General features: G+C 37.2%; 6 protein-coding genes across 8 annotated transcripts; 3 read left to right on the top strand and 3 right to left on the bottom strand.

The window, feature by feature from the left end:
- Positions 1 to 11,272: 11,272 nt before the first annotated feature.
- LOC147568050 (agmatine coumaroyltransferase-2-like) lies at positions 11,273 to 12,874 on the top strand. The gene has a single exon (XM_086670415.1). The coding sequence runs from the start codon at positions 11,352 to 11,354 to the stop codon at positions 12,675 to 12,677; it is 1,326 nt and encodes a 441-aa protein (XP_086526541.1). The 5' UTR covers positions 11,273 to 11,351; the 3' UTR covers positions 12,678 to 12,874.
- Positions 12,875 to 13,448: 574 nt separating this feature from the next.
- LOC147568049 (FKBP-like peptidyl-prolyl cis-trans isomerase family protein) lies at positions 13,449 to 16,713 on the bottom strand. The gene is made up of 10 exons (XM_086654497.1): positions 16,477 to 16,713; positions 16,259 to 16,390; positions 15,686 to 15,741; positions 15,533 to 15,588; positions 14,984 to 15,041; positions 14,722 to 14,796; positions 14,433 to 14,522; positions 14,223 to 14,300; positions 13,772 to 13,812; positions 13,449 to 13,664 (listed from the first exon to the last, which is right to left on the bottom strand). The coding sequence occupies exons 1-10, from the start codon at positions 16,571 to 16,573 to the stop codon at positions 13,637 to 13,639; spliced, it is 711 nt and encodes a 236-aa protein (XP_086510623.1). The 5' UTR covers positions 16,574 to 16,713; the 3' UTR covers positions 13,449 to 13,636.
- A 789-nt stretch (positions 16,714 to 17,502) lies between these two features.
- On the bottom strand, positions 17,503 to 19,464 carry LOC147568048 (CHUP1-like protein). The gene is made up of 2 exons (XM_086670404.1): positions 18,454 to 19,464; positions 17,503 to 18,195 (listed from the first exon to the last, which is right to left on the bottom strand). Exons 1-2 carry the CDS (start codon positions 19,342 to 19,344, stop codon positions 17,701 to 17,703), a joined length of 1,386 nt encoding a protein of 461 aa, XP_086526530.1. The 5' UTR covers positions 19,345 to 19,464; the 3' UTR covers positions 17,503 to 17,700.
- Positions 19,465 to 31,369: 11,905 nt separating this feature from the next.
- LOC147568047 (threonine dehydratase 1 biosynthetic, chloroplastic-like) lies at positions 31,370 to 35,424 on the top strand. 2 transcript variants are annotated; one of them, XM_086654495.1, is made up of 9 exons: positions 31,370 to 31,996; positions 32,381 to 32,560; positions 32,956 to 33,225; positions 33,407 to 33,613; positions 33,685 to 33,933; positions 34,025 to 34,098; positions 34,529 to 34,646; positions 34,797 to 34,931; positions 35,079 to 35,424. In XM_086654495.1, the coding sequence occupies exons 1-9, from the start codon at positions 31,517 to 31,519 to the stop codon at positions 35,217 to 35,219; spliced, it is 1,854 nt and encodes a 617-aa protein (XP_086510621.1). In that variant the 5' UTR covers positions 31,370 to 31,516; the 3' UTR covers positions 35,220 to 35,424. The 2 variants fall into 2 exon arrangements, 1 of the variants encoding a protein (XP_086510621.1); XR_015230946.1 differs by having other exon boundaries at positions 31,485 to 31,996; positions 34,025 to 34,223.
- Positions 35,425 to 36,171: 747 nt separating this feature from the next.
- Positions 36,172 to 38,208, top strand: LOC147568046 (GDSL esterase/lipase At5g03810-like). Its single transcript, XM_086654496.1, has 5 exons — positions 36,172 to 36,642; positions 36,738 to 36,868; positions 36,949 to 37,182; positions 37,349 to 37,604; positions 37,697 to 38,208. Exons 1-5 carry the CDS (start codon positions 36,402 to 36,404, stop codon positions 37,891 to 37,893), a joined length of 1,059 nt encoding a protein of 352 aa, XP_086510622.1. The 5' UTR covers positions 36,172 to 36,401; the 3' UTR covers positions 37,894 to 38,208.
- UPL7 (ubiquitin-protein ligase 7) lies at positions 38,162 to 45,972 on the bottom strand. Of its 2 annotated transcripts, none has more exons than XM_086654493.1 (14): positions 45,638 to 45,972; positions 45,388 to 45,510; positions 44,562 to 44,802; positions 43,864 to 44,456; positions 42,507 to 43,514; positions 42,084 to 42,415; positions 41,112 to 41,390; positions 40,748 to 41,000; positions 40,222 to 40,392; positions 40,037 to 40,129; positions 39,780 to 39,887; positions 39,097 to 39,213; positions 38,560 to 38,649; positions 38,162 to 38,468 (listed from the first exon to the last, which is right to left on the bottom strand). In XM_086654493.1, the coding sequence occupies exons 1-14, from the start codon at positions 45,659 to 45,661 to the stop codon at positions 38,385 to 38,387; spliced, it is 3,516 nt and encodes a 1,171-aa protein (XP_086510619.1). In that variant the 5' UTR covers positions 45,662 to 45,972; the 3' UTR covers positions 38,162 to 38,384. The 2 variants fall into 2 exon arrangements, with proteins under 2 accessions (XP_086510619.1, XP_086510620.1); XM_086654494.1 differs by having other exon boundaries at positions 43,864 to 44,461; positions 45,638 to 45,893.
- Positions 45,973 to 63,098: the final 17,126 nt, after the last annotated feature.

The following is a 63,098-nucleotide window of genomic DNA, read 5'->3' as shown; positions in this document are numbered from 1 at the left end:
TTGTTATAGATAAACAACAATTGGTTCAAGAGAAACGTCAGCTTGTCCGAGACAAACAACAATCAATTGTTTGATACAAACTGTTGTTTGTTCCACAAAAACCGTTGCGTGTTTGATACAACTCGTTAGATCGATTGAACCAAACTAAATTTGTTACAACCAAAATCGAACAATAACCACGCATATTTAGGACACTAATAAAACAAATAATAGTTTTTTTTTTTGAAACCATTGAAACCATATTTCATCCATAAGTGATTAAATCACAAGATACATGGCTAATTGATTATTCCTCTCGGTTCAGCGACATGAGAGTTACATAAGTAAATTCTCAGAACTTCGAATGTAAAGTACCTCATGAGGTGAGAGAAATTGACTAGACTCTGACGAAAAGAAAGAAGAAAGATGAAAAGATCCCGAAGATCAAAGATGAAAAGACCCTAAAGGTCACACAATTATTGTACTAGAACCTAATTATAAAATATAAACTAAGTAGATAAATGGAGAGTGTGCGAGTTTCTTGCAGTTGCAATCGGTTGGCTCGTGGACTACGGATTGATAGCGAGATGCCAAATCGTTATATTTTCCATAGTTGATTAAACAAGGAAACACCGATCTTCATCATATAGAAGTCAAGAGGACTGAGCCGTTTACCGAAAGTCAAACCTTCACCTGTTTGATATTTTTATGGGCACCGACGACGTCTTTGGACTTAACCTTTGACAAGAGATAAAACACACGTGACCGTAAGATCCCTGGGACACTGGGATGGTGCTGACCTAAGGGGGGCTCCGACGGTCAAGTCAGTAAACTTGACAAGTATTGAAATACGAATAATAAACCAGACACAGAACTTTGGAATTGTGAATGTTATCTTTTGCTGGAGTAGTATCCAGGAGAGAGAAATATAGGTTTCCCTCCTTTAATGAGTAGTCGTTAGGAGAGAGAAAGAGAGGTCGTCTTCCTTTGATGAGTAGTCGTTAGGAGAGAGAAATGTATGCCGCCCTTCTTGTGATGAGTGGTCGTCAAGAGAGAGGAAAATAACTCACCCTTACTGTGATGAGTGGTCGTCAGGAGAGAGAAAGATAGGTCGCCCTTGATCGAATAACAATAGTCGTAGGTTGTTCAGTAGATTTCAGATTGATCGATCGCAGAGAGAGAATAAAACGATAGTAGTTGTAGAAGTGTCGTAGACAACTGGTTGCTCACTCTGTATGAGAGAGAAAATAGTGTGTTGTGTTGTATATGATCCAATGTTTGGATGTCAAGTGTTTTAGTCGATAACCTGATGATCTGTATCATCTTTGGTTCAGTCATTTTATAGTGTCTTGGGTCGACTGTTATCGGGTGATGAGCTGTCATTTTTAATGTGGTAACGCACGAAGCTGTCACCATAAAAGTGGGTATCGTAACCTCCCTAATGGGTATATACGGGATATTACAACGTCTCCCCAACGGATATACGAGGTCTGCTGAGGAGGTGAGAGCGGACCTCTTCATCCAGGGCGGGATGTGCTTGCGCATTTTAACGTTCTTTCGGGGTGCCCGAAGATAAATGGGTCGGGTCCATTAGTCATTATTTCATGGGTTTGGTCACGGTGTGAACCCATTAATTGTGAATTTCTGGAGGTGCTCCTGATGACGTATTTTAACCCATACAAAGACCCTCAAATCATTTTTAATTTTTTCTTGTTTTCTTTTTCTTTATTGAATATATTACTGTTATATTAATAATATATCATTGTGTCGTTATATCATTATAGTTGTTACTATATTGTTAATATATAATTGTCATTGTATTATTATTTTTCGTTTATTTTTGTTGTTAATATTATTAATACCATTATAAGTTTTATTATTATTATTATTATTATTATAATTATAAAACCCGTTTGTACGTAAAACCTCCTTTAATGATCCAACAAAAAAAAGGCCTCATTTAACGTAACTCAAATACAGATAGAAGTAAGAATGCCATCCTTTTCTTTTTACCCGGAAAACGAAAATCATAAAGCAAATAACGTTGAAATAGTAAGCTGTGAGAGAAATAATTACACCTCACTGAGGCCTGAGCTCACTGTTATTTCATCCAAATAGTAAGCCTTCAGTTTCAATAAAGAAAAAGACAGTACGCCTTAAAGATGTTGCACCCATTATCATCTTGGGTGGTTCTATAGGCACCACTAACAAGTGCTATTGACGCTAATAAAAAAATAGTTAAAAAAAGGTTTTCTATTAGATAAAATTTTGAAATTTGTTTAGGCGTCATTTAGAAAAAATTCAAGAAAGCATTCTAATTCTAGAGTCACTCTTCAGAGTCTGTATCTTTCCTTCGTTTCCCTCATAGAGTGTCCTATTAGAGAAATTCTTTCACAAAAACTCTAAAAATCTTATATGAGACTTTAAATTATCGAGTTTGAGTTTCACATTGGAGATGCTCTCAGTGGTGTCAAGTGAGCCTGCCGCTTAAACATAGCTCGTACTAGGTTGTAAGTGTGGTTCGATTAAGCCCGAACATATGCAGAAGCCCGGTATGACAGTAAGCTGATTATTGAACATGGCTACTACAAATTAGTGTAAGAAGTACCAAAAGCCGCAGCTGCCAAGAGGCATGAATGGGTGATGGACGACCAAGATGAACCACTCATCATGGGGAGAGAAATGGAGGACAATTTATTCCTAAATTCGATTCATTTGAGATTTTCGGCCCTTTCATCGTTGTTGGTTTAAAAATATTTTAGTATAAGACTATCACAAGTTGTACAAGGCCTAGTAGGCCCATATTGCTGATAGAAGACATGGTTGTGGCTTAGAGAGGGCTTGGGAATTACAGTGGTGCTCTTAGTAATATAGTACTTGCCAAAGGCGTCTCCTTTGGATATATGCACATGGTTGAGGGTTGAAGGCCTCGCAAATAAAAAGTTAGAGCGTCTCCAATGCAACACTCAATCTTAGAAACTTAGAGTGCCATGTAAGATATTTGATTTATTTTTTTAAAATCCTCTCGAATGTAAAACTCAACTAAGATCTCAAAGATGAAATGTCGAGGGTGGAATAGAGATATCTCAAGAGGACACTAAAACGTATTGTCTTCTTGAAATATCTCTAATTGCCCAACTCCTCAATATTTAAATTTGAAGAAATAAGAACCAAGCTTCATAGTATGACATAAATAAATCATAAATATAATATGAAGATGCACCATAAATTGAATACACACTATAACAATTATCTTTTAAGATGATACTTTTATAATTTTGTATCATTTATGCCTTACTTACACTGGGGTACCGTACCGAAAGGTAGGGGACAAACAAACTTTGTAGAAATGAAGTTAATTGGTGAAAAATAGAGGATAAAGGGTTCAGAGAATTAGAAATGAAAAAAAGACACTTCTGAGTATTCTATGAATGCAATTTTCTGAATAATACGTCATAGATTTGCACTTATTCACTAGATTTTTCGTTTTTTCTTTTTAAACAACGAAGTTGTCCTTTACTTTTTGATGAATAAGTTGACATGATTGTACATGGTTGCACTAAAAAAAGTTGTTAGCCAAAAACATGTTGATATTAATAGGTAATATAGGATATCCATCTTATAAAGTTTTAAAAGATCTAATGGTTTTGTTATATATCTCCCTATTCTTTATCTTTTTCTATTTTGTTAAGAGGGGGCGGATGAGGATTGAGAACTTTATATATATATATATATATATATATATATATATATATATATTTAGGACAATTGAAGAACCCCCATTCAAGATAATTAAAGACTAGGGAGATATATAACAAAACCATACTATTATCATTATCTATGAGGTAAAACGAGATTTTTATTGAGTTTGTATTGATTTTCATTTGGTTAGTTGAATGGGGGTTCTCCAATTGTCCAACATCTCTCTCTATATCTATATCTATATATATATATATATATATATATATATATTATATATATAGATATAAGTAAACTTCTCAATCCTCATCCGCCTCCTCTTAAAACACATTCTACTTAATATCTCAATCATGTCCTTTGAACTGGGTCCTAAATCTTTATAAAGTTCAATTCACTAAAGTCCTAGTACTCGAAATAACCACTTTTTCAAAAGACTTTGATCTCATAATTGAAATCAACACAATCCTAAGCGACACTTTAAATTACCGAGTTTGAGTTTCACATTGGAGATGCTCTCAGTGGTGTCAAGTGAGGCTGCCGCTTAAACATAGCTCGTACGGTGTTGTACGCGTGGCTCGATTTAGCCCGAACATATCCCAAGCCCAGTATGACAATAAACTGATTATTGAACATGTCTACTACAAATCGGTGTAAAAGAATTAAAAACCCCAGCTGACCACAAGCATAAATAGGTGATGGACGACCAAGATGAACCGTTCATCATAGGGAGAGAAGGACAATCTATTCCTAATTTCGGTTAGTTTGAGAGTTTCGTCACCTCCATCATTGTTGGTGTAATTCTTTTTTATAGTATATATTCGGCAATCACAAGATGTACAAGGCCTAGTAGGCCCATATTGCTGATAGAAGACATGGTTGTGGCTTAGATCGGGCTTGGGAATTACAGTGGTGCCCGTAGTATATAGTACTTCCCATAAGCGACTCCTTTAGATATATGCACTTTGTTGAGGGTTGAGAGCCTCACAAATAAAAAGTTAGAGCGTCTCCAGTGCAAAATTCAATCTTAGAAACTTGGAGTGTCATGTAGGATTTTTGGATTTTTTTAAATCTTGTCATACACAAAATTCTACTAGGATCTCAAAGATGACGTATTGAGGATGGAATAGAGATATCTTTAGAGAACACTAAGACATAGTGCCCTCTTCGGATATCTGTAGAGGACACTAAAACACTATAACAATTATCATTTGAGATTATATTTTTATATTTTTATATTATTTATGCCTTACTTACACTAGGGTACAGTACCAAAATATAGTGGACAAACGAACTATGTAGAGACGAAGTTAATTGGTGAAAAATAGAGGAAAAAGGGTTTAGAGAAGTAGAAATGCAAAAAAAACTCATGCTGAGTATTCTATGGATGCAGTTCCTGAATAATACGTCATAGATTTGCACTTATGGGTTTTGATAATGTTATTTTCACTAGATTTTTCATTTTTTTTTTTTGACGACGAAGTTGACTCTTTTTTGATGGATAAGTTGATCTCATTGTACATGGTTGCACTAAAAAAAGTTGTTAGTCATACACATGTTGATTAATAAGTAATATAAGATGTCCATCTTATAAAGTTTTAAAAGATATAATGGTTTTGTCATAAATTTCCCTATTCTTTCTCTTGATCACCTAACCCCCACCATTATCATTATCTATGAGGGAAAACGAGATTTTTATAGAGTTTGTATTGATTTTGATTTGGTTAGTTGAATGGGGGTTCTCCAATAGTCCTAAATTTATATATATATATATCTCTCTCTCTATATATAAAAGTATAGTTCTCAATCCTCATCCACCTCTTAAAACACATCCAACTTAATATCTCAATCATGTCCTTTGAACTGGGTCCTAAATCTTTGTAAAGTTCAATTCACTAAAGTCCTCATAATTGAAATGTCCCCTTTTTCAAAAGACTTAGAAAAAACTAATGGTGTGTTTGGTTGCAGGATTCCTAAGTAGGATTTCTATCAAAAGTGGAATTTGGTAGGAATCATGAATCCTTGGTCTGTTTGGCTACCAAGAATCCTAGGACTCTTGAATCCTAAGGATTCCTAATTCCAAAATTTGTATTGGACCAAAATCCCACCCTACCCCCTAGGATTTGCTAGGATTTTGGATTAATAAACCTAAATTTCAAACTTAAAATCAACAAAAAAATATTTCCTTCTACTAAATCATTATTTTTTTTTCAAACTAATTATTTTTTTCAAAAATCATATTTTTTCTAAAGACGTTTAAAAATACTCAAATAATAATAAATCATAGGATTCTTAGTTGCCAAACAAGCCAAAAAATATTACTTGGATTCATGAATCCGTGGAATCATGAATCCCAAGGACTCATGAATCCGCGGATTCATGTTTCCGCCATCCAAACACACCATAAGCCTCAATATCTCCCAAATTTTGACTTCTTCCTCTCCCTTAATGGTACAAAAATATATCAATTATTTTTGAAATGGATAAGAGTGTAGTCTGAAATGGATAAGAGTGTAGTCTAATGGTTGGTTGGTAGTTTTCTAACACTTGGGCCATTTCATCCTATTGTAAACGTTACCATTATCAACATGTATTTTTCGATAGCATAACAAAATCGCAAAATTCAAGACAATTAGAAACATTCAAGACTTTGCTAAACATAATTATACCCCAAAACATCAATCTATGCACTATTTCTTAAGTTTGAACTCATTAAATTAAAGGGAGAATTTGACATACACCCCCACTATTATATGAATATTAGGACTACACCCCCACTTTTTGAAAACTTTTGATATATACCCCCACGTGGACGGAAACCGTCAACTCAGAGTTAAGTTGGGTGTGTGCGAAACACACGCGCCAACCATGACGATTTTACCCTTTTATAGTTATTAAAATATTTTGAGAGATTTTGACATACACCCCCACTATTATATGAATTTTTGGACTACACCCCCATTAAAAAAAAAAACAAAATTCTCCAATTTGCCCTACAACAATCATCTTTCACCTTTTGTCTTATAAACTCATTTATCTTAGACAAAATAAAAGATCAAAGCGAAAGAACTATTTGGCATATCAAACTATAGAAAAGGTGGGAGGAACTATTTGGGATATCAAGTGAAAGAACTTATTTATCGTATATGTCAAATTCTCCGTTTCTCATTACTCCCAGAAAATTGTTCTTTCTTCTCTCTACAGACAGGAACAACCGAAACCCCTTTCGTGGTTGTCTGTTTCACTCTCTAAAGGCAGGAACATCAGAAACCCCTTTGGTGATTTAAAAATTCTGGTTTTCTTGCAAAGAATACCATCAATGGCAGACGAAGGAAGGTATGTCAGTCATCAGTAAGTTTTTTTTGTTGAGTATTTCATCAACGGCAGAAGAAGGAAGGTATGTCAATCATCAGTAAGTTAATTCCTAACTTTTTTAGTTGTTCTTATTAGAATTTTCATGAAACACATTCTAGTACAATCCACCAAACAATTAAAACAACCACCAAGAAATGGTGCATCTACCTCCCATCTTTTCTATAGTTTGATATCCCAAATAGTTCTTTCGCTTTGATCTTTTAGCTTGTCTAAGATAAATAAGTTTATAAGACAAGAGGGAAAAGATGACCGTTGAAAGGCAAATTGGGAAATTTTGTTTTTTCAAAAAATGGGGGTGTAGTCCAAAAATGCATATAATAATGGGGGTGTATGTCAAAATCTCTCAAAATATTTTAACAACTACAAAAGGGTAAAATCGTCATGGTTGGCGCGTGTGCTTCGCACACACCCAACTTAACTCTGAGTTAACGGTTTCCGTCCACGTGGGGGTATATATCAAAAGTTTTCAAAAAGTGGGGGTGTAGTTCTAATATTCATATAATAATGGGGGTGTACGTCAAATTCTCCCTAAATTAAATTTAGAAATACAAGTCTACATTCTACAATGGCAGCCGCACTCCATGGTTGAAAAAGGGCAACTAGGCACAGTGTTCTGAATATGAAAGGACGCTTGTCCCCCTCAACCACACCTTCCTCTAATAGGGGGTTCCTCCTAGCTACGAGATAGTGGTGCCCACAATGGACCGTATCCCGTTCTAGGAATTAGGTCTGGAGCAAGTTTCATCTGCCCGTTCATAAACTGGTTATGGCAGGACACGAAACTTGAAAATTATGATTCTCTTTAGAGATTTTAGATACTGTGAGAGTTATTTAATATTTTTTTTCGTTGAAATACATATTTTATATTTAGTTTAAAGTAGTTATTGCACAAATTATCTTACCGACATAAAATAAGTCTAAATCTAAAACATCTACCAAACATTAATTTGTAATATTTTTTTTGATAAATCGACTACAACCCACGTTAATAATTAAACGCATTGGTACATGATCAAAAATGTGATAAACACGATAACCGATTAAGTGAAACAAATAATTATTTATACTTTTAATAATCCAAATTCGATAACCATGGACAACCAAGTGTATTAATTAAAAACATAAAGAAAAGAACCCTAAGACAAAAGAAATAACTTCAATTTTTTTGGCATGTTAACATGCCATCTCTAGGCCCAGTCTTTTTTTTTTCTTCGCATTAGTCAGCGGTTATAAAAACGGAAAAGAATTACATCAAGTTCTCCTGAGTCTAATGACTCTGCTTTTATCTGCCTCTATAATATTTACTAGTGCTCGTGGGAACTCATTACTCTCTAGAATTAGGACTCCATTGCTCGACTTCATATTCGATACGTAATCTGCTGCTTGATTTAGTCCTCGATATACATGAATTATCTGACACTCCTCAAATAAACTCCATAAATATCATATCTCATTCCATACTCGTATTGTCTTCCATGGAGGGTCAAAAACAGAATTGTTGCTACCGTTGCCAATATTTTTTTTTTGTTGAACTAGTTGCCAATATAATTTGGTATTGGTCATATTGCCTTGCTAGACATAATCCTAACAATACACTTTGAAATCCATGCAATAAAACTGATTCACGCTTTGTCGATGAAGCCGCTGCAACTATTGCTTCTCCAGTACTTCGCCTTAAGATTGCCCTGAATCCATCTGACTCCGCGTCATATGCACCATCTGTGTTCACTAAAATCCACCCATGTGTCATGTGCCAAACGGGTTGGTGGTGTGGTAGACATATGAAAGACGTAAACCATATGACGACCGGATGCCACCACATTTTGCCTAAAACAACGAGCAGAGATTATGTTAGTTTTGACTAGAAAAATTCTATATTTTTCTTTTGTTGAAAGCAAAAATATAAGAGAAAGCTCTATATTGATAAAAATAAATACTTTTATGGCATGCCTCTTTTGGTCATGGCAGGAGTGCAGGACACGGCACACGAAAATTAAGATCCTCTTTAGAGGTTTTAGATACTGTTTGAGATATTTTATAAAAAAGAAAATCGTTCTAAGAGATATTTTATATTTAGTTTAAAGTAATTATTGCACAAACTTACCGACATAAAATAAGTTTAAATTTAAAACATCTACCAAACATTAATTTGTAATATTTTTTTTGATAAATCGACTACGATCCACGCTAGTAATTAAACGAATTGACACATCATCAAGATGCGATAAATACGATAATCGTTTAACTGAAGCCAATAATTAAAGGAGTCTAAAGTGTACAAGAGCCTAAAACGACACAAACTTATTATTATTTATATCTTTGATTATCCAAATTCGATAACTATAGATTCCACTTCTGTTGTAAATCATCAAGACTTCCACAATTTTAGAGTTTATGTCAACACTATCAATAACTTGGACAACCAAGTGTATTAATTAAAAATATAAAGAAAAAAAACCGTAAGACAAAAAAAAAGATACTAACTTAGATCTTTTTACCCTGTTAACATGCCATCTCTGGCCCAGGATTTCTCCTCCTTTGTGGAGAAGGACAGGCACATGTGTGTTATGGCGCCAAACGGGTTGGTGGCGAGGTAGACATATCAAAGACCTAAGACATATGACCACGATATGCCACCACATTTTGGCTACCACTACGAACAGAGATTAGGTTAGTTTTGACCAAAAAAACTCTATATTGATAAAAATTAATACTTTTATGGCATGCGCTCTTTTGGTAAATTTACCCTAAAAATGTAGACGATATATAATAGATAATATTGTATGGGTTTGTGGGCACAAGTTACACGATCGACGCAAGGGTTCGTCTGTGGGGGAAGGAAACACCTAATATATATTAAGTGTGTTCGGCGTGCAGAAATAAAATGAGATGATTGCCACCGATCACAATTCTATAATGGTGTTTAGTGCAGAGGCTGAACTATGATTCACATTTCGAGTATAGAATCTCAAACCTGAATAGTGTGTGGGTTTGCAATTCCTTTTCTTCTTATTAGTCAATCAAATAATCTACTTACCCGTACACAAAATCAAAATGTAACAATATCTTATTTCCAACCACACCAAACAATAATCCATAAAGCATTACTACTGGGGTTAATTCCGTTTTGGCCCTCCAATTTGTGACCAACTCATTATTTTGGTCACCATAAGTTTTTGGTAGTTCATTTTGGACCCAACTTCCTGTTTGACTCCCAAATTTTTTTTCTAAGCCTCCCCATTCTACCCTCATAGCAATTTTGTAATTTAATTCATTTGTTTTTCTCTTGTCCACCTCACCTTAAATTTCCACATCACCTTCTTCCACATAAGAGTTCGTCAAAGAAGGTCGTCGGAGGTCACCGACCGACAACTTTTTCCTGCGACTTTCATTTTTTTTATCTTCTTCTTCCCCAATCGTTCATCCCTCCACCTCCTTTCTCTCTCAATCTTCTCTTTCTCTATATCTCTCTCTAAAGGTAAAAATGGTGGGTCTTCTTTAAAAATTTGTATCTTCTCTGTCTCTCTATCTCTCTCTAAAGGTAAAAATGGCGGGTCATCTCTCTTTTTCCCCAGAGTCAGACGATTTTCGGCGAAGGAAAACCTTTCGCTTGAACAGAGAAGAGGGACAGAGAGAAAAACATGGAAGAGAGAGATGGAAGAGAGAGAGAAGAGGAGAAGATAGAGAGAGATTGTGGAAGAACAAGAAGATAAAAAAAAAAATGAAGGTCGCCGGAAAAATTTGCCGACCGGTGACTTTCTCCGGCGACCTTCTTAGGCGAACTCTTATGTGGAGAAGTTGTGTGGAAATTCTTGAAGTGAGGTGGACAAAGAGAAAAACAACAATTAAATTACAGAATTGTCATGAGGGTAGAATAGAGAGGTTTCGAAAAAATTTGGGAGCCAAACAGGAAGTTGGGAGCCAATTCGAACGGCCGGACACTTATGAATGCTAAATGGTGAGTTGGTCACAAATTGGAGGCTAAAATGACTATTAATATGATATTTGTGCAATTTGAGAGTGAGAGTCCACTTGTGGGAATTGGTAGCGCGCCAAAAATAGGTCAAACAGGGCAAAGGATGTCCCATTTGACTAGATTTGTACTACCTAGTGGCGTTGCCGCCATTAATACACATGACCCAACTCCTGTTCTCTCATCCTCTCTCCCCCCACTCATACCCCCTTCATATATATATATATGTTCATTCTTATCCTTACTTCATAAACTCACCAAGACAGAATAGCTAGACTTAACCTACTTTTCTTCTTCTTGTTAACAAACACAAAACAAGGCAATAACAATGAAGATTCAACAGCAGAGCTCCAAGATCATAAAACCAATTTATGATGAAGGAACAACTATTACTTTTGATCAAAGCATTCCTTTAAGTGTCTTTGACAAGGTCACATTTAATACCCATATGGCTGTAATCTATGCTTATAGACCTCCAACCCCATCAAATTCACATATTCAATTTGGCCTTCAAAAGGCTTTATCTGAGTATAGAGAATGGGCAGGAAGACTAGGTCAAGATGAAAAAGGTGAACCCATTATACTTCTCAACGACGAAGGCGTAAAATTCGTTGAAGCTTCTGTCGAGTCTACCCTTGATAAAGTTATGCCATTTAAACCATCCTCATCTTTACTATGTCTTCATCCAAGTCTTAAAGGAGTTAAAGAACTTGTTCAAGTTCAACTTACTAGGTTCACTTGTGGGTCATTAGTTGTTGGTTTTACTTCACACCATAGTGTGGCTGATGGGAATGCAACTAGCAACTTCTTAACTGCATGGGGTCAAGTATGTAGAGGTCTTGGGATCAAACCTACCCCACTACATGATAGAACTATTTTCCTTCCTCGAAACCCACCTCGATTTGAATTCGAGCATAAAAACGTCGAGTTCACTACTAAGAAACTCACAACTGTATCACCTTATCTTGATCATTTGGAAGGAATAACCGACGACATTATTGTCCACAAAGTTCATTTCACATTAGAGTTTCTTGCTAAACTCAAAGCTAAGGCTTCTTCAAAAATACTAACTCATAGTGGAAAACCTTATAGTACATTTGAGAGCTTGATAGCTCATTTATGGAGAACTATAACTAGGGCTCGTGGGCTTAACGATTTTGAGACAACGAAGGTTAGGATATCGGTGGACGGTCGAGGAAGGTCGAACCCTAAAGTACCTAATGAGTACTTTGGCAATTTAGTATTATGGGCATTTCCAACAGCTAGAGTGAAAGATCTCTTAAATGAACCACTACCCTTTGCAGCTAAAACCATACATGATGCAATTATGAACGTAGACGATGGTTATTTCAAGTCTTTTATCGATTATACGAGCATTAAAGGGAAACAAGATACAAATCTTGTACCGACGGCTAATATGAATAAATCATATTTGTACCCAGACTTGGAAGTGGATAGTTGGTTAAGATTTCCATTTTATGATCTTGATTTTGGTGGAGGAAGTCCTTATATTTTCATGCCAGCTTATTTCCCAACAGAAGGGATGATGTTTCTTCTTCCTTCATTCATTGGAGATGGAAGTATTGATGCATTCATACCTTTGTTTCATCAAAACTTGGCTTCCTTCAAAAAAAATTGTTACTCTCTAGATTGACAAAAATGCATTATCAACATCAAAATCAAACTTTATATTTTAAATACTTGTATGAATTTTGTATTAGCTAAATAATCATCCAAGATACAATATATCTTGTGTATGTTTGAGAAAAAGTTCAAGTTGATTTTTATTAAGAAATTAATGTATTTTCGTTTGTTGTTAATATATAAAGTGGCATCGCTGAGAATTTGGAAGTGTATTGTTGATCTCCAGTCAGTGAAATTGAAGGTGTCAAACTTCAATCTGAACTCAATTTAAACTCCGTGCTCGCATAGTTGGACCCACAACGTAGATATTTTGCTACCGGCATCAAGTGGAATAGAAGTAAAAATATTAGTTAAAGCAGCAAAATTAGAAAATTATGCACGCGGCAACTAAACCAAGCAAACCAGAAGAAAGACATCAGTCCATCTAATTGTTGTAATCGGACTTTTCACTTAGATATGAAAGTGATTGATGGCTTTATATCAACTATGACTCACTAGACTTTTCTTGATTGCTTTTATTTTTCTTCTTAGAAACACTTTTACTTTCTCTTGAACTTTTTGGGTAGGTGATTTTTTTTTCCAATTATAGCTTTCTTAGTACAACTTGTGTCTAGAATTAAAAACAAAATTATATTAAAATCATTTTCTTTTTATTCTTACGGCCAGGATTGAGGTAGGCGTACAGTTTTGACCTAAGATGGCTGATTGATTTAGAAAAAAAATCCAAATTCTAATGGACACTAGCTAGCCCCCTTTTTTACTCTTAACTTGGCTGATATGATTTTATATGCCCTCTAAAAATATGATTTCATTCATTAATCATAAGTTTAAGAAACAAGACCAAATTTGTACGTCATATAATATAAGGAATAAGAAGACAATGTCGATGCATTATAATGTAAAAAGAAATTGTATAATACGAGTCGAACAGATGATTCCCATATTGTTGTGGTCAAATGAGCCATTTGATCACCCCTCAACTATCTTAACAGCAGACCTGCAAAACAGATAAAACAACGATTAAAAAGTAACGCCTAAAACAAAAAAGCAAGAATCATACATCGTTTATAAATATTTTTTTTGTGCTTATAATATAATAGATACCCGAATGGGCTTTGCTTGATAGCTAGTAGTTCCACGTCTAACTGCATACAGAACGGAAGATCGAAGTATCAGACAACAAACGAATAAAGAAATATCAACATGATAAAGGGGATAATAAGGCATTTTAAAAGAACACAATAGGATCCCAAAATTGGTTTTTTATTACCTGTAAATGCATAATATATGGATATAGTGGATTGCTATAATGTCAATGTATCTAGTAATGAAAATGGAGGTATGCTGTATATATAGGTTCCTTATTGAAGTATCCATTATATGGCGGAAAAAACGAAAAATATAATTATTAAGTGAACACCGAAAGAATGTCGTAGAAATCTACTAGTGGGTTGTGAATGCAACACGAGAGGAATTGTTCGATGTGTGCAAAATAAAACATCAATGTGGCGAGCAAGAACGAAGAAGATAACAACGGCACAAATGTGGAGGTTACCTCGATAGTTGCATTTGGAGGGATCTCCTGGACTCCTTTGCTTCCATAAGCTAGCTCAGGAGGAAGTATCAGCAATCTCTGCAATCATTATTATTGTTACACGCTAGATAAGCGTCGAGAAAAGTTCACAATTAACATAAGTAGATCAATATTATGGGAAGTTTATCGATATCTTATAAAACGGAGAAATTCAGACTTGATATGCCTCACCTGGCCTCCCACCCTCATTCCTTCAACACCCTGATCTAAACCTTTAAGCACCGATCCTCTCTCAGATTGACCCACATCAAATCCATAAGGCTGCACAAAACCAATACAAAATGAAACATGTCGATTTATCTAAGGCTTTTACATGGATGCAGTCTCACACAAAATTATTGAGTAAGATATAACAGAGATATGTCAAATCAAAATGCTAAACATTGTGCCTTTTCGACTTTGGAATATATAGATATAACAGATACTATTGAGATGCTGAAAGTATCTAGCCCGAACTTACCGTTCCCCCGCCAACTCCAAGTCCTTGCCTGCTTGTCATAAAAGTTATGCCTTTCCATTTTGCAACATAATGGACCTATAAAGTTTCGTAGATTAGTTTTAATAGATTTAAGGAACTACATCTTTATAGACACTAAGAATATCATGAACATAAAAAGAGATGATCGACAAAGTTTAACAACAACATATAATTCTAAAGACTGATGTTAAATATAACTTAGAACTAATATATAGTTGAAATTTAACTGGGATTACAACCATACTGCAACTCGTGATCCTTTAACAGCCTTTGTTCCATTTCCAATCGTCAAATCATAGTACCTGAATTGGGTAGGATACCATCGATATCAGTTTGAAGATATGATACTAGAGAGCTTGAAGATGAAAAAATTATCACGAGAAATGAAATCCATAAAATAAGTGAGGATGTGATGTGAAACAGAAGTTTCATGTGCAAGGCACTTAGTCCGACATTCCTTAAGAACACCTTCCGGACGAGCTTGGTGTATAGATTGGCCAGGTGGACAAGCCTGGGTGGTCTATGGCAAGCCCATGCCTAGGAAAAACCTTGTACCATGTGGAACTAGACTACTGGGTCCGACCGAGTGGTGCCTTAATCAAGGACAATATGCTAGCAATGGCATTACATCAACATGAAACTCGACGTACTCCTAACTCTAATTAGTAAGCAACATAACAAATATAAGTAACCTCAGAAGGGCAAATACCAAATCTAGCAACCTAGGGATGAAAAGAAGATGGTGATGGAGATACAATTGAACATAAAAAAGGAGAATGTATTATTTACTAACTTCAGACCATTTGGGAGTACTGTAAATTCACTGTCCGGTATCTTTGCTCCTCGAAGCTTCAAAATCAAGAAAGAACATTATGTGAATGAAAATTATCAAACTCTACTAACGAAAATGTGGAAAAGAATTTATAAGAAACTAAACAACACTTACAGCTCTTCTACTTGTGCTTACAGCCTCGGCTACATCACAAATATAAGTACCAGCAACTGATACAGAAGAATAACCAAAAGCAAGAGGAGTTCAATAAAAATGAGACGACAACACGACTCAGTTACATTTGAACAACTAAAAGAAACTGCCCACATTGACATTGTTACATACTAGGTCGAAGAACAAATCTGATTCGGATGACTTTTCGTAAGAACTCTACTAGGGTAAATAAGAAAACCACAATCAGCATTCCTAAATCACAATCTTAATCCTAGAAGAGAGCTAACAGAATTAATTCCTGATTGAACATGGAACTACTAAGAATTAGGGTTTTCAAAAACCAACAAAAATCAGTTCCCACCATTACTCACAGTGGATTTTAACACCCTAAGCCATGAACAAACAAAATGTGGAGTACTTCTTAATGCAGTTTCCATACTGATTTGAACACCCTAAGGATGAAAATCAGAAAACCCTAAATTTGTAGGTACTTCTTGACCTACTTAGCAGAACACAAAAACTAAATAAAACCTAATAATAATGCCATATTCCTAGAGAGAAAGAGAACCATACCTGCTGCAAGAACACAACTCATCAAAGCCCTCCTTCCGTCGGAACGAATAGAAACCATAGCTGGTAATGGCGAATCGCCGACAGAGCAGCAACATCTCACCAGAGATGAATTCCGGCTAATGGGTCTCCTCCCTGTGGATTCAAAGAAGTTTCTACTTTTATGAAAGAAAGAGATAAAAACAGAGAAAAGAGCACACCAAATAGTTGAAAGGGCTTACTTGAATTTGGAGTGAAGAAACAGAGAGATTTATTATGGAGGGTAGAAATGTGTTGTTGTTGATAAGGAGGAACTGGGAAAAGAAGAGAGAGTTCCATGGCTATAAACAGTTGGAATGACAGTTAAGAAAAAAAAAATGAGGGAATGGTTTTGTTATTAGTGGCAGTTGGTTAGTGAGAGAAAGAATGGATAATACTATATCACATCTCATCCACACATATTGGACCATCAATCTATTGATATGGTACTATAACAACCCAGCCTTTATCAGTTATTCCTATTGTATCTGCCTTTGACATTGAAGCCCAAGATTTTCATATATAGGGTTTTGTTTTTGGCTCAGGATTTCATCCCAAAACACTTACTAAGCTTGAGCACATAGTTTTACTCCAAATTTTGGATATTCTCCTAAAATACGTGTGACTATTAAAGTTAAATGCTCCCAACTAGTTGTATCACACTATCACGTAAAGATTATTATTCTTAGTTTCGAATCAAACATCAGAGTTTAACTTCGAACTTAATATATCGTTTTTCATTTGCATACCTTGGCTATTTGGGCTTCCTCAAGGGCCTTGAGTCAAGGCCTATAATTTTTTTTTTTTTTGTAAATGTCAGCATACTTTAAGGAGTATGAGTCTCGAACCTTTGACCTATAGGGTGGAAATCAACTTGGTAACTACTCCAACCAAAGATTGTTGACAAGGCCTATAAATTTCACAGACACCATGGAGCTAAAACTCATCATCTGTGACTCTCAAGTACCATATGGTGAGTTCCGGAGTCCCAGAGGGTGTTTCGAGCATAAAACTTAAAAAATGAGGTAAGCTTATGACAACCCCAAGAAAAACATTGGGTCACAAGCCATCAATAACATAACCACTATAAAGTTCTCGGGTTGTAAACGTTTTCGCGTTTTCTTCATTTATCACACATGAGTCTATAAAATCATTAACGACAACTTTACCAAACTTGTCTACAAACTGTTTAAGGGCAAGGTTCTATGATCTTAAAACCACATAAACTGTTTTGACTAAAATTGTTCTAACTTTGCTATATTCATTACTAATTTTTCTTCCAAAAACAATAACAAGAAGAAGCATGAACAAAATATATTTGTCAATAATCTATACAAGTAAAAGAAAACAGAATTTGAGGCAGGAAAGTTTGATATAAATGTCACTATCTCATGTATGTTTCTTTTATCATAAGGCATATATCATTCTTATACACTTGAATAGGACTTCCTCCCATCAACAAGTCGTTCCGATGGTTCGTCTGAAACAGATCGCCTACCGAAACATTTATTTTGATATTCTTCCTCCTCATCGCATAACCTTGTTTTACACTTCTCATTTCCTTTCACCCATTTTCTGAATTTATTTAATAACTTCGGCTTTCTTTGGTTAGTATCTCTTCTAGTGGTACAAAATTCGCCAATTTTTGTACCCACTGATATACTATCGGACTCGTAATCTAGATTGTTTTCATTCTCTTCACATTTTTCCGCAACTCCTAATTCTAATAGTTGGTTTTCTTTGTCTTCCTTTTCTTGTTTTTCTTGTTCTTGATTTTTGGTTAACTCGTGTCTTAAGCACGCGTTAATCCATCTTAGATAAATTAGTTCTTCTGCCTCAGCTACACGAACATTACGAAGTTGGTCTAGTTCGATTAATAGTTCGTCTTGATGATTATCTATAACTGATATTTCTTCTTCAACCTGTCAAGTTACCCATTACAAAATCAGTTAAAAATAAAGAAAGATTGCAAGAAAAAAGGGCGGAGGTGGTGTATTATTTTCACAATTTGTCAGACATCAGCCCAAAATCAGACATTCAGATGAGTCAGACATCATTTGTCAGACAAAAACATACATTTTAATTTCTGACTAGAGTCAACTCAGATGTCGAGTCAGATTTATGATTTGACTTGGAAAAAATTTAAACACTACCTAAAATTGATTATAAGATATTCAAACCTTTGAGGTGAGTGAGGCTGAGTTTTCTGCTAACTTTACTTTCTCTTCTAAATCTTTCTTCTCCTTCTCCAAATGATCTAAATATCGTTTCATCGTCGTGATTTCATCTTTTAAATCCTTGATCAAATTTTCCTTATGTTCTAGCTCTTGGTGAGTTCTTGAAATTTCAGCATCTTTGAGTCTAAGAGTTGAAGCTTGTTGGTGAAAGAGACGAGCTCGTTTCCTAGTGTTTTTCGAAAGCTTTTTAACTTTCATTTTCAATAACCCATTCTCCATTTTTGCAAATTGAAGTTGTTCTAATGATCTCAAGTGTTCAAATACCATAGCTTCAAATCTTCTACTCTCAGTTTCCATCAATTCAACCTTCGTATCTAGTAATTCGACACGAACAAGCTCTAACTCCAACTTGTTTTCTATCTGACTAATGATCAATTCTTGTTCCTTTAATCCACAATACTGAATAAATTTTGTTTTCAACTCCAATTCTCTGTTCTGAAGAAGAGTAACCATCTCTTTTAAGCCTAAAATCTCTTTTTCTAAACGGGGTCGATCTTGAATATGTAAACTTACTAATGAATTCATGATATGGGTATGTGTTATATGTTCTTCTTTTTCTTCCTTTTCTTCTTCTTGTTTGAAAGATGAAGATGTTGAATGGATGCCATTAAAGCTCTGTTGATCTTCTTCAGAATGGGTTTCTAATGAATTTTCTTGTTGCCCTCTTTGTGATGATGAATTTTTAGAATGTAATTTGATCAAAGAGAGAATAAACCCAACAAAAGATAGAGCTAAAGGGATACCAGTTTTTAGAGGAATAGGCTTCATTAGATCTTGATCTTCTTCTGCTTTCAATTTCTTTTCTTTCTTCTTTTGTTCTTTTGGTTGGTTCATCGAATGAATTTTAGTTCGAACAATTCGATATAATAAATTTTAATTAAAGCAAATATTTTTATAGCCAAATGAATATTTTGTCATTAAACTTTGATTTTGGGTTTTCTTTTTCTTTTGCTTGGTCTTTAGAATCTGATTCCATTTACATTTCAAGATTTCTTATTTGTATTGAGTGAAGTCACAGAAAGGAAGAACAAATCTTCATGTACACATAACTTATTCATTAGGAACACCCATATTCAAGTCATTTCTTTCTTTCCCGAGTGATCTTCAATCTTATTGAATGTTAAGAAAACAGTAAAACAATTGTATAATGAGTATTATAAGGTGGGTGCTTTGAGCCAAGCAAAAAGTTTTGAGATGCCCAAGACTTTGGATCAATCTAATTTAACCCAATTGATTTGATTTAAGTTAGAGGACAATTTAATTTTAAGACAAAAAATGTGATTTTACTTCGCCCTTCGTCTTCATCTTAACTTCACCCCTTTGCTGTTGGGTGGTCTTGGGCCTCTCTTACCCCAAAAGCTAGCTCAAGAGGTAAAGCTCCTCCCACACTTATTAACACAACACTTATTAACACACCCTCTGTCCCTTCCACAATCAATGTGGGATTAACTTAACAATCTCCCCCTCACACATTGACTCTTAACTTCAATAGTTATTGGGCCGAGACTTGTTATACCTGGGCTCTGATACCACTTGTTAGGAAAAATAACCTAATTAACTTGTTCAGGAATACGAAGATAAACGATGTGAAAGTAAAAGTAGAGACACCAAAATTATTTATCGTGGCAAAAAACCCCTCCAAGATAGAAGGTAAAAAACCACGGGACCTAGTCCAGAAATCTTCCACTATGATTAAATAATGGGTTACACAATTCTTCACCGAACCTATGGTGGATAAACAATTGTTCAGGATGTGAGGAAACACTCTTGGATAACAATTCTTCCCTAAACAAATAGAGGATTAACCAACTCTTCAAGATGTGTAGAAACACTCTTGAATAACAACTCTTCACCAAAACTATGGTGGATAAACTGAACAAAGAAACAAAGAAATAGATATTTCCTAATCCTTAGGATTTGAACAAATCCTAGATTACCAAAGGTTGAAGAAGATAACCACAAACTAAATTGCTTCACAAGATTAATAATCTTCTTTTCTTCAAACCAATATTCTTCTCTTTCAAACTCTCTTGAAAGAACCACTTCAGAAATCTCTCTTTCTCTGGCCTCTCTTTGTTCTCATCTCTCTGATCTCTATCTCTCTCTAATCTGAGAGGATATGATTCGAAATGATTCTCTACTAACTCTCCTAACTGGGAGGATACTTTCTGACCTGAAAGTATGATACTCTCTAACTTGAAAGTATGAATAATTTCTTCCCTTTCATTCCCTATTTATAATGATAAATAAGGAGGTATTCTACTAGAAATAGGATTCCTTTTTAGGCTAGAAATAAAAACTTCTATTTCTCCCTAAATAAGGAACAAGGGAAATCCTATTCTAACTAGGAATCCTTTTTATATAAGGCGGGACCCCAACATTTGCAACCCAAAACCCTTCGGCTAAAGGGTTTCATATTATGGGTTTCCCTTCAACAAGGTTCTTCCTGGTGAAGGGAAATAATACTAGACTAGACGCCGATCCTAGAGAGAGTGAGAGGAGATAGAGGGAAGGAGATGGCAGGGGAGCAGAGAGAGTGGAGATAGAGATACGAGGACAAAGATATAAAGAGAAAAATAGTAGTAGTCGGAGGTGGTAGTGAAGATGAAAATGATGAAGTAAAAAACGAACATGCCAAGTTTTACTCCTATCCTCTAACCTAACCAGGTTAATTGAGTAACATTGAATCGACCCACATTTTTGTGCCTCCAACATTTTTTTCATGTGCCAAAGCGCTACCGCCCTATCTAATTTTGGTAGTGGCTATTGTTTTTATAAACGTTTTTACTAACGGGGTGAAAAGATTACTATAGTAGATAAAAAGAATTTTCAACAAAAGAGGAATAAACTAAATCACATATTTCACTAGAGAAGACATTTACTATGACAAAACATAGAACGAGAAGCAAACTCAGTTCTGCCTCATTTACATATATACATTTTTGAAAGATAGAATAATATCTACTGAGTTACTGATCAGTGCTTAAGAAGCATAAAAAAGAAAGACTAGAAAATCATCGATACAGATTGGAAATTGTAGTAACCTAGGAATTTAATAAAAAACCTAAAGAAAAAGTCTCCAAGTATCTATCTCATGGTCAAACCCTATTTAGAGAACAGGGCCAAGCCCACGACGACCATAACTTGACATGCCTACGCCTTCAAGCTAGGGCTTAGATTTCCTTTTTTTTTTGATGAAATATATTAGAATAAAACAACAAGCTATTCTTACATGAGATCCTTAATTTAAAGAAGAAATAAAAGATGGTACTACATTCCATATTTTTTCCTGAATATTATTTCTACCCCATTTAGCTAGAGCGTCGGCTTTGGAGTTGCATTCCCTGGGAGCATAAGTGAAGATTATATCTGTGAACCGATTCTTGAGATCTAGAGACTTTGAGATGATTTGTCTAGACTGCCAATGTAAACCGTCGCTTTGACCATTAATGTACTTGATGATATTTTGATTGTCGCTTTCAATGTGAACATATTGTATTCGTAGTTGGATGGCCCATAAAATGCTGTAGTGTATAGCTAGACTTTCACATTCTTCAGCATTTTGTCCCCTGACTGTGTTTGCTGCCGCTATGATAAAATTTGCTTCTTCATCATGGATAATACAACCTATTCCTGCTGGTTCTGTAAGTTGCGTAAATGATGCGTCAACATTGATTTTAAGATACGGTATCGATGGAGGCCTCCATTGTTGTTGACGTGGTTCATCCCTGCATTTGTTAGTTATTATGGAACCAATTTTGAGTGGCTTGGTTGACGTGTTGTTGATGCGATTGATCATCTGCAAAGGAGTTTGTTTTTTAGCGGTAAAACAATTTTCGCACCTAGCTTTCCATATAAACCATAGGATTTTGGCATATAAATTAGTAATCTCCTCATCCAAATTTTTCCATTGCTGAATCCATTGTCTCACCGTAATTAATTGTTCCGATCTAACCTGAAAATGAAACCATATCGCTCTGGCGTAGTTGCAGTGTAACATCACATGGTCTAAAGTTTCGTTATCATTACAGTTTATACAAGTATAGATGTTACCGATATACCTCCCAATTTTGTCCTTTACTGGTAGGCTATTCGTACAACATTTCTAAAGGAATAGTTTTATACGTGGTATGGTATTCAGATTCCATATGAAAAACCAGTCGTTAGACTCATGCATAGGTCCATTGCTACATGTTCTTAAATAATTATACATTGATTTAATCGAGAAATTACCAGCTTTTGTGAGTGTCCATTTTGCTATGTCCTCCTGACCAGTCTGCAAATTAATACTCAAAATCGCACTGCAAATATCACTATCAAAACAATTATTAAGCAAGTCAGTATTCCAGGTATTATTAGTAATGAGCTGGGCAACCCAGTTGAGGCTAGAGTTACTTTGATTTGTGATAGGTGGGGGATGGTTCGGGATCCAAAAATCGTGCCAGATACTAATATGAGTGCCTTTGTTAATATCCCAGAAGACTAGACCATCCATTTGACTAAACTGTTTACTTATAGCTTTCCAAGGCCAGGAGTGGTTAGCTTTAGGTGGAGAGGGTTTATGCGATTTAGGAAAATATTTAGCTTTGAAGACTTGAACCCAGATGGCATGAGGATTATTGAGCAGCCGCCAGTTAAGTTTGTTGAGGAAAGCTTGATTATCAAGGAGAGGAAGTCGAAGCCCTAGTCCTCCTAATTTGCGTGGCTTGCAAATGGCGGACCAGTTGATGGGATGGAATGTTTTGGATTTTCCCCACCAGAAAGTCCTTTGTAGGGACTCGATGCTGTTACAAATGCCTTTGGGAATGGCAAAGCACTGCATTTGGTATCGGGGAACGGCTGCTGCAATAGTTGAAATAACTATCGAGCGACCAGCTTGGGAAAGAAGGTTGGTTTGCCATTTGGAGAGTTTGTTTTTAATTTGGGTGAGAAGGGATTTGAAAGCTTGATTTTTGTTTCTGTCGATGAAAAGATTAGTACCAAGGTATTTGTCTCCGGACGAAGATTGATGGACTTTGAGGTTACGAATGATCATTCTTTTGAATTTGGGATGCGAGTTTTTGGAGAAAAAGATGTTGGATTTAGTATAGTTTATCATTTGACCGGAGGCCTCACTGAATTCTTTCAGAATTTGTTTGAGGTTGTGCACATTCTCGAGAGTATTCTGGCCGAAAATGATGCAATCATCCGTAAATAAGAGGTGTTTAATGATAAGATTAGAGTTGGGAATAGGAAAACCGACGAAAGTGTTCTGGTTGTTGTTGTTCTCCAGCAAACGACTAAGACCTTCCATGGCAATAGCGAACAAGAAGGGAGAGAGGGGGATCACCTTGCCTAATTCCTCGGCTAACCTCGAAAGCAGATCCAGGTCGGCCATTTATAAGCACTGCCATGGTGCTGGAGTTTAGACAAGCTTTGATCAGATTTATCCATTGAGAAGAGAAACCCAGGATGCCCATGATTTTCTCCAGATAGCTCCATTCGATGCGGTCAAAAGCTTTAGACATGTCAAGTTTGAGTCCAAAGTAGCTTTTAGACTCGCGAATCTTTTTAAAGGAATGGACCAGTTTTTGGCTAATGAGAATGTTGTCAGTGATCTGCCTGCCTGGAACATAAGCTGCCTGAAATGGGGAAATGAGATCTGGCAAAATGATTTTGAGACGATTCGCCATGATTTTGGTGATAATTTTATATGTTGTATTGAGAAGGCTAATCGGTCTGAAGTCAGCCGGGGTTTGAGGAGTTTTAGTTTTAGGGAGAAGATAGATGTGAGTGTGATTGGACTGGAGCGGGAGGGATGCAGTGCTAAAAAAGTGAGTAACCATATCTTTTATGTCCTCCTGCACTGTTTCCCAGTTGGATTGGTAGAAGAAAGGGGGGTATCCGTTTGGACCAGGGGCTGCTTCTGGCTTGAGAGAGAAGTAGCCTTCCTAATCTCCTCCATAATTGGGATAGAGATAAGAGACTCATTCTGGAGGGGACTGATTTGGTGAGAGAAGCACTCTAAAAGATTGGTGGAGAAACATGAACCAACCGAGGTGGAGATGTTAAGAAGATGATTGGAAAAGATGGAAGAAATTTCCGCCTCGTCGTTAGTCCAAGAATTATCATCTTTTTTAATAGAGTAAATTTGATTTTTACGATTACGAGTGGCAGCTCTGGCGTGGAAGTACTTAGTATTTCTGTCACCCAGATTAATATTGGCAATTCTGGTTCTGGATTTTTCTTTCCAAAGACTCTCTTGCTGAAGAAGAAGGGTTTCAATTTGAGTGAACGTCTCTTTAAAGATTACCGGGTCTTGAATGTTCTGAATTTTATTGGTAAGTTTCTTTATGTTAGTCTCCAAATGACCGAAAACCTCTTTGTTCCACTTCGATAAGCGAATGGCCAGAGAGTTAAGTTTGGATTGGATATGATTAGGAAGAGAGTCCCAATTGGTTTTGATAAATTGAGCACAGTTTGGGTGAGACATCCAAGTGCGGATGAATTTGAATGGTTTACGCCCCAAAGAAGAGTTCGGTTTGGTGGTTAGGATGATGGGATTATGGTCAGAGCCAAGAGTGGGGAGGTGGGTGAGCTTGGAATGGGGAAAGGTGGATAGCCAATTGTGATTAACCAGAGCACGGTCTAGTCTCTCCTGAATAAGGTTGCCCTTAAATTGTTTATTAGTCCAAGTGAAGGGGTGGCCCGAGTAGCCAATATCATGGAGGGCCAGCCGATTAATGGCCTGCTTGCATTTGATCATGTTAGAGCATTGGGCCTCCTTCCCTCCTAGTTTTTCAGACGAGTGCAAGATACAATTAAGATCGCCAATGACTAACCAAGGGTACTGATTGTCCGGGGTATGGCTAGCAAGGGTCTCCCAGGGTTTCATTTTGTTGTTGCTATACGGGCACCCATAAAAGCCAGTAAGATAGAATTGATTATTGTTATCTATTTGGGTGCCTTTTGCGTGAATCATGTTTTGGTCTGTGTATAAGATGTCGATGGAATAGTTGGGAGACCAGTAAAGAGCAAGCCCACCAGCTTTGTTAATGGGATTAACTACATGGTTCTTATAAATGTTGCCCAAATTTAAAATCTTGTCTAAGTTAACATTAATACATTTCGTTTCAGACAAGAATATAAAATCTGGGTTGTGCTCTTTTATAAGGCGCCACAGATGTTTTCTGTTGGTGAAATTACCACAACCCCTAACATTCCAAGCCAAAAATGCCAGGTCTATTGGGGTTTGGTTGTCTGTTGGGGATTGAAAGTCCATGGGATCACTAAGACCTAAAGGTTTCAGGCAACACCAGGCCACAACCAATGCAAGTAAAAGGAAATAAAAGCACCTCCTAATGAAAGGAACACACAACCACAACAAAGCCAAAAAAAATAAAAATAAATAAATAAATAAACTCACCTCCAAGAGAGTAGCCCTGCTGGCTAGGTGCAACCGGAATATCACTATGACGAAAGGACACAGGTTCCTACCCTTAAGGAGATCTACACAGAGACCTAGCTGAGGGAAACAGAAGAGAGAAAAAACTAACACAAAAGTGAAAGAAGCAGAAAAATAAAGATGAGGACAGAAAAAAAATTGAACAAAGACAGAAAAAAAATTGACAAAGATCCCACTATACAACAGCGAACAAAGGAGAAAAAGCAAGATCCCACTATACAACAGCGAATCAAGTTAAATATTGTTAATATAATGTAGTCTTTCCATATGTAGTAAGTTGCTATAATGGTCATCTAAGATCCATTACTCCATTATATATATGATGTAAACTTGTATAATAAATCATAACAAAGTATTACAATTATTTCTTCTTCTTCCTTTATTTTGTTATCAATTATTTATCTCAGACTACTCAATTCTAGAGATTTCACATGGTATAAGAGTCATAAATTTTTTTTATCAATCATGACTAGCGAATCTAGTGATGTTACTACCAAGACGATTATCAACCCTCTATATGAGTTTCATCCTTCGGAATCACCGGCTAACATTCTTATCACTCCAGCATTGAGTGAATGCAACTTTCCGTCATGGGCTCGTGTTATGAAGAAAGCTCTTAAAGTAAAAGGTAAGTTTGGTTTTGTGGATGGATCACTTCCACAACCCGATAATCCAATCGATTTTATTCAATGGGAGAAGTGTAATGACTTGGTACATTTTTGGCTTACAAACTCCATATCCGTTGAGATAAAGGATTTTCTTTAGAACGATAATGCTTCCGATATATGGAATCATCCTAATGTGTGTTTTTCTTGGTCAACGAACATACATCCTTGACATCCTCAAGGACTCCGACGTGACTGCCTCACGAGTTTCCCCATTTCCAATGTAACAAAAATCCCGCCCCAACATTACTGATGGCGACCCACTTCCAGATCCAATGGTCTTTCAACGCCTCACTGGTTGTCTCCTTTATCCAACCGTTACTCGATCCGATATTTCATTCGCAGTCAATAATCTGAGTTAATTCATGCAATCTCCTAGGTCTTCTCACCTTGACGCGGCTCATCGGGTATTACGATTCTTCAAAGGCTTTATTAGCATGGTATATTCCTCTAAGCTTCTAGTTCTATTACTATAACAGGGTATTGCGATTCTGACTAGGCAGGTTGTCCAAAATCCAGGCGCTCAACCACTGGATATTTCACTCTCCTTGGTTCTAGTCCCATTTCATGGAAATCCAAGAAGCAACCAACTGTTGCTAGATCTTCTGCTGAAGTCGGATATCGGGCTCTAGCTACTCTCATTTGTGAATTGCAATGGCTAAAGTATCTCCTCCATGATTTTGACATTAACCATTGTTCTCCGATGCCAGTTCATTGTGATAATCGTGATGTTCTTCATATTACAGAAAATCTTGTTTTTCATGAACGTACCAAAAACATCGAGTTAGATTGTCATTTGGTACGTGAGAAGATTCATTCTCGCCTCATTGCTCCCCGATACACACCAACTTCGGAGCAACTCGCCAGAATCTTCACAAAACCCCTTGGTGCAGATTCGTTTCAAAAGATACTTGGCAAGTTAGGGGTAATATCACTTTCCCTTCCAACTAAAGGGGGAGTATTAGAGAACATGGTCCAAGCCCAGGACGACTACAACTTGGTATGGCCGACGGCTACAAGCTAGGGTTTGGGTTTCTTGAATATCAAGTTTAGGTATATTGGGAATCAAGTTAAATATTGTTACTATAATGTAGTCTTTCCTTATTTTGTAAGTTTCTATAATAGTCATCTAAAATTCATTATATATATGATGTAAACTTGTATAATAAATCATAACAAAGTATTACAATTATTTCTTCTTCTTCTTCTTCCTATTTTGTTATCAGTTATTTATCTCTAAACTATTCAACTTTAGAGATTTCACAAACCCCAATTAAAAATAATGACTTTGATCGACAGAGTATGTTTGTTTCTAACGTAAGCCATCCTTAAGTGCCAATAACCCTTCGCTAGAGTGGTAAGAGACCTACCTCAAGGTTTCGAAGCATACTGACCCTTAAAAGAAAACCACCGTTAAGTGGCAACTATGCATGTGAATAAGGGTATTTGGTACAAATTTACAAATCTGAGCCATAAACACTTTTCAACAAGATAAATATTTGATAGCCTCATTTAGATATTTAGGCACATACACTAACATAAACTTTTAAATATCCACTGAGAGTATGAGTGGCGTTTTTTTGTTGCAAGAAAACATGAGTGGTTTACCACCTAAGAAAACAAACACATGGAGAATATCAATCAAATAAAAATTATATGCAGGATATTTGATGCAAGGTAATGGGCTTCTTTCACATTTCTAAGTTTATCTTTTCTTTTTTGTTGCAAGTTATAAGTCTATCTTTGGTTTAACACACTTTTAAGTCTATCTTTGGTTCAATGCATTTTTAAGTCTCTCTTTTTCAGGAACAACCTAAAATCATAAAAAGTATTTTCAGTTTTCAGCAAATAAACCCACCTTTTTTTTCGATAAAGATTCACCTAATCCACCTAGTTTGTTAGTTTGATGTTTCCATCCACTAAAAGAATATGATACATTGTAGCATTTTGGTTTACATATACTATTATACATCCGTGTAAGTCCATGTGGTTGGGATGAACGTAGACATCATAAGCATATGGCTGTATTTGACAACAAAACATTGTTAGCCTAAACAAAAAGATTGCATAAATTATTAATCACGAACGATAATAACAAAATTACGGATGAATTTCGAAATATTATGTCAATCAAGAAATTGGACCGAAAACTCAATTTTAAACTTTTTTTTAGTTAAAAAGACAAATTCTATCTTTCTTTTTTTTTGTTAAAAATCTAAAATTTGTATTTTTTGTTAAAGCCCAAAATTTTGTATTTTGTTTGGTAAAAACTCCAATATATATTTGCAAAGGTGTTGCAAGGTGGTCGCAAGACACTGGAAAGCTGTCGCAAGACGATGCAAATTAAAAGAGTACTAAGGGAGTTGAAGACTAAAAAAAAATTGACTGATACTTTTTAACCAAAGTCCAAAAGTGGTTGAATTGTTGACATATACTCCAAAAGTCCCTGGAGATCCAGGGTTCGATCCCCAGAGGAGGTGGAATCCTTGGGTTATTGAATTTGGGATTATTAAAGTATAAATAATGTAGTTGGGCTTTAGGCCATAGTTTAGTTGGGCTTTAAGTCTGTTCTTGTTAAATTTGGCAGTATCCTGTTTACCACATCTTTGATGTATCAACGTCATTGTAATGACTATCGTACATCGTAATCAATTTCTAAAAAAAGAATCAAAATTTTCAGGGAGTTTTGACCAAATTTCCTTTATGCAATCCCGATTATCTTCTTTGCATGACAATAAACAATTTTGGATCTTCATATTTGTCAGAAGTATTGGGCCACGTTTGCCTTTTATCCCCTTGTTTTTTTTTGTTGAAAATTTATGTGCTTGGTGTGGTATCTTCAAACTTTATGTGGGAGTACGTTTTCTTATTTTCAATGTACATATTCGGGTACTCTGTTATGTTTTGCTTGTGTTTAGTCATTTTCCATTGGATGCCAAGCTATTTGATATCTGTTGTATACTGTTTATCACCTTGGATAACTTAAGTTTCCCTTAGTTGCCAGTCAAATCCTTTTACATGTGTTCCAACGTCACTTAAAATAACTTAGGGACGGATAGGGGCGGGAATTGGTCTAGAGAGACAGTCCACCGACAATTACCCATCTAGTCCGGGCAGAACGTACACGACTCACACTTGTCCACTCAAACAACTGACAAATCCGACAGATGTTTTGTATTTTCTTCTGTGAAAATGTTTGCATGTGTGCGTTTTCCAGCCAGACACCAGCCGGTCAGGCATCGGGCACCGCATGATGCCTAAACACAGCCAAAAAGCTAAAGTTTTCTAACTTTGAATAAATAATTAAATAGCTTACACTATATAGTTCACAATTTCATAAATGCCTTAAGTAATGATGAAGTACAAAATAAAAGGATAGGATAAAGATCAACCCCAAATTGATGTTGAGTGTTGACATACAAAGAACAAAATCAAGTCAGAAACAAACTCTTACAATGAACGTTAACATGTAACAAAAGAACATAAAGAAGATGACATATAACAAGAAAAATCATAAAATAAGATAACTATATAAAAGAATGAAACTTCAAGGGTTATTTGAGATGATGGTGTCATGGTGGTTTCAGACGTTCGCCGACGACAGAGACCATGTTAAAAAACAGAAAGAATTTAGCAAGAGATGAGAAGTAAAAACTAGAAAGAAGATAACGAGAGAAGATACCAAATAATAGAGAGAGAGAGTGAGAGAGAGAGAGAGTCGCGGGTAGGGTTACTCACAGTCACATAAAGAGTCGCGGTTACAGTTACTCACAGTCACATAAAAAACTAGAAAGAAGATAACTAGAGAAGATACCAAATAATTGTCTATGGGAGGGTCGATTCAGTTTTGTAGCCATGGGCATGGATAGTTAAGATATAGAGTTCAATTTATTTCTCTCTCTAGATGATGACTATCTATGCCCATCGAGCAATACAAAATGAACCAACATTCAAGCACAGGGTTAATTGATTTTCGAAGATGGTATAACCACCAGATTTCTAGACAGATTTGAAAGAGAATCTCATATCAACGGTTGAGATTGATTAATTGATTTCCTCTTGATTTCATTTATATGATTTGTTATGGAAATCTCATAAATCTAAAATCTAACATAATTACTAAATGGTTCAAGTAAAATTTGGAATGATACACACAAATTTCCTGCAGACAGAATCTGGTTAACAAGTTGCCTTCATACACCTCTCACTCCTCTGTCTTCCCGTTACATCAAAATATCCAATACCACCCCCAACTATCCAATAACGAATTTTGCACGCGTACATGCTTCATACAATTTTATTTTGGCCCCCTAAATATAATTAACTCATCAAAGTAGCCCTTAGTAAATGACCGGACTCTTCAATAACCTTTTAAGTTGGAGTTTTTTTTGTGACTTAAATTAAATTCTACTTTTTACTACGTTTTTCACCTCTTTTTTTTCAATATGGACTACGATTTACGTTATTCATTACAGGATGTTCATACATCATCAAGATGTGATAAGCACGATAACTGTTGAAATTAACCTACGAATGAAGAGACCTAAAAACCAACAACATATTAACGAGGCCTAAAACCCGACAAACTTATTATTTATACCTCAATAACCCAAACTCAATAACCATAGACTCCACCTCCCATGGAAATGGAACATGGGGCCTCAAGGATTTTGGAGTTTATGTCAAAATCATCAACCACCAGGGTATCCAAGTGTTGACACCCTTCTTTTTTGAACAATTAACTTTAACTGAATGACAAGTGGTTCAGGAGGATCATGTTTTGGAAGTTGCTGATATTTAGGAGGCATTTGGTGAGTTAGTAATCTTTAGGGGTCAAAATTGAATTAACCCTTATAAAAACCATACCTTGTCACGTTTCTCTCTCTTCAGTGCAAAAATGGAGGCTCTAACCTTTTCTTCTTCACACCCTCTGCAACATTTCTCACGCTTGAATTCATTCTCATCAACCCATTTCTCCTTCAAACCCAAATCAGAAACTCATCAATGTAACAAGAAGAAGAAGATTTCTGTGAATGCTACTAGCATAAAGGGAACACCTGAAGTTTCTGAAAAACCCTCAACAATTACTTTCCCAGAAAAGACATCAGATACCTCTTCTTGTTCTTCAAATCCTCCATTAAAAAGGGTATTTTCAGAGTCATTACAGTATGAAAGTGGGTATCTTGGAGCAGCACCAGATATGTCATCTAGAGAGAGAAATGAGAGAGAAGAAGGTCCTGATTCAATGACTTACCTGACTAATATTCTTTGCTCAAAAGTGTATGATGTTGCTATTGAATCTCCATTACAGTATGCCAAAAAGCTTTCTGAAAGGATTGGAGTTAATGTTTTGCTTAAGAGAGAGGATCTTCAACCTGTAAATTTTCTCATCTCACTTTTTATATTCTAGATGTTTTAGAATTTTGATGAAAACCCATTTTAGGATTGTTCTCTTGAGCTCTCAATGTGGGATTTTAGCTAGTGAAATTTTTTGGGTGTCTCTGATTTCTACTCAAATCCATTATTGGAACATTTTAGCTCTCATTGTGGGATTAATCTTAACTATAATCTCCCGATGTCTTTAATATGTATGCATTTCTTTAAATCATTTGTAGTTACTACTTACTAGTAGATTTTGATGTCTAATTTACAATCAAATTTAATTTTGGAAAATTTACAGCTCCAAGGAGTGGGATTTAACTGAGGGTTGGTTGTTAAGATTAGTTTGGAAGTGACAATATTGGTTTTGTTGGCTATTTAGGTGTTCTCCTTTAAACTTCGAGGAGCTTATAACATGATGGCGAAGCTTTCAGGGGAGCAATTGGTTAGGGGTGTCATTTGCTCTTCCGCTGGAAATCATGCCCAAGGTGTTGCATTGGCTGCCCAAAGACTAGGTTGTGATGCTGTGATTGTCATGCCTGTTACAACACCAGAAATCAAGGTTCGGCTTTAGCTAATAAAGCATTTATTTGCCAAGGTTTTTTTTTTGGCTCAACTAAGTCGTCTTGAAGACCCATTTCAACACAGTTAACCCCGTCTCTTCAACACATACTGATTGATTTATGTTGCAAAGGATTCTTATGTTCGAAAACTAGCATGACTTTGATAATGACATGTTCATGTCTTCGCTATCAGACATAACTGTGTAATGAGATATTCTGATGATGCTACATGAGAATCTGACTCCTGAGTGGACCTACCATGGCCTATCACCACTTAAGATGTTCTTTTTCAAATCAAGTTGAAGCGACGAATAACTTGCTGAAAAAAACCGTGACTAGTGATCTTGGATTATCCTCAATGAGAACCTTCATTAAAGTCGTCTATTTTGTACAGTGGAAATCTGTTCAGAGATTAGGTGCAAAAGTTATCCTTGAAGGGGACTCCTATGACGAAGCACAAGCATATGCTAAACAGCGAGGAGAAGAGGAAGGTCGCACATTTATACCCCCTTTTGATCATCCTGATGTTATTATGGGTCAAGGAACAGTTGGAATGGAGATATTGCGTCAAGCAGAAGAGCCATTGCATGCGATATTTGTGCCAGTCGGTGGCGGTGGCCTAATAGCTGGAATTGCTGCGTATGTAAAGATGGTTGCTCCCGAGGTATGTTCGTCTCTGAATAGATCTTACTTTCTACTAAGTATAATCTTCGTGTAGTGTATGAAGTCTTTTGAGATGTTATCTAAACCCGTAATCCTAGTATCGGCTAAGCAACCCAAAATGAACTCATTTCTTACATCTGTGGAGGAAAAACAGAAGCAAACGTTTCTTGTATTTTATGCAGGTAAAGATCATTGGGGTTGAACCTTCTGATGCAAATGCATTGGCATTGTCGTTACATCATGGAGAGAGAATCATGTTAGAGCAAGTGGGTGGATTTGCAGATGGTGTAGCTGTGAAAGTGGTTGGAGAAGAAACTTTCCGATTGTGCAAGAACTTAGTAGATGGAGTCGTTCTTGTTAATCGTGATGCTATTTGTGCATCAATAAAGGTGGGGCTCTTTATAATGTCCAAGCTATTTCAGATAAATTGCCAAGATCTGTAATAGCGATATTCTTACAGGACATGTTCGAAGAAAAAAGGAGCATACTAGAACCAGCAGGAGCTCTTGCCCTAGCTGGAGCAGAAGCATATTGCAAGTACTATGACCTTAAGGGTGAAAGTGTCGTAGCAATAACCAGTGGAGCAAATATGAACTTTGATAGACTACGATTAGTAACTGAACTTGCTGATGTTGGTAGAAAACGGGAAGCTGTCCTGACAACTTATATGCCAGAAGAGCCTGGAAGCTTCAAACGTTTTTGTGAACTTGTACGTTAAAAAAATACGTCTCAACCAAATTCTTTAAATTACAAGTTCCGGTTTGATCGATCCTTCTGCTAATATATCTTTTTGTTGTCAGGTTGGCCCAATTAATATAACCGAGTTCAAATACAGATATGATGCTAGTAAAGAAAAAGCTCTTGTTTTGTACAGGCAAGTGCTTCTCAACTTACACAGATCATAGAGAAAGAAAGAATCATATAAAGTTTGCTCAGAATGGTCACTGCAAGGTGTCAGATACAAGAACCTATACTATCCCAATACGGATGACAGTAAACGTATATATTTTCTATCTTAGTTAAGGTCCTTCAAAATTACTTATGATTTACACTTACTTATAAATTACAGATAACATCAATCTGTAGTGGTGTCTTGTGGACCTCACACCATTTTGGGCAAGTAGACACAACTTCCATATTATACCCGTTAAAGTGATAGCGAGTATTCTAATTCATGCAACATAGATTCTTATAACTACGTTGGCTCTTGTTCTTATTTTTTTTTCCACATCATTACGAAGCTATTAAAGGGAAGATAAGTCGTCCATTTCAGTATTTCATATTTTTTTATGGCTTTCTTGTAGTGTCGGTCTTCATACAGTTTCTGAGCTGAATGCAATGGTGAACGGGATGGAAATTTCTCAGCTTCAAACCATAAATCTGACAACAAATGACTTGGTGAAAGATCATCTTCGTCATCTGGTAATTATATTAAACAAATTGGATTCTCCCTTTTAATGTAGTATCGGACCTGACCTGCAAGTTGTAATTGAGAATTGATTTGCTCAATTCTAAGTTTCTCTAATTCTTTTGTGCTACTGTTGAGTCTGATTTAACTTCTTTTTTTTTCAGGTGGGTGGTAGATCAAATGTGGAAAACGAACTACTCTGTCGATTTGTCTTCCCAGAGAGACCTGGTGCTCTGATGAAGTTTTTGGATACCTTCAGCCCTCGTTGGAACATTAGCTTGTTCCATTATCGTGCACAGGTTGGTATCGGAAACCATGTTAATTACTAATCCCAAATGCATCAAGAGACATATGAACTACAAAGTCACTTTCTACGATCTCGTGTTTTCCTATGTAAATATACTGTCTCTGATTATTTGATATCGATTGTTCTCTTTCACTGACAGGGCGAAACAGGGGCCAATGTGTTGGTTGGAATCCAAGTTCCAAGCTCTGAGATGGATGAATTCCGGGCTTGTGTCGATAGTCTTGGGTATGAATACACTGACGAGATGAGTAACTCTGCTTTCAGGCTATTGATGCAGTGAGTAGCAGCTCTGGATATTCAGTTCAGCATCCCATTACCCTTCACTCTGAGTTTGATGGATCTATTTTTATGCCTAGTCCTATCTATTTGTATTTCAGTTCATCTCTACGTCTACGTTTTTCTTGGTGTCCAATTTACCAGGATAGTTTTCTGATACACGAACTCACTTCAATTAATGGTATAAAATGAATATTATTTCGACAAAAGTGAAGAGTTTGTTGCTTGTGTTTTCATTATAAGATGGATAAATTTCGCTTAGGTGTGTACTGTCTTGCTTGGGTAATGAAACACGTCTGGTCCCTCGAATTTGAATGTTCTTCACTCCAAATAGTACTTCATTAACTCAGATTTCTTCGAAATCAGATTTCAACGCAGTAGTTGGTATGACATCTTGGATACTGAATCTTTTCGCCCCTCACATCTGGGAGTTTTTCACTGAAAATAGCAAGGTGCTCGTTAAGGAGAAATGATTTTTTTTTCCTTTATGGTTTTCATCAAATTTTGACTCAGGTGTTGATGTCACATCTTTATACTTACATATTTTTGTCAACTGTTTTTTTAAATTTAATATACAGATTGTGTCATCAATGTATAGAGCAAGTAACAAGATACAAACATGTCACTCAAACAAACTTTGTAACCATGGTTCCTTGTCTTTTCTATTGTTATTGGATATTCTTGATCTTTCTCTTGTTTCTTTCGGAGTTTTTTATTTTTTGTTTCTTTCAGAGTTGCCTCAAACTATTGTTTGATCGTGAGATGCCACTTGGGCTTTTGGGGTGTAAATATAACGTGAGTTGCTAGTGAAACCACCAACTTCGTCTCCATTTCTCTTTATCTCTTTAAGCACTGTCTTTACATGAATCTCTCTTTATCTCTTTAAGCACTGTCTTTACATGAATCAAAAGAGACTCATAAGTCTTATCAAGAAACACCATGACAAAAATGAAAGCACTTTTAGTTAAACAAAATGTTGAAAAATCACCACCTTTAAGTTGCACAATACATGTTTCCTTTCCTTAAAATAAGCACATCTTTTCTAACCTCCCCTTAGCCTCTTTTAACAAGTTAACATTCTTTATAAGTACCCACGATTGATCTTCTTTCTTTTTCATAACCCACAAAAACAAAAAAGATCAAGTTTTTGTTTTCGGAATTTTGGCGAATTGAGCCCGAAATAAATATGGGTTTTTCAAGAACAATATTGTTTAGTTGTGTTCTTGTTGTTATGATCTTCTCTATAGCAAATGGGCAAGCTCTTGTTCCTGCATTTTACATATTTGGTGACTCAGTTGTTGATGTGGGTAACAACAATAACCTCTCTACACTCATCAAGGCAAACTTCCCTCCTTATGGAAGAGATTTTGTAACACATTCACCAACTGGAAGATTCTGCAATGGAAAACTAGCATCTGATTTCACAGGTTCTAACTATACTCAAAATACCCACTCCTTGTTTCTCTCTCTAGTTATTAGTTATACTTCTTCTCTAATGGGTTTTTGTTTATGCTTTTAACAGCTGAGAACCTTGGATTTACTTCTTACCCACCAGCTTATCTAAGCAAAGAAGCCAGAGGGAAGAACCTTCTGACTGGAGTTAACTTTGCCTCCGCCGCTTCTGGTTATTATGAAAGAACATCAAGGTTATATGTAAGTTAGCCATACAGACTTCTCTCTATCTATCATCTGTCTCTCTAGAATTTGTCTGACTTCCTTGCATGGTTTCGTAGCGTGCGATCCCATTGACTCAGCAACTGGAAAACTTCAAGGAGTATCAGGGGAAGCTGGTAAGAATTGCAGGGAAGGAAAATGCGTCGAATATCACATCTGGATCAATATACCTTTTGAGTGCTGGGAGCAGTGACTTCGTTCAGAATTACTACATAAACCCTCTTCTCAGCGCACGATACTCCCCTGCTCAGTTCTCTGACATCCTCGTGGATTCCTTCTCTACTTTCATTCAGGTTTCTCTCTCTCTCTCTCTCCTTCAATCCATAGACATTATCTAGTAGTTCATTTCGAGCTGCTGTAACAACTACTTCATGTGCAACTGACCACATCATTACTTAGTAGATTCCTTTTCGTTCGCCCATGACTGATACGTTACTGATCGCATGATGTATATAACAGAATCTATACGGATTGGGAGCAAGGAAGATTGGAGTAACATCCTTGCCCCCATTAGGTTGTTTGCCAGCAGCAATAACACTGTTTGGTTTTGGAAGCAATCAATGTGTACCAAGGTTAAATACAGATTCCATATCGTTCAACAACAAGCTCAATGCCACAGCTCAAGTCCTACAAAACAGACTCCCAGGCCTCACCCTGGTTGTTTTCGACATATACAATCCTCTCCTAGGCTTCATTCAAAGACCTTCTGATAATGGTAAGGGCTTTTACTACTTCATTTGCTTCCTACAATCAACTAGAAAATCAATTTCTGAAATTTCTAATTTCGGCTATTCTTTTATGTTGCAGGATTCTTCGAGGCGAGGAAAGCATGTTGTGGAACAGGAACACTAGAGACGGCGTTTCTTTGCAATGCTAGATCAGTAGGAACTTGCATGAATGCAACAGAGTATGTGTTCTGGGATGGATTTCATCCATCTGAAGCTGCAAATAAGATGTTAGCTGATGCTCTTCTCATTCAGGGCATCCCCCTCATCTCCAACTAAGCAACCAAAAATCTTTTAGCCATTTCTTTCTATATACGCCATTTTTCTTGTTCCATCGTATATAAGTTACTGTATCCATATAGGTACTTTTGGTCGAGGATATGGTTTTTTACAATGTAATGTCCGATGTAGGTCAGATGAATGAACAAACAGGGCAGCCTAGGGTTCTAGTTAGGGGCATTTCTTATATGTTAACTCTCTAATCAATAAAACAAGAGCATGCCATTGCTAGGTATTGCAATTTGCAGCATGAAATCTGGAAGATAAATTTAATAAACAAGTGAAGCCTGAAACATGACTTCGGTTCTGTATTCACAACAGTATCTTACACAATTTGGTCATTGTTAAAGCAAACGAGGACACACGTGACTTTCAAAACTAATTTAACATACTCTTATTTGCTCATATATGATAAGATAAAATAAAAACAAAGTATAAAAATGGTATCAACAAGGAATGCCTCTTTACATATACCTTACAAGTTACAATGTCTATGAAAGCTCAAAACCGGCATTTGAATGTATTGCATAGAGAAGCTTTGACCTCAAAGTACTCGCACGTTTGTACGTTGGAAGCTGAACTCCAAAAGAAAATGAAAACGAATATTACGAGTGAGAAAACATTAATTTCGACAAAATGTGTAGTGTGTTTTCTAAGTATTGATACCTTAAGTGTGTTGTAGCACGTAGAAGCTGAGGGAAGTCTGTCCACATCCTGACCTCCAATGGTTGCCCAAAGAGGGATATCACATGCAACCTGTATACAACGGTTTCAGCTCAGTTCCAATTTCACTTGCGAAAGAAGTTATAAACCCAAATGGAAGCGAACCTACCAGATTGGACATTATATTTTACTTGCTAACTTTGACTATACACATAATTCTGTCAAAACTGATGATCTTAGTTTGTCCTTCATAAAATTTTTTTTCATCTAATTTTCAGGCTAGAAGGTAAGATCCTTGTCCTCAGATATTAGGCTAAGCTCCATTGAGGAAAGCCAAGTTAATTAATTCTTTGCTCATAAGTTGGTGACGGATGGGGAAAGTATGTTGAGGGGGAATTCATAGCATTAACGATTCTGTCAAAATTAGATACTGAAAGAAATCTACCAAATATAAGTTTGAGGGCAGCACACTACAAAAAGTTGCCCATCATCGTTACCAAAAAAATTACCATTATCAGTAATATGATTTCGTAATGATACCTTATGAATAGTAAAGGTTGGTTGTAGGTGTTTGAACCCAAGTAACGGAGCCCGGGAGCAACTTGTCACAAACTTTAGAAGCATACTTTTATCTTTGGCCTCAAATCCAGCAAGAACCTGCAGCGCATAATAAGAAGAAACAATTTAAGAATGGAATTAAAAATGTACAAGTTTCTCACAAATTCTACTGAAGGCAAGACTAACATCGTAACAAAATATTGGGTCTTGATGATTAAAGAAACAGAGCTCCAGAAGCTTGAAATAGCTGAGAGGATATTGATGTAGAAACTTTATTAGATTGTGACTCCATGAGATAAGAGGGCCATCTTAGTATAATAGTGATGTAGTTCTGGAAAGAAGTACTTTTATGTCCTTAGCCAGTTTGAAAAATAACCACGACATTGCTCTTGAGGTAATTGAATAAGCACATGCCTTCTACTTTACCGACAATTTTAGAGGAATAAAGGTTATATTAGATATGTACATTAGTAATAAAAAGCCATTTCCATTTCTTTTTCACAAGTCTGAGTCAAGGACTGAAATTTCGATAGGCATGGAAATGGAAATATTTTAGTCATTCAGGCCAATACATTTCGAAATTTGAATTCCTTAGTCTGAGTAAATAATATCCGCTTCTGATCGGATAAGAGGAAAAATCTGTCTACGAATTTTCAGGTAAATACCTCCCAGAAAAGTTTCACTGTTCGACTTCCCTCAGAATAACCGCCAGTATACCGTGTGTTATCTCTTAAGTCATTAATGTCAACATCATGGCTTCCACCTGAAAGCAGCTGCATTTGGTCAATTATGAATTAGTAACGGTCAGGACCATGAAGAAAATATAGCATGCAATCTACGCCATAGTCTAATAGACCAAAAAAATTTCTTCTGCACTTGTCACTACTCAGTAGTGAAAAACAATTAAAAGATGAACTAGTACCTGATTGAATTCAGTAGCATTAAATATGCTCAACCAAGATGGTGATATAAGATCAATCAACCCCCTATAAAACGCGTTAGCTAAAGGCAAAATCTGCAGATAAACATAGAAAGGTAGGAAAAAAAATCTGAGTATTTAAAAGAAAAATGCTTAATAGCTTGAACAGAAGAATATTAGAATAATACCTGTCGATTAAGCTTATAGTCTGCAATTGCATGAACATACTGCAACCTGTTCTCATTAGTAACAGCTACATCTTTCCCACCTGGTTTAAGCTCTGAGATGACATGTTTGCCTAGAATTTCTTCAGTAACCGTGAAATCTAGGGAGAGCTCCTTGACATCACCATCATAATGCTGTATCAAAGAAAGCCATTACATCACAAACATAAAATGTAAACTCCTCGTATATAACTAACTCAAACCATGATATTTTTTCTAGACTTCTTATTTTTGGTAATTATTGTCATACTTTAAGGGGTATGACGCCGTATCTCGAACCTAGGACCTTAGAGGTGGAGATCAACTTGCTAACCACTCCAATCAAGGGTTATTGACATATTTTTTTAGACTTACTTACAACTAAGAGTTGACGACATAAGATTGAAACTGTTGCTTCTATCAGTAATCCTTACAATTTGAGAGTTTTGTGTTTCTCTCGGTGACAAATCATGACAAAATAATAAAAATAACAGCTAAAAGGATTTCTTACCTTTAGATACATAAGATTCCTATAGAGTTCCGGATCAAGTGTTGACAATTCATCAAGAAAACTATAGCGACCTAAAATCTTTTGTACAAAAACAGGTGAAAAAGAATAATCCAACAAAATCCCTTCATAAAGTGCTTTGCCTACTACTTTGCCAAGAAACTCAATCATTTGAATGCCATTATCTAGCAATCTTGCAGATGTATTAGGAATTAAATGTCTTTCTGAAGTTGAGGTCTGAGAAAATATTCCATAGCTGCAACAAACGAGGAAAAAGTAACTATATTAGTGCTCATATATTTGGCATGTCCATTATAACGGCATGGAAAGAAGTTAATACAACAAGAAGAGCGCTGATTCAAATTACTCGGGATCAAATGCCGTTTTTGATATATCTGTTAAGAACTCTTTTGACAGACCGCCATAGTCCAGACCAGCTTCTGGAAGGCCACATTCACTGACGAAAGAAACATGAATAGATGACTTCAACCTTGACCCAAGGGAGTTTAACTGTTTAAATCCATCTTCCACGATGTGCCCCCGGCGAACAACTATCTCTATCGATCCTGGACCTGGACCAGCAACCTCACCTGCCATTCTTCGAGATACTTTGTCCAACTTGATGAATTCTCTAAACATCTGAACTCTGTCAAGTGAACTGGAGATGTCAGGAATGAAACTTGAAAGGATAGACATTCATGGAGAGTAAAATCCTTATTACCAACAAGGCAAGAGGAAGATATTGTAGGTGGAAGCAACTAACAACTAAGCAGAGAAGATTCACGGACTTAATCTTCACACAGGGTTATAACAACCACAAAGGGCGCGTACTTTTATTAATAGAAAATTGATTGAAGGCAATTTTGACGGGGAGACCTAATGACCTGTTCCTAAATTAGCTACTAAACAAAAACAGTAAAACCTAAAAGGTAAAGGGCACAGTTGAAGCTGGATTTCACACCTTAACAGCTCAGAATAGGGTGATTTTTTTACAAAGATGAGGGTCTTTCTATTTGTAACCACCAACACTACCAATTAATCAACACAAAGTTATAAATTAGTCCTCAGATTGATGCATATTTATATCTGAGGTGACACAAAATTGGTTCAGTGGGTGCAAATGGTATTTGACCTCAAACCTATCCAGAAGAAAATATTACTAATAAACTCAGAAAAGCGCATTCACAGTTGCAAAGCCAGAAGTTCTTTATGGCACACACACAAACTGCAATATTTGTTAAGAGACCAAAGCAACCTACTAGGACAACACAAAAGAGTTTAGGGCTACCAAATATATCAAAGAACATAAACTTTTCAAGAGTTCCCTAATATTTTTTACCTTTCTTCAAATGGAAATACATGAGGAGTGGTAGTGATAGCAGAACCCATGCTTGGAACAGGTAAAGCTTCGCCAGGTCTAGGAATAGAAGCTACAGCTTCATGAGCTCTAGCAGCTGCTGCAACTGGAGGCCGACCAACTCTCGCAGGTGATAGCCACAAAGAAGGTGGGCAAAACTGACGCCTGCAGTCTCTCTCATACAACAAATGCAGGCATCTGATTGCAGCATGCATTAAGGATCTATTATGAACTGTACTATGAGAAAACCCATTATAGACTAAGGTATTGAGAACTGATGCAATTGTCCTTTGCTGCTCCAGTATGAAGGGAACCTGCATCAGGTTAAGGAAATGCAGAGAAAAAACCACTCAGCAGAAGTCGGTTGATTCTCGACTAAAAGCAAAAAAAAGATTATCATCATACCTGCTTTTCATAGAACTCTATGTCATCAAGAACCAACAAGAGATGTGAATATACAGCACAAAACAGATGTAGCAGACATGACATATCATTTGAAAGACCTTGAGGACCTCGTCTAAAAGGCTCCACGTCCCATGTGTTACATACAACTCCCATGTCCTGACTAACTCTAGGTGGGTCATTCATTGCATGTCCATCTTCAGCGTCCTTTGCTGACTTCCCAGTGATCTTTTGGAGTACAGTGACCCACTTATTTCCTGCATCCTTTTGGATCCACCTTTGCTTTCTCCCCGTGCTTCCTTCATTTTCATTCACTTCAACAGTTTCACTAGAACAAGGCTCATCACCCATAGCACCTTGACTTTTTTCAAGAAATATGGAACCTTCCAGAGTTTTCCATATACGTACAAGTAAGCCAGGAGTAAAAGACAGCAAGTTAAGAATAGGCAATGATCCACCAGCAGGATTTAAGGATGAAAAAATCCTCAGCATGTAAGAATAAAAATATACGATGTCAAGCAATTCCAACTTCCTCGAACTTTCCGAGCTCTTATTTGGAGAAGTATCCTTCGTAGGAATAAGAAAATCCTCTTTGACCATAGCCAGAAGTGCCATAAGATGCCACTGCTGATGAATAGGCCTAAAAAGATCTATGTACGACAACTTTACGGATCCAAAAGTTGTCTGATTATCCTGGACATCTGCCTCAATAGCGTTTGTGGATGCAACAAAAGTTCCTCGACAATCGTCATTCTCCTTAGTTGCACTAGCAATATCATCAAGACGCGTCAATAGGTTCTCTGCGAAAATGCTGATAACACGAATGTACACTGAGCAATCCAGGCCAGGAGCAAATCTACCAGGTCTAGAGGAACCAATCTCGCACTCAGTTGCCAAGTTTACAATGTTTGCAAGAGCCCAACCAGCATGTGGGATCACTCTGATAACAGAACTAGGTACTTCTGACTGGTCCAACCTTGACATATCCATGAAGATTTTCTCCTTTGAAGTCTGCCACCACCTGCCATGGTTTGATCAGCCTCGACATATTTACTGGGATTGTGGAAAGTCAGAAGATAAAGAATACAGAAACAGCAAGTAAAGATAAAATAATACCAAGAGATTTGGAAGACCCCTGAGAAAAGTTTGATTTAAAAAAAAAAATCTTTGAGAAATACAAAAGTCTATTCAAATAACAGTAGAAAAGAACCTTAACTTACATTTGATTACTTTCCTCATTTTTAATGTCGGTAAAGTAGGGAAGAAAATCCAAAAAAGTCTTACTCTATGTTGCGGCTTGCGCCTCATTTTCCTACTCTAATGTTTTGGGCATAACTTGTGAAACTTATGGAGAGCCTACCAGTAGGGTGCTGAGGCAAGGTGAGAGCACAGAGTGGTGCTTCAGAGCAGGTACAAGAATTATTGGTACACGTTGAGCTAACCAGGGAACTGTAAGTATAAAGGCGAAGTAATTCTCCACAAGATCTTGAATTTCCAAACTGACAGAATCACCTAATACAAATTTTGCAGCTTGAAAAGGCCGAAGTGCTATAGTTATTGCACTTGCAATAATCAAGAATTTATCGTCTGTCGGCAGGACACGCTTCACTTGGGAGGGAGTACTTTTGTCTAGCTTCACAATATATCTTCCAAGACATCTGTAAAAACCACTTTTTCCAGTTGCAATGAATCTAACTAAATGCTTCAGCGCGGAATCTGCATCTCTAAGATTTTCACTGGTGGCACTTTTCCACCCTTTCAGATCAGTCAAGGCAACGATCACACGCATTGCAAGAGAAGTAAGAGTGGAACTGTCATGCCCCGCTGGACAGGTAGGATCAAATTCAGCAAGGACAAATGACGAAACTGAAATCAACTTCTTTGTTTGGTAAATCCATGTGGTTCTTTCCTCTGGAGTACCCACAACCAGAGAACAGATGTTCTTCTCGGACTCTACACTTTCAAGATAATATAACCTTCAGCACTATTTTCGTTATCAAGGAAAAGACATAAGAGGGATAAATACAACGGTAATCAGAAATGGAGGAGATGATGTACCAGCTGAGTTTATGCTTTGGAGAAGGACTTTATAGCAGGTAAGCATACATTTGATATCTGCAGCTTGCAGCTTCTGATGTGCAATGGAAGATCGAGTGATAAAGAAAAGAAAAGGTCTTAACAGACAACTAGAAATCCATCGGGCTGAAGTCAAAACATTAGTTTGATTCACTATTGCTTCCCATTCTTCTTGAACTAGCACAACCACCCTCTTTGTATCACTGTACCGCCTCCAGACTCTCTGAAAGGGAGACAAATCAGATCCTTTAAACCTTTTCACTAAAAACAGTGCAATTCAGAGTATTTCTAACGGGTTATCAGAAAATGTAGAAATTTTTCGAAAAAACACGAGCTTGTGTCTCGAGAAAAAGTGACGAAAGTCAACCTAATAACAGACGTCATAAAAAATCATAGACACCATGAACGCGAAGTTCTAATCCTACCCAAAACATATTAAATAGGTCATAGCAAAATAAGAGCAAAACTAAGAGATGTAAGATTAATCGCAAGTGAGTATATGTATAATTCAAGTTTGTACCTTTTAAAGTGTCTCAACAAGTTTTCCTATCCTAAGTCAAAATGTGGTTCACTTATCAGTGTAAATCAGATTCAACTATCATATCGGCCATAGATAATGTGGTTCATTCAAAACCTTTGGAGATGATTGATCTTAAGCAGCAAATAACAAAAACTTTAACAAGCTAAGAAATTAGTATAACAACATAAAAGAAATTCAAGATTTCATTTTAGGAAGTTAAAAATTTTAGTTTGTGAGGTGAATTTAATGAAAATTAGGGCTAAATAATTGATTGATAGTAAAATGAACCTGAATAAAGAGAGAGGCAGCGGCTGCTCTTCGTGTATAATTACGAAGCTCTCTTTCTTGTGAGACTTTCTCAAGAAGTGCGTCTCTTGTGATCTCTTTGGCACTTGATCCTCTCAGTGATACCTAAAAGTCAAGAAATAAAACAGTTCAGACGATGATTATCAACAACAAATCATAACTTTCCATGATTGAGAGATCGATTCAAAAATCTAGAATTCGCCAAGAAAACAAATCAGAAGAGAGAGAGTACTTGTTGTTTCCGGCGATCGGCCATGGAAGATTAGGTTATCACTGAGTGATTCTTGATGCCTGTTTCATCAGTCTTGTCTTCGAACCCAAAATTCAGAAAACACCAGCGGTCTCGGATTACGATGACACGACCATCTTTATTGTTTCTTGGTTTAAGTTCGTGTTTTGATGGTCCCTCTCTAATCTGACTTTTGGATGCTTAATAGCATCTCCAATACAAGACTCAACAAAAACTCTAAATCTTGTGTATGAAGTGTGAAAAATGGATCTCTAGATGGTCTCTTTCCTATTTGACCATTTAAAGACACTCTATTTCAAAACCATCTCCAATGCAATATTAAAGAGAAACTTTAAAAACCTATATTTTGATTTAAAATTAATTGATTCGCTTATGTGGCACTTAAAGAAACTGAAGAGGACACTCTAAATTTAAAGTGTCCTCTTAAGGATCTCTAAAATAAATCTTGACACATCACTTTAGAGATTCATGTTGAGTTCTGCAGTGAAGATGAATTTTAAAGAAAAATTCTAAAAAAATCCTATGTGGCACTCTAAGATTTAGAGTTTGAGTGTTGCATTGGAGATGCTCTAAGAGCATCTCCAATGCAAAACTCAAAAAAAATCTCTATTCATCATATGTGTCAAGTTCCAATTGAGATTCTCACTGCTACGTGGCGTTAATAGAGATCTTCAATTTTTTTTGTCTCCAATGCAAAAATCTAAACTTATCTTATTTACTTATGTGGCATAGTTATTTTTGTAAATAAATAATTAGTTATTTTAGAAAATATAGAAGACTTGATTTCTATTGGTTGAAAATTAAATATTGATGAGTTGGACAATTAGAGATATCTCAAGAGGACACTCTAGAAATAGAGTGTCCTCTTGAGATATCTCTATTCCACCCTCGACACGTCATCTTAGAGATCCAAATAGAGTGTTGCATTGGAGAGGATTTTTAAGAAAAAATTCTAAAAATCCTACGTGGAACTCAGAGTTTCTAAGATTGAGTGTTGCATTGGAGATGCTCTAAATAAGGGTCTGGAGATACACCTCTTGGAATCCTCTCTCTATCTCTCTGATAATGCGGTTTACAGAACACGAAATTGGGTCTTCGACCCAATTTCTTGGTTTTTTTGTTTTGTTAAAAAGACATCTTATCTTTTGAAAGAGTTAGGCCCCAAATAAGTTTTCAAAATATTCTTGAAGGACAATTCTGTAGGCACTCGCATTTGTAGGGTCAAAAATACCCTTTTTCTAATGAAGAATACCAAAAAAATATAGTTTCTAATAAACCATGAAGTTGTATTGAACGACTGTAAAAATCGAACGAGCGACGAAAATTGAGCGATTTCGCCGAACTAATTCTTTTGGGTTGAAGTTGATTTCCTGGTTTTTTATCATCAATCTATTTTAGGTTTTGTGATTAAATCTCTTTACTTGTTGTTTGAAGATGAGTTTGAGGGGTTTGAGTTAGTTTTTGGTGAAGAAATCTAGAGAGAGAAAGTTGCAATTTCTAATTTTTGAATCTTGAAGGGTAAATTAAATTTTTTGCTATGTTAGTTCTGATGTTTTGTTAGTTTTGATGTTTATGTTCAAACTTATTTGTTGGATTTATATGAAATTTGTGGAAGTATAGTTTATGCAAGGAATGTGTTTGATAAAATGCTTGAAAGAGATGTTGTTGCTTGAAATGCAATGCTAGTTGGTTTTACAAGACTTGAGTTGGTTGAAATATGTATAAAGTTGTTTGATGAAATGCCTGTGAGAAATACTTCTTCTTGGACAATCATGATTGGTGTTTATGATCAAATTGAGAATTTCATGAAAGCTTTTAAAGTTTTTCGAAGAAATGTGAAAGGATGGTGCTAGATCTAGTAAAATGACTATCAAAGTGGAAGAGGTGGATAATGTGTAGCGTGTGTCATACACATGATCACAACAAGAAGACTTGTAAACTTGATGTTTGAATAAGTTTTCATTATGTTTTACTTTCTACCAAGAATACTTGTCGACTTAATTCATGAATTAGTTTTCATTATGTTTTCACTTACTATTGTCTTTTTTTTTTTGATGAGTTATGTTTATGTAATTGTTTGTGACATTATGTGAACTTCAGAACATTGTGGCAGCAGTTGTAACATAATTGCAGACTCTGCAAAGTATTTACAAGGCTCTGCAAGGTGTTTGCAAGGCTATGCAGGTTGTTTGCAAGGCTTTGCAGGGTGTTTGCAAGGCTATGCAAGGCCACGCAAGGTGTTTGTAAGGTTATACAAGATGTTTGCAAAAGTCTTCTAAGATCTAGCAAAGCTTTAGAAATTTTTCTCAGGATTGATGAAAATCACTTGAAATAACCATGAACTCTATTCACATCATTTTCGTCTTCTTTTTACGGAGGTTCGGGGGCGGAGCCCTCGTATTTTTGAAGAAATTTATGTGCATCTTTATATTGTAATTATTGTTGACCTTCTATTTACGGGGGTTCGACGGCGGAGCCCCCGTTCTTGTGAAGAAATTTTCAAAGCAATTCTAACAAAAATATGTAACTTTAGAATTTATTCAAAAAAATAATTAAATGGATAAAAATGTTACTTTAAGAATTCGACATTTATATTGCAAATGTTGTGTTTTTTTGAAGAAATTTTCAAAACAATTCATACAAAAAAAAAACCTAACTTTAGAAGACATTGCAAGTACTTTGCAGGGCTATGCAAGTACTTTGCAAGGCCATGCAAGGTGTTTGCAAGGCACTGCAATCACTTTGCAAGGCACTGTAAGGAGTTTGCAATCTATTCCAAACATGTAAAGACAATATGAAAATAAGAATACACAAACATTGTTCAAAATGTAATTATCATATCCAGCCAATCAACAAAATATTAACAAAAATATTCATTCATTCATCAAAATATTCATATCCAAGAGACAAATTCATTTTTTTTTCTTTTTTCGACCAACAGTAACTATCATATCCGAAAGAAGGCTGTTTCTCACTCGGGTCGAGATCTGAGGCCGGTGCGGCAACCCATTTATCCACCGGATAAAAAGCGAGCAGCATTTAAACCACAAAAGCGATTCACTTGGTTCCAACAACAGATTAAAATCGGGAAGCAGAGCAACAAGATAAGGCTCACCCAAAAAGCCGTATCGCACAGGTGGGAGTTGCCCTAACCTTGCCCTATCACTACAAGCCGGAATCGTGACGGTACGGAACCTATAAAAAATTCCTTGCCCTTGACGGAACGGAATTGAATTTTAAAAAAGCGGGGTGGTGGATTGATACTTTTCTTTTTGCGATTGCTTTAGCATTTGATCCCTTTCGTTTTTTGTCTGTTTTGCTTTACCCATACTGTTCATCAAAAGAATTTAGTGGTTAGTCAAAAGATTATAAACTTTACAAAGATATTATAGGATTGCCTAATTATAAAACATAAATTAAACTTAACAAGGTGTTCGCAAGGCAGTGCAAGGTGTTTGCAAGGCTTTACAAGGTATTTTGCAAGGCAGTGCAAGGTATTTTGCAAGGCAGTGCAAGGTGTCTGCAAGGCAGTGCAAGCTCATTGAAGCATTTCGTCGAGCAGGTCTTGTGCATCATTTAAACGACTCGATTTCAGCAAAACCTAAACAAAAGCCTTACAAGAGACCTAAATAACATAAATAGAGCTTATAAACCTAAATACAACAAAAATTATGCTAATCCACATTAGTAGTAGCTAAAATCAATATAGGTGTTTAATACATCAGAACTTCTATGAACAATAGCTAAAATGTTACTAAAATGCTAAACATCTATGAACAAAACATCTATGAACGAACTTAAATGGTTTTAGGATTCGAGAGACTAAGGTTCGATCCGTTACTAATTAACATGCTAGAGCTGATAAAATGACTATTATGAATTTTTAGAGTTTTTAAATATTTTTGAAATTTAAAATCTATTTAAAAAGATTAAGAGAAACATCTATGCATTATGTAATTCTTCTCGCAACCCTTTCAAATCATTCAAAAAATGATTTGCAAAACAAAGCAAGGCACTGCAAGCAGTTTGCAAAGCACTGCAAGGTCATTGCAAGACTCTGCAAGGTATTTGCAAGGCATTGTAAGGCGTTTGCAAGGTGTTTGTAGCTAATGCATATTGAATAATTAACATATATTCCCAATTCGTATAGCCTATGAAACTGCGGTATCAGTCAATCTCACATGCTAGTCTTTATAAGTCATTGTTGTCCATGCAATGACCTGGACTAGGGACTTAATAATGAACCTATTCCAAATTCACTTAGTAGGGTTCCATTTATTAGATCACGTATCTGATAAACCTGCTTGGAATGCTTCATTACTTTGGATTGTACGTTAAATACTAAACCACGATTTTGACAACGAAATAATTAAATTATTTCTGATAATAAGAGTTTGTAAATATTGAGCCTTCCCGTGTAACTCCTTACGCCCTCAATTTTACATGTCTGAGCTTTTCAGAAAAACTCAATACCTATGACCGTAGTATGACTTCTATACTTAGTCTAAGGTGACGGTTTAGTTAATAAACCTTATCTATTTGGATTTTGCTGGTTATCTCCGATAACCCTAGTACTCTAGTACTAAATTAAAACTTCTAAAGCTTTAACTATTTTCTTTTATTCGTAGAGTTTGCAACAGTCTCTTCCTGGAACCTTTCCAGCTTACTGTTCTTCCAAGTCAAGATTGTCGGTGTCATCTCGTTCTGGAAGTTTGCAAAATATGACTGTTTTGTTTTATTTTCTTGCATTGTACTAAGAATATATCATAAGTCTCTCTCAAGTACTTTATGATATTTCTCAGTTGCTATCCAGATCAACTATCTAGATTTGATTGGTGATGACCATAAATACTCCAGGTATTTAAGACGTCAAGGTGAATGCTAATCATGTCTAACATGACCGATCTTATGCTTTCAACATAACCATCTTTTCTCATGCATGCTTGTTCATCAGAATATCTCGAATTCTGAATCTTGCCAAGCTATGTTTCTTGAGACTTGGGTAGAATTACTCTTCTTGAGTCTTTCACATTAGACTTTTCAAGACCTTTCTTGAATAAGTCTTATCATCTTCTTCATCTATTCCTATAGATCTTTGATGCCCAAAAGCCTTTCACCTTTGTGTGTGGTCCTTTTTATTGAGCTGGTTCTAAACAGTTTACAACATCAGAATGTTGTTCTCAATCTCTAGTATGTCGTCTACATACCTGATCAAAGAAAACTGGGTCATCCCACTAACCTTCTTGAACTTTCTTAATTCAAGATTTCTCTTCATTCTTAAAGAAACCAACTTTTGATTACTTTGCAGAATCGAAGATTCCTACTCCTACTTGCATGTTTCAATCTTTCGATGGATTTCTAAAGCTTGCAGTTGTCACTAAGCTTTCAGGAGGGTCAACTCTCTTTGGGAATGTGTCATGTGCACATTCTTTTGCTTAGTGATTGATCACTGTGGTCTTTAAGCATCGTGACTTGAGAGATGGTCTTTTCATGGTCTGAACCAAGAACTCTTTGATATTCTTTTCTAGTCTAGCTTTGGGAAACACTAATGTTTCCATCCTTGTCCATTTTTCGAACTCTTTGAAAAACCTATTTTAACAGGAACTATTCTTTTAAGAAAATAGATCAAGTTCCAAACTTGATTTCAGACGTGGATGCCAGTCTGATCTTATGACTCCATCATAGTCTTTGTGTAGGCAGCTCATCTCTTCTTCAGTAGGATTTAGTCCTCTGAGACAGATCTATGAGCCTTCATGGCGTACGAGGGGTTTGAACAACTTTGAGACGCTATCAACTCCTTGAGTGCTCTCCTGCGAATCTAATTCGATTTATGCGGAAGGATCTTCGAGATCTACTATCTCTACCTCTATTTCCATATCTTTCGGCTAGAATATATAGGAACCACAATTTCTGATATTCGTATACCACCGTTGGTTTGTCATACCATTGTCAGTTTGTTGCTCTTATCGAATTTCTTCGATCTTAAATTTCTCCCACTTGTCTAATTGAAATAACTCTTATTTCAAGCAAGACACATCACGAGCAACAAACTCTTTGTTCTCTGATGGATTGTAAGAGAATCCCCTATGTTTCTTTATCCCAAAAAGAAATACATTGTCTTACGTGCAAACTTAGTTTCGCAAGTTAAGACATTTAAAAAAGACCGCTTTGGAACCATTCCAAATCCATACTCCTATGGTGTCTTTCAGCGTTAGACGGAATGTGGTTAGGTAGGATAAACGACCGTGTTTGAGAATATATCCCTGAAAGTGATTGGAAGATTGACCCATACCCATCATTACTCGACTCATGTCTAACATGTTCGATTACTCCCACTGGACTCATCACCCATATGATGTGTTTGTTGGAGCAAGATGAGAAACTATTTCTCAACTTCTTTGATGGTCATCAAATTCTTGACATAAATATTCATTATCTCGATCCAATCGAATGACTTGTATTTTCGTTCAAGTGGATTCTAATTAAATTTAGTTAGTGTATTAATAATTTTATATACATCCGTATGTATGAAGACTATTAGTTCACTAGTCATATCTTCTTTTGGAAAATGTGACTTTGTCAAGTAGTCCTTTTGAACAAAATTTACATGTGTCGTATGATTCTAAATCATTAGACTTTTAGAAGTCCATACTATTGGATCTTCCTCATCTGTCTTATGTCAATTTGACTCAATGACAAAACCAGAGTTGACCGGTTTGAATACTTTGATTGTAGCCTATAGTATCATTGTTAACGTTTCAATTCTCCTAGAACGACTTTGTTAATTTAGCACTGGTTTAAAACATTAGATGTTTCTAGAAGAACGTAATAACACTTATTAAGTTCTAAGCTAGATCAGTGTCTAAAAGAAGACTTTGATCCAATTCAGAATCCTTAGCAATCACTTGCTTCTGCACCCTCTTGGAGCTTTTCTCCTTTTAGTCTAGTATGTAATTTCCTTGAGCCCCTACTGACATGCACATCCGGTTTCAAACACCTGATGAAGGGAGTCTACTACATTTGCCAAACTAACTTTGTTGACAAAGATACAAGAACCAGAATTCTCAATCCTGTTTCTTTGTCTTCCAGGTACTTAGGGTAATTTCCTGTAATGACCTGGTCATTGCTTTTAAAACTCTGACCCTTTGTCCCTATGACTCATAAGAACTCTTCTCATATTTCTTTGGTTGCTGAAACTGAAGAACTTGTTTCTTAGATTCAAACGTTCCTCAATGTTTTTTTCAGTTGTCTTCACAAACTGAGGTAATAGCGAACACTAGGAATGAGATATTGTCGGACGTTTTCTTTGTTTCGAATTCGAGAGCGTTTCTCAGATTCTAATCCAATCAAGGAAATAAGTTTCGTTTCATTCCTTCTGATGGAATGAACGAAGGTTGGAAAACTATTTTTTAATAGTCATATATACTCTATACTAAAAGAAAAACAAAATCCTAAAACTTATTATCATAGCAAAACCACAGTTTTGCCACATTATTCAATGAAAACCGTCCCCAGTTGAATAATGCGATTCCAAGACTCCATTTCTTCGAGGTTAAGCGTACTAGGGCACTGCCCTTAACCCCGTCGTCCTGGGTGAGTAACTCTTTACTGGTCATATGTCTCTCGGTTGATGAATAACACGTTGATGTGTTCAATTCATCCTTTGCCTCGAAATCCAAAACCCTTTTGCTGGCTCGTTGAGAATAACCAGTTAGACAAGTAGACCTCTTCATAGATCTACCCGTACTGTCCTAAGGTAACAGATGGCATCCTGCGGAGGCAGACCCACCATCGATGAACAAGGGCTCAGCAGGTGTCTTATTCTGGGCAGGCTTTACTCAAAATTCTTTCGGGGCTTTTACGTAATTTATCAAGTATGTGTTACTGTGAACTCTATCATAACCATTCATGACTTATAGCGTAAAGTTTATGTGGGTTTGCGTAAGGAATTAATTAGTTCCTGGTATAACCCCTAAAAGATCTAATCTTTTAGGTTACCTCTTGTTCGGTTATGATTCGTTCGGGTTTACGTCCTTGAACCTCCATTGATTACTCCCACTTGAACCATGATCTCATCGTTCGATTCATCAATGGATCCTATGATCCTATACTCTAAGTATTATTCGGGCACATTCTTACTTGTGCTTGGAAACAAGAGTCGATAACTTATCTAAATGCAATACTACTCTACGCATTCACATATACATACATACAAAATATGACATTCATAAAATAAAGTATATATCCTAGATACATTTCTAGGTTCGCTATTTGTGGGAAATTGTGACATCTCTATGTCTAACGGACTTTTAAGTCTATTTTCGTAAAATATGAATTAATGACACGTTATGTTTCTTTCTTAATGATTTCTAAAACCGATTCAAGAAAAACTCTGTTTGGGCCCTTGGATGGCGCGGGTCAAAATCGAAAAAATTTAGTCAGAATCGGGAAGAAAAACGAGGAAAAACTCCCACTCGAATGAAGACCCAAAAGAGCACTAGTCAAACTCGAAAGACCCAAGTCAAACCCTTGGGCAAGGCCCATTGATAAGTCTCGGGCAAGCCCAAGTCAAGTCTCGGGTCGGGCCGAACAGAGGATGGCCCATAGGACAACACGTTCCAAACGTGTCCTGTTCTATGTCCAAACGCGTCCAACACTATGCTGGACGCTTCCTCCCGTTCCAGATGCGTCCTAGGATGCCGTCTGGCCAAGGACGCATATAATAGCCATCTGGGACTCTATGTCCGAGATGCTATACGCATGCCCAGACGCGTCTGGTAGCAACCGTGACAGATATGCCCAGACGCGTCTGGTAGCTATCTTGTCGCGCCCGTCTCGGATTACCAAGTCCAAGACGTGTTCGGACACATCTGGTCGCGTGATGGGCCTAAAATGTCACCCTAAAAGGTCTATACTCGCAAGTATACGGGTGTCAAGTAGTAAAACCTGGTAAGACCGGGGTCGATCCACAGTGACTAGTCAAACTCTATTCTAACCTAGAACTAGCAAATACGAATTTTGGTTTTCAAGTTGATGAGAACGATAATTATAAGTAAACAGAAATTAAATCGGGCCAAATTAGGGTGAAAGAGTCTAGGTGTTTCGGAATCTACCACATAAAATTATCTGTAGAACAAATAGTTAACTAGTCAATTCTCTCTTTTTATAACTCGAAATTTCAGATTATGAACTATCTTAATTTCGGAAGATATTTTCGTTTAAAACCAATAATCCTAACAATGTAATTGTTTATTTCGAAAAATAAATCTCTAAACTATTGTTTATCAATCAATAAGCGTATCAAAGAATCTAACCTAAGCATGATATGTCAAATTTAAAGGTATAAACAATGAAAAGATAATCAATTCAACAAATTAAAACAATTTCAACTTTGAATCACAATCAAAAGAACTAACAAAATAAAAATATGTTTCTAAAGGTTCAAGTATGAGTTTCATCCTAAAACCTTAGAAAAAGAATGTTAGCTAATCATAATCAAGATTAAGAAAACAAACATGATAAATAAGAGAGGAAGAGGGAAGGAAACCAAAACTTTTCTCACTGGAAATTGTTTTTCCTGCTGATTTTCCCGTCTGGCAACCAAACGCGCCCTAAGGGAGCAGTTTTCTCGTCTTCTGGAAAATGATTTCTCTGTGGAAAAAATTTTCCCATGGATTTTCTCGTCTTCCTTAACTGATTTCACTCTCTCTCTCTCTACTGGTTTCTCTTTCTCTTCTCACTCTTATAACTAAGAAACTAAGAACAAAACAAGTGCAGAGAGGTAAAACGAATGGAGAATCTACAAATGGTTTAATTGATTGTTTTTTTTTTCTCTCTCTCTCTCTCACAAAGAAGGAAATACAAATAACAGAAAAAGATAGATGATGGATAACTCTCTGTTGTTAAGCTCTACCACTCTACAATTTCTCTTTCTCTATAAATATTGAATCATTGAAGCTTCAGAGAGGCTCCTCCAAAGTGAAGATGATCTCCGCTCTGGTGTCTCACTATTTTTATAGAATAAGAAGAATCGAATCAGTAGAATCCTTCCTCCCATAATATGCTTATCTTCCTTCCTTCCTTGTTATAGCTTTGATAAGATTCTCAATCACCAGCTAATCTCTTTCTAAATCAGAGAGAAAAATGTATTGTCTCCAGCCCACTTCTCTCTCTGCTGTTCTAGGATGGATTGAGGAGATGAGAGAGATATAGAGTTTCCAACAGTTAAAGAAGAGAATTGAATTCCCAACTCTATCTCTCTAAAATCTTCGATCTCTGTTTCTCTCTCTATATCAATGAGAAGAATTCTCTTTAATCCTTGGCTTCTTCCTATAAATCTCGAAATCTCCAGAAAATATCTTCTTTCAAAAGAGAAGATAAACAATAGCCGAATCCTCATCTAATCGGTTTGTCTCTCTCAATAATCTCTCTCTGATTTCATCTCTGTCTAAAAATATCTTCAAATCTATTTCTTTGATTTCTACCATATCTTTCTTCTTTCCATTTCTAAGAATCTCCTTTAAAAATTTCTTTCTAAATGATTCACCCTACTATTCACGCCTTTTCTTTCCCTCTTTGTCACGTCCAAATTTCTAGCTCTCTCTCTCTCTACAAATCAATAGAGATGAGAGAGAAAAAGATAAAACAATTTTCCCATAAATATGGGAACTAATAGTATGTTGAAACCAATATGGGAATTACTTAGTTGTTAACGTGGGATGCTTGGCTGTCAATAGGGACTTGTTATGGTGTATCATCGAGCAAGTTAATAGGCTGCAATACGCTCTCAAATGAAGCCATGTGCATGGAAATATTCTATGTCGTTGGATCAAGGAGGGTGCGGAGATGAAGGGATAGAATGCCCTGGGACCATCGTAGCAACCTGTTCTAGATGTATTGGATCGCAGCTTCTTATCCATCCTGAAAGTATACCAGTAGAGCCCAATAGTGTACCGAAATCTCATGTTACTGTTCTGGATTTGCGCCACGCGTCTACGAAATTATTTGCTTCACTAGTCAACTGACTTTGACCCGCATTTTGACCTTGAATGTTTTACTCATCCGGACTCCGATTCGACTCCCGTTTTCGCCGTTGGACTCGTCTTGGACTCTACTTTCATCCGAGCATCAAAAATATTTCACAACTCGCCGAATACTCTTACCACCAAAATGACCCTCTTTTATCTATTTTTCGAGCTCAATTTCGGAGAAGACACCTGCACTAGAAAACCACACAATTCATAAGAGCAACTGCTCGAAATGGACTAACTAACCCGAGTTAAGCGATTCAAATGGGACATTTTCATGTCTCATCAAACATCCCTAAACTTAGATTTTGCTAGTCCTCGAGCAAAACAGAAAATAAAATTAAACCCATTTCACCACTTTTGTAGGGAATCACGATTGCACTTAGCACGTGCAACAAGCCGTTAAACGTCTAAGTTGCCCTAGAGGACGAGTTTTGTCTCGTGAGGGTTTGTAGTGAATATACCCACAAAATTCAGTATCTCAAAAATCCATAAGGGTCTAAATATGACATGGACTAAAACTGTTAAGCCGATAGAAATTTTCGAAAGCTAATAGAAACGAAATCCAAGTCAACTAGACCATACAAATGCTAAAAATCCCTTCACTAGTAATCAAGACACGAAGTGCACGTGACCAGCCAATATGAGTATCATCTCGGTTCTGAACAGACAAGACCTCGATTAACGTCTTGATACATTTCGCCTCGATTGTTGCCTCACGGTCATACACTCAAAAATTCGAGTTACTCATAAATGGTTCACTCAATGTGTGAGTATGAACATGAAGGAAACTCAACACATTACAGAAGACGGACTAACATGTTTTCGTGAACGACTGATCTCATAGGAAGGAGACAACCACTAATATGGAATGGGGAAGCTAACCAATTCTTCTCACTTTGCTTAATCGTTTAGGTAGTAATTTGTTGCATCTGTGAGTTACCAGAAAGATCGTCGGTTATATTCTTTGATTAACCTCCTTTTTGTTCCATAGTAATTGAGCATTAATTCCTTGGGTATAATTCTCTCCACTTTGCTTCATGCCTTATTCTCAGGGTTCTAAATGACGGAAGAGGTTTCTATCTTCCTCTAGTTGACACTGTTTTCAAGTTTTCCAGATTACAAGAGTAAGGTTTGCATTTCTAAGGACATCCCTAGTGGTTGTAAAATGTGAGCTCAAGAAATCAAATGAGCTCCAATGAATATTGAGAGGTTGAGTAGCTCTTCACTCTACTCGGAGTTAACACAGAAGAGATCACTCAAAACAAAAAAGAAAGACTCAGAATCTCACATGGGTTAAGTCTCCACTAATGATCGAGTAATTCTCTCAGAAAAGTCCACTCTTCACCTATCTAACACTCACATGGCTAGTGCACAGACAACTTCAAGACTCGAAATTTATAGAAAAACCTTTAGCAAACGGATAGCTCGATCAACTAGACTCTATGACCATTAACAAGCAAAAACAACTAGACTCACTTTTTCAATCCAAAAATAAAAAATTTTGTAAAATTTTGAACCCTTTTGAATTTTTGAAATAAGGACTTAGCAAAAAATTCAAGCCCTTATCCCCAAACTTAAACCGAACATTGTCCTCAATGCTCTGAAGACTTATGCAAAAAAATAATAGAGTGATGGAAAAGATATTACCAGATTTCAATGTCCTAACTGTGGGTTGCCTCCCAGAAAGTGCTAAGTTTAACGTCTTTACCCAGACAAAACAGATGACTCGAAAATTGAAAGAATTATACCTACTGGATTACGGATATTTGACTAACTGTAAACCAATAATCGATACATCTCTAGGTCCACCCAAAACACAAAGTTTTCAGTGAACGATAGTCTCACATTTTTGTAAATTGTTGATAGTGCATGTGAGACTATCAAAGAAGAAGGGCGATCCCCAAACTTAGTGGATGCACATTGTAGACGGTGAGAAGTCTACGGGTCGGAAGTCAGAAGGTCGGAAGCGTGAACGTCTTCTGGAATTCCAAACGTCGAATTCTTGATTGATGGGCACCAACAACGTCTAGAAGAAACCTGCAAAAGAAAGTGAACAAACACGAACAAACCCGTGAAGACTTGGGGGACACCAGGATGGTGCCTGCCAAGGGCCCTCCGACGGTCAAGTCAGCAAAGTATTACAATGAATAATAAATGAAAAGCCGAGGGTATAACCGTTGATGTATAATCGGAGAGTGGCTAGGCTCGTAGAATGACCGGAGTTCGAATCTACGAGAGTGAAATGATCAGAAGTATGAGAGTAGATGTTACCAGTAGCGTCGAGCAAGAAGAAGGTTGTGATCTCCTCGAAGACGTCTGGAAGCGTCGAACAGGAAGCGTCGAGCCGGAAGCGTCGAGCAAGGATAAGCTTTAACACCCTTGAGGCGTCTAGTAGTGTCGACGACCAGAACCAGGTGAACTTGTATGCAAAATGTCTCAAGGACAGTCGAAGAACAGAGAGCGAGTGGAGAAGAAGAAGTAGTATGAGTTGCTTTGCTCTGCTTTCGATGCCCTGAGAAATGAAAGTGCTCCTCTTTATATAGGCTTGAGGAGTGATCCGTTGGGGGAAGTAAAGGCTTGACCGTTACAGAGTAAATGCATGGCAAGATACCGGGGATGTGGTGACGTGTGCACGAGTTGTACATGCACAACAGTTGTGCATGTTCTCTGGTAATGACTCTTAGTGTGCATGTACATGGTCTCATATTTATGTGAGACGTTACCATGTTATGCCTTTCATCAATGGGGGGATATTCGTTGCTGGAGTTACGTTGACCAAGTCTGAGAACTTTGTCATTATGGATATATTTGACATGTAGAGGATCTCTTCATTAAGTAATCTCTTACACGTGGTGCGTGGAGATATAGACGTGTCGAGCGCCAGACGTGTGGAGATTCGGGCGTGTGGAGTTTTGTGCAAGTGGAAACTCTTTGCACGTGATTGGGCTTTGACACGAGTTTTAGGGTCTAGTCGACGAGGGCCCATTAAGAGACTTCTGGGCTGGGCCCAAACAAGGACAAGCGAGCCGAGTTGGGCTTGACGTCTCAATGGACATTTTATCGTCGAGGGCCCAGGTGTAGTTTTTGGTCAACACAGTTTGTCCCCCACTCTCTAAGTAAATGGTCTATTTCCTTGGAGAGTAGATGAAGAAGAGGGAACGAGAGCGGTCTCGTCGGTCAGATAATTTCTGTGTTAGGTGTGTAAACCCAGATAACAATGTTGCAGCCTTGCTTGGGAGGAGAAGTCCGGGAGACCTTCCCCATCGTCGCGCAGGTTCCGAGATGTCCCTCGCGTTGTCGGACAACGTTGAAGGTTCGTTTGAATCGAGGCGACTCGAGGGTCGTCCCCACGCTGCCTGGGCAGCGTGGAGACCCTTTTCACGCTGTCCAGGCAGCGTGGTGACCCCTTTCACGCTGCCTGGGCAATGCGGGGATTCATTCCACGAAGCCTTTCCTGCGCCGTCCGGCGGCGTGGGGGTTTGACACCCTGTGTCTTGTGGACGGGTAATGCGTGGAGAGTCCGCTCTTGTCGAGCTCCGACGCCGGAAGCTCTTTTTCGGGGTGACCGAATTTGGTGACTTGGCAGAGTTGTGCCATGTGGACGCCCAGGTGGCGTTTATGTCATGGATCATCAGGATCTTGCCATGTGGCGATGTGACCTGTGAGTCAACGTGGCCCTTTGATCAGGGGTTGGGAGCCCTATAAAAGGGGTCCTTAGGCCTTTGAAGTTCATTGTTGTGAGATTTAGAGCTCTAGATTTCTAGAAGCGGTTTTCACCTGTTCTTCGCGTTCTTCGTGATCTTCATACCAATTCTCAACAAGTAAGTCATTTTTCCATTTTTTGAAATTTCGATCCTCCGATCTGTTTTCGACGTATGGAACTTGCTATTTTATGTTTGTCTTACCGATCAGCATGTTCTTCCATATTAGTGTTTGTACGTAACTTCCCGCATGCATGTGAACTTGTAGTAGACGTATGCACCCACTCGTAGTAGTTATAGGGATACACGGGAACCGGTAGTCGTTGTGGGAGGACGTGTAAACTAGGAGTAGTTGTAGATGTGCACGCAAACTGGTAGTAGTTGTAGTACAAGTAAACTTGTAATTCGTATTGGCGCACGAGTGAACCGGTGAAGCATGTAGGAGTACATGTAAATTAGTAGCACGTGTGGGTGTACATGTAAAACTTGTAGTACACGTAGTTGTACATGTAAACTTGTGAGGTGGAGTTGTGTACACGTACTCATGAGGAGGATGCGTGTATAATCTCTGACGAGTATCTGTGCACAAGAGAAAAAAAATTGCTCAATCCTGTAAGTAGTACAGAAAATACCTCAATTTAACGTGACTCGTCTATACGCGTTCTTGATTCGTAAGTGTCTTTATTTTGTACATGCCTCCATTTTGCACGCGATTTTCAGTTAGCCTATTTTGTACTCGTGTGAGGCATTCCTGATAATGTTTTCCCTTTGATACGTAGGATGGCCAGGACTTTCCGATACAACCGTGAACAAAGTAGCGCTGAGCTTTCTCCGCATTTAGGTGGAGAGCCTCATGTTGACTCGTCTTCTGATGACGAGATCGATGTGGAACAACAACTCTCGGTGTTGACTAAGGAGTGTGTAGAAAACCTCAGGATGAGGTATCAAATTCCAGCAACTCTAAAGATGAGAGCGCCTGGACCCGATGAAACTGTAGTCGAGTCGCGTCGACCTGGATATTATGCCCTTTATGAGAACTTTCTGGAAGCGGGCATACGATTCCCCATTTCTTGTCTGGTGAGGGATGTGTTGGTCAGGTTTGGGATAGCCCCTACTCAACTCATGCCGAACGCGTGGAGGTTGTTGATGGCTTTGGAGAAGCTTGGGGAGAATCTGAACGAGCCTTTAACCGCGCAAGATGTAACCGCCCATTATTTCATGAAAGCAAATGATCATGGATCAAGGCAGTACCAACTCAAAGTCCGTCCAAGGATGCAACAAATTATAGTCGGTTTGCCACGTTCTGAAAAGAATTGGCAGCGTCGGTTCTTCTTTGTTAAGAGGGACGGCGTGTTTGCCCCGCGCGAGTACGGGAATGTCTCGTTTAAATGGAGAGATGCTCGTGAGTGTTGTCCATATTCTCGATTTCGCTTTCACATGCTTTGTTTTCGTGTGTTTGGTTTTGACATGTTTTGTTTTCACATGTTTTGTTTTCACACGTTTTGTTTCACATGTTTTGTTCTGTCCACATTGTCGATTTCGCTTTCACATGCTTTGTTTTCGCATGTTTGGTTTTCACATGTTTTGTTTTCACATGTTTTACTCTGACATCTGCTCTGTGTAATGTAGAATTGGCAGACGGGAACTTGCACGGACTTTCTCGTGAAGATCAGATAGCCAAGTTCCGGAATTTCTGGGAGGAGCCCGTATTGAGGAGGAGTTGGAGAAGGTTGGTTTTCGGAGAGACTGAGTCTGTAGCTCTTAGATGCGCACAGGATACGTGTTCTGCTTTTTGCGCGCATCAGCTTTCTTCAGCCGTTTGACTTTTACCTGTTTCCTTCGCGCGCGTAGATGTTTTCTTTAGCTGTTTCCTTTATTTTTTACAGGTGGAAATATGGCTCCAAGAAAGAGTTTGAAGGTACCATCAGCTAAGGAGGTGGCCTCCAAGAAGAAAATTCCAACGAAGAAGCCGAGGGTTGAATCGTCTCCCGAGCGTGTGCTCGTTCATCCCCCTACTTCTGGTGTTGGGCCCTCTTCCTCGAGAGTTAATACGCATGAGGCAGACTCTGAAGCGATGCACGTGGATTTTTCCTCCTCGATGTCGGTGTTCGAAGATCCATCCTCCCTTCGACGTGTTTCTAGCTCCTTAACTTCTGAGAGTGATAAAGCCTATCTTAAGAAGATAGGTGTTCAGAAAGCGTTGGAGCAGACGGCGCTTAGTGGCTATCAGGTTTGTAGTTCAAAAAGCGTTGGAGCAGACGTCTGCTACATCATCGGCTTCCTGACTTGTATGTGTTAATATCCGTATTCTTTGTTGTAGGCGATGATGAGTGCGAACTACGCCCAGGAACATATTAGTTCTTTGAACGCGCAGATCGAAGCGGAGAGTAGTCGCCACGCAGAGGCGGAGAGATCCATGCAAGGGCGCTATGAGGAGTTAGAGGCCAAGTACTCTAAGCTGAAAATCTCGCATAAGAAGTGTGCGGGAGTGCTTAAAGAGATGAGTTTCAATACCGTGGCAGTAGCTCGAGGGGAGGTGATGAAGGAGTATGTCGCGAAGGAGCACACGAAGTAGGACTTGGAGGGGGAGATTGCTCGTCATGAGGCCCTGAAGGATATTGAACACTACATAGATTCTTGCTCTGACTAGAGATGTCTTTTGAGTCGTGGACTCTATTTCTTTCTTTGCTCGTTTGGTTTTGTTTCAGTACT

The sequence above is a fragment of the Eschscholzia californica genome, unplaced genomic scaffold (genome assembly GCF_041429995.1).
Source record: "Eschscholzia californica isolate CP2 unplaced genomic scaffold, dmEscCali1.0.p SCAF_1, whole genome shotgun sequence".
Lineage (NCBI taxonomy): Eukaryota > Viridiplantae > Streptophyta > Magnoliopsida > Ranunculales > Papaveraceae > Eschscholzia > Eschscholzia californica.
Note: the sequence above shows the minus strand (reverse complement) of the source record. Positions and strands in the feature narration are given on the sequence as shown.

What these genes read in the sequence shown, in the direction of transcription:
- LOC147568050 (XM_086670415.1), top strand. Translation starts at nt 11,352, where the DNA reads ATGAAGATTCAACAGCAGAGCTCCAAGATCATAAAACCAATTTATGAT.
- LOC147568049 (XM_086654497.1), bottom strand. Translation starts at nt 16,573, where the DNA reads ATGGAACTCTCTCTTCTTTTCCCAGTTCCTCCTTATCAACAACAACAC. An exon ending in TTAAAGGATCACGAGTTGCA is followed by an intron (nt 14,797 to 14,983) that starts GTATGGTTGTAA and finishes GAAACTTTATAG; the next exon opens with GTCCATTATGTTGCAAAATG. An exon ending in CTCCAAATGCAACTATCGAG is followed by an intron (nt 13,813 to 14,222) that starts GTAACCTCCACA and finishes TTCTGTATGCAG; the next exon opens with TTAGACGTGGAACTACTAGC.
- LOC147568048 (XM_086670404.1), bottom strand. Translation starts at nt 19,344, where the DNA reads ATGAACCAACCAAAAGAACAAAAGAAGAAAGAAAAGAAATTGAAAGCA. An exon ending in CAGCCTCACTCACCTCAAAG is followed by an intron (nt 18,196 to 18,453) that starts GTTTGAATATCT and finishes GTAACTTGACAG; the next exon opens with GTTGAAGAAGAAATATCAGT.
- LOC147568047 (XM_086654495.1), top strand. Translation starts at nt 31,517, where the DNA reads ATGGAGGCTCTAACCTTTTCTTCTTCACACCCTCTGCAACATTTCTCA. An exon ending in TCAAACGTTTTTGTGAACTT is followed by an intron (nt 33,934 to 34,024) that starts GTACGTTAAAAA and finishes TTTTGTTGTCAG; the next exon opens with GTTGGCCCAATTAATATAAC. An exon ending in TGTTCCATTATCGTGCACAG is followed by an intron (nt 34,932 to 35,078) that starts GTTGGTATCGGA and finishes TTTCACTGACAG; the next exon opens with GGCGAAACAGGGGCCAATGT.
- LOC147568046 (XM_086654496.1), top strand. Translation starts at nt 36,402, where the DNA reads ATGGGTTTTTCAAGAACAATATTGTTTAGTTGTGTTCTTGTTGTTATG. An exon ending in AAAGAACATCAAGGTTATAT is followed by an intron (nt 36,869 to 36,948) that starts GTAAGTTAGCCA and finishes ATGGTTTCGTAG; the next exon opens with CGTGCGATCCCATTGACTCA. An exon ending in TCAAAGACCTTCTGATAATG is followed by an intron (nt 37,605 to 37,696) that starts GTAAGGGCTTTT and finishes TTTATGTTGCAG; the next exon opens with GATTCTTCGAGGCGAGGAAA.
- UPL7 (XM_086654493.1), bottom strand. Translation starts at nt 45,661, where the DNA reads ATGGCCGATCGCCGGAAACAACAA. An exon ending in GTATTTCCATTTGAAGAAAG is followed by an intron (nt 41,391 to 42,083) that starts GTAAAAAATATT and finishes TTCACTTGACAG; the next exon opens with AGTTCAGATGTTTAGAGAAT. An exon ending in AAAACGGCATTTGATCCCGA is followed by an intron (nt 41,001 to 41,111) that starts GTAATTTGAATC and finishes CGTTTGTTGCAG; the next exon opens with CTATGGAATATTTTCTCAGA.